This window comes from Triturus cristatus, chromosome 9, assembly GCF_964204655.1.
Source record: "Triturus cristatus chromosome 9, aTriCri1.1, whole genome shotgun sequence".
Classification (NCBI taxonomy): Eukaryota; Metazoa; Chordata; class Amphibia; order Caudata; family Salamandridae; genus Triturus; species Triturus cristatus.
The window spans coordinates 984,646,817-984,718,905 of NC_140592.1; positions in this window are offsets into that span (position 1 = coordinate 984,646,817).

The following is a 72,089-nucleotide window of genomic DNA, read 5'->3' on the forward strand; positions in this document are numbered from 1 at the left end:
TAAATGGTGGCCTTTGTTAAAAAATCCTCTACCAAGTTCCCAAACAATTTTCTCAGTCACTCCAAAAGTGGACGGACAACCAGGGAGGTTAATCCTAGAATCCTTACCGGTGTACACCCTGAAATTAGAGACATATCCAGTCCTACTGTCACACAGCATATACAGCTTTATTGCATAGCGTGCCCTCTTACTAGGAAATTTTTGCCTAAAAACCAAGCGGCCCTTGAACAACACCAAAGACTTATCCACTGCAATCTCTTTCCCAGGGGCATAAATCTCAGAAAATCGATCAACAAAGTGATCAAGGACAGACCTAATCTTTAAAAAGACGGTCACACTCAGGGTGATCTTGTGGCAATGCTAAACCATTATCAACAAAATGCATCATCCGAAGCAGAAGCAAATACCTGTCACGACTCATGACTGCCGGAAAAATAGACATTGCCATCAAGGGACTGCTAGACCAATATGAAGACATTGATGGCTTCCTTAGCAAGCCCATCAAAAAAGTTAAACCCAAGAACTTCTTCATCTCTTCAACATTTGTGGGAGTCCACCGGGTAGCTCTAGAGTGTGGCTTAAGACTGGCACTGTTGTCCCTCAAAAACTGTTCGGCATACAAATTAGTCTGCTCAACAATCTCTGCCAAAAACACATCGTCCATGAACAACTGAAAAAAATTTACCGGCAAAAAGTTTTCAGTATTCACTCTAGACCCTGGAACACCAGTAAACTCTGGCAATGCCGGCTGCACCATGCCAGGGGCAACTCAGAGGTCATCACTTTCAAAGGGAAGCCTTGCAGCCCCAGCCTGCAGCCCAGATGCCTCTTGCCACACTACACCAACGGGAAGCCTTGCAGCCGCAGGCTGCAGCCCAGAAGCCTCTTGCCGCACTACACCAACGGGAAGCCTTGCAGCCCCAGGCTGCAGCCCAGATGCCTCTTGCCGCACTATCGGCACATCAGTCTCCTCCTCTAACACAGGCACTTCATCCGCACTAAGAGTATCTTCATCATCCGATGACTCCATACGGAGAGAAAACTCACTGTCAGAATCGTCCCCTGCCTCCTCTCCCTCAGATGCAGAGTCAGTCTCTGAACCATGGTCAGAGGAAGACTCAAACAGCAAAACAACAACCTGCTGAGCAGTAATCCTGCGTCTAGCCATTATACTTACTAAGATAGAAGACTGCACAAACAAGTCAACAACAACCAACAATATGCAAACCAAGTAAGTAAGATCAATGTACTCAAAAACTATACAATTCAATTACAAGAGACAGCTGCACTCACCAGAACGTACTCTTCAGTGACACAGCAAAAACAAACGATATCCAACTAGAAAGAAGAAAAAAAAAAATTATTCACAAGACAACAAAATACACATCGAGCACAAATGCACACAGTTTTTGACACTCAAAAACCAAATATACTGCTATTATTACACCATTTGCTAAAAAAATTCATGCAGAGAAATCAAACACATTTACATTGCACAAAAAAGTCTCTTACCAAACTACACAAACAGTAACGAAACCGCAAACTGAAAAGAGCAAAAGCCTTCACCTAGAACAAAAAAGTTTAAAAAAAACACAATTGGAATTGCAATACACAAAAAATATAACAATAAACATTATAACATGCTATGTTACTACCCAAATGGTAAATCAGGTTGTGTGCCAGGTGGGGCAGAAAACAGCAGGAAAAAATACCAGGCTAATCTGTCCCGGGGCGGGGGGGCAAAATACATAATATAAAAAATTGCCCCCTGGAAGGGACCCTTGCCCAAGGGGTCACTTCCATCTTTATTAAAGCAGAAACGGACAGAAAGACGACCGATCTGTCACCAGGGGAGGCAGAAAAGACTTAACATTATTTTGGCCCCCAAGGAAGCGACCCTTGCCAAAGGGGTCGCTTCCTAATGCAGAAACAGACATCCCTGGTGTCTAGTGGGCTTTTCTGACCCCCCTGGGAGCAGAAACGGATACAAACACGACCGATCTGCCCCCAGGGGGGGCAGAAAAGTCTTAATATTTATTTTGCCCCCAAGGAAGCGACCCTTGCCCAAGGGGTCGCTTCCTAATGACAGAAACAGACATCCCTGGTGTCTAGTGGGCTTTTCTGCCCCCCTGGGAGCAGAAACGGACAGAAAGACGACCAATCTGCCCCCGGGGGGGGGCAGAAAAGTCTTCACATTATTTTGGCCCCCAAGGAAGCGACCCTTGCCCAAGGGGTCGCTTCCTAATAAAGTAACAGACATCCCTGGTGTCTAGTGGGCTTTTCTGCCCCCCTGGGAGCAGAAACGGCTAGAAACACGACCGATCTGCCCCCAGGGGGGGGTAGAAAAGTCTTGGCATTAAGATTTGGCCCCTGGAAGCGACCCTTGCCCAAGGGGTCGCTTCCTTTCTGCACACAAAGACATCCCTGGGGTCTAGTGGGGCATCCCTGCTCCACGATCGCGACGCTGTGCGCGATCGTGAAGCAGGAATGCCCAGCATTGAGACATCAGGGGAGAGGAAATACTCTTTCCTCTCCCCGATGCCTCAAGGCATCCCAATTCCCCCCCCCCCCCCGCCACACCGAAGCGAAACACTCACCTTCTCCGTTAGACGCGCTGGAAGAAATGAATTCCAGCGCGTCCAACGCTTCCTGATGACATCGGCGCGCGCTGTGCGCGCTGACGTCATTGGGAAGCGTGGGGGGCTCGGGGGTGGCAGCGGAAACTCTTCCGCTGCCATCCCCCTCTGTGGGGGCATGATCGATGCCCCAGGGGGGGAGCGCCAGCGCTTCCCCCAGGGGCTGTGCTCATGACGGAGCGGTTCCGTCATGAGCACAGCCCAACCGATGCTCATGACGGAACCGCTCCGTCATGAGCATCGAAGGGGTTAAGTAGTATTTGTGTCATAAAGTACTTTTGCTTTTTATAAGGAAAAGTTCTGACTGTACTATGGTAGAATTTGTGGATATTTGTTGCTTGCTAGCCTACACCTCCTTCCCCTAAGTAGGCCTTGGACTTCCTGGGAATGAGAACCAGATCTTGGGACAGGAAGAAATAGGTGAAGTGGCACTAATTAATTTGACAGACCAACACTTATCAGAATATATGACCTATCTACTGATGAAGGGTTTGGGATTTTGTCCTAAGGATAGAGGTGATGCATGTAAACTAAATTGAATTATATAAATTCATAGGGCGATTAAAAATCAAGAAGCATTTTTGTCTGTCTCAATCCCCTGACAAAGCATCACAAGTAAGAGAAATAGCATTCACTTCCAGGGAATTATAAATCCAAAATGTTGTAGATACTAACATGTTGTTATCTATTACGGAATGTGAAGATGATGTTCTCACATCAATTATGCTCATGAGAGATCTGGGCACAGGAACTGACCCCTCGGCATGCAGTGGTTTAAAAGAGAAGTCCAAATGGACGCCACAATTACAAGTTGGTAAAAATATTGATATTTTTCACATGCTGGTGGTATGGGATCTAGACAAATGTGTGGACAACCACAGACATGATTGTAACAGAAATTACAATCTTACCAATGGAAAGCGAGAGGCATTTACGGGGGGAGGAGAATGTAGTGATTAAAGAGGCAGACAAAGGGGGGAATATCGTTGGAATGAAAAAAAGTAATTATGAACATGAGATCCTCACACAGTTGAGTGATCAAGAAATTTATGAGACCCTTGCAGCCAATCCTACATGGACTTTGTCTCATACCATTAATCAACATTTGAAACAATAGCGTGAACAAGGGTTGTTCGATGATGATGAATATATGTACTTAAGAGTGGATACACCGAGGTTTCTGTGTATCTACACACTACCAAAAATACACAGAAACCTACCATTCCCTCCAGGCAGACCCATCATATCTGTAAATGAGGGTCCCATGACACGAATATCAGAATATGTAGATTTCTTTTTGAAACGTCTGGTCGGCGATTTACCCTCGTATATTCGCGACACCAAACACATTTTGGGAATCCTTGAGGATCTGATTTGGGAACCTAACATGATATTGGTAGTTTTGGACGTATAAGCTCTAAATACGAGCATCAAACACGATACAGGGTTACATGCAATAAGACATATCTTGAATACAAGGTGTGCAAGTCAGTGGGATCACATGGAAATGCTGATCAACATGATACAATTAATTTTAGACAATAATGTCTTTTTATTAAAAGACACATGTTACCGACAAAAACAAGGAGTGGCCATGGGCTCCAGATTCTCTTCCTCATATGCCAACCTGTTTATGGGTTTGTTGTAGGAAATGTGGATCTGGGGCAACATGTGCAAGGAGTGGAATGACTCAATTTTATTTTGGAGACGCTATATATATGATTGCTTAAAGGTGTCGACAGGTACAGTGGAAAAAGTCCAGGGATTTGTTGCATATTTGAACAGTAATCAGTTAAATATCAGGTTCACAAGTGAAGATAGTCGAAATAGAGTCACCTTTTTGGATGTAGAACTATATATAAAAGGAAATACGATTCAAAGTAAATTGTACCGAAAACCTAATGCATCTAATGCTATTTTACATGCCCTAAGTGCACGTACTCAACACCAAATAATGGCAATCACTTATGTAGAATTTACAAGAGCTAGACGCAACTGCAGCAAGGATTTGGAATTTGTAGAATGCATACAAGATATGACCACATGGTTTAAAAGGAGAGGATATGATCAAAGGTTACTGAACAAAGCCAGACACAGGATAGAGAGAATTGACAGACAGGACACATTGAGAGAATTCACTAAACAAGATGCACAACAGGATAAAGTATACTTAGTGACAGACTATACTAAATTATCAGGAACAGCAATACGTAGCCTAAAAAAACCTTGGCATGTACTTAGAGCTGATAAAACATTGGAGAGGTTTATTACTGGCAAGCCTGAAATCACCTACCGTAGAGGAACTTGTTTAAGCAATCTGCTGTGTCCCAGCTACCTACATACTAGAACGAGCACTAACTGGATGACACCCTTAACACTTGGTTTCCACAAGTGTGGACACTATGTCAACTGCAAATGGGCAGATGACAAAAAAAGAGAGTTCGAGGTTCTGAACAATAGAAGATAAACTATCAAATTCTGCATTAACTGTAACACTAAGTTTGTTGTGTACATTATAGAATGTAGGTGTGGCAAGAAGTACGTTGGCAGCACAATTCAATCATTGAAAGACAGAATAGGAGAACATATGAGAGTAGTGAAGCAAGCCGATATTAGGTATCCTATCTCTCAAACCATATCAGACTGCCCAGCACAATGCAGGAACAAAAGTTTCAAGTTTTATGGTATTGACCATGTGCAGAGACATAGGGAACTCATGCTGAGAAGGAGGGAATCAACTTGGATTTTGAAGCTATGGAGTGTCGAGTTTGGTCTGAACATAGACCGTGAGATACATTACTGTTTAGGTACATGAATGTGTGCAACATGATATGTAACAGAGATCATGAGGTGTATTATGTTTCAGGGATATGAACTGTCGCAATACTACATTGTGTACTGAGCCAATATTTTCGTATGGTGAGCACGGATATCACATTACAGATTGTGAATAGGGTACCCTGTGTTGAAGTGTACTGTCATCTGATAAAGGGGGTGATTCGATACTTTAGACCATACATTATTTGTAACAAGGAAATGCCATGCACACTAAATTCACGTGTCAGGCTATTATATGTTGATTTTCGGTTTCCCCCGTGGGTTGGACATGACACAAATTTGGAACTATGTTGTAATCTACAGTGGCATGAAAAAAGCTTTTGATCTTTATGCTTCACTCCAGCCAATATAGTAAGGAGATGATGAAGTGTATATGCATGTTCAGAATGATGAACTGCATAGGATCTGGTGTGCCATACTTACAGAAGAGGTTATAAGGATCTATATCTAAGTGTATGTGCAACTTTAAATATGGTGCATATACAAAGTAGCGAGGGCATTTAAAATATATTCCTCTTCGCAATGCAGAAGGTCTTTTCAGCTAACATGAAATATGCACGTTACAATATGGCACTCGTTTTAATTCTGTTCGCATAGTCCTATTTAAATGACTATGTACACGTTACGCTGACACACCTATACGGAGGTTTTCAGATGACTTTTAATTTCTCATGGCAAACACACTACATGCTCGGCGTACTCGCAGAGACGGCACAAGATATATAGGTAAGACCGCACCAACCCGGGGGTGAGGGTTTCAGAAGAAAATTAAGTACTGCGCCAGTTTGATGTGGAAACTGACTCTCGTCTGTCATTTCTTTAGCTACAGGAGTGAGGGACACTTGTTGACGCACGGATATAAAAATAGTTGGCATGAGAGACCTTCTGAAGTCAAGCAAGGTTTTCTTACGGTCTTAGATTTATGGTAAGAGCTATTATGCCTTTTCGATACTATTTCACACTACTTAGAGAGCAGTTTGTGACATATTGTGATGCCGTGATGATTGACAGTCATATATATATTTGTTTTGTATGTCAACTATTAGAGATGATCTTGATGAATAGGGTAAAAAACACAGGAATGTAACCCATAGACCACGTTGAGATCTGAGTGAGTTCAATGCAAGTATCAACAATATCTCAACTGGATTCAGTAGAAGTTAAATATATATGTAGAAGACATTACAATGAGAGAACAAAAGGGAGCGACTCTGAATTATTTGTTGAATGTGCTCATGGCATCATATATTTGGAAAAAAATAAAACATGACAGTTATATCAGCACTGTATCGGAAAAATGCAGAGGCAACCCTAAAGGACTTAGTGCACTTTGTGCTTGTGACAACAGGTGACGGCGCAAGTGACAAGTGAAGAACACAGTGCTAGGCGCAAAGTGAAAAAGTTATGTAAAATATGTGCAGGATGATCGGTTCTAAACATTAATTTTCTTGAAATAATTTAAACACGATTCAGAACAATTCCATGAACCAGAGAAGGATGTGCGCCATATGTTGCACTGGAAAAGAATGGTCAACGGCGTTTCAATCCTTAGTAAGTCAGGATCATCATCAGGACCGGAAAGCCAAATTCATGGGTGCTGTATGGGCAAGTAAAGGAGAGGGTCAGCGCGGCTGGGGGAGGGGGATATGATGGACAAACGGAGCAGAGGGGTGAGCAATCCTGCCTACCTGTAGTGAAGGTGATCAGGATTCAGGAGTTGAATAGGTCCTTTGGAGAGGTAGCAGCATTGTAGAATGTCTGCTATCAGTGGCGGCACACGGGTGTGTGATCTGTGGAAAGAGGAGGGTAGACTGGTCTGAGACAAAGGCCCAGGGTGAGGGTATGCCTGAGTGGGGATCGGGCAGTGACTTTGGGAAAAACAGACTCACCCGTTGGTAGCTGGAAAGAATCCTGTGCCAGATGCAGGGTCGAGCCCCGATCCACTGCTGGAGGGAGCCGGATATGGATTCCTGGGGAGGGAGGGTGGGAGAGGGTTAGAGGTAAGGAGCGTAATCGCGGGTAGCAGGCAGCAGAACCCGGGACCCGGTGTATGGAGAAAAAGCAGCGGCTTACCTGGGTAAATCTAGTAGTGAGGACGGAAAAATCCAGTTGTGGTTTCACATACGAGTACAGCCGGGCCAACAACGAGTATGTGCGGTGTCCACTGGTATCTGGTGGGTGTGTGATTGCCGGGCTCAATTAAACCGTCAGTCAATTTCCAGCGAGCGTGTCACGGAAATACATGACTGACTTCGGATAGGCTGCGTGGGGGGGTGGGCGGGGCGTTGTTGGGCACGCTAGGCACTCGTCAAGGTGACGGGTTGGAGGAAAGGGAAGAGCTACTCTAGATGTAGGGGACGTCGATATGGGCAAGGACTAGAGGGAGTGAAGCGTCAGTGTAATCGAATTCAGGGTACAGTAGCAAGCGAGGTGAAGCAGAATCAATAAATTAAATGTTCCTCAGTAACAAGGAATTAATTACATGGTCAATCCGGTGCAGGCCAGGTGATGGCAAGGACGGTTGCAATTACCATTCAGAGTGAATCAATTAGTATGTAGATGCAATTGTACACAATTCGGATGAGGGAGCAGTCTAAAATTATAAGTACACCAATCGGATATGGACGCAGTCTAAAACAACGGATGGCAATTAATTGATAACAACATGGATACAACATAAATGTGTTAACAACAATCAGTGAATTAGAGATCAAAACGGGGTATCACAGTTGGCAAGCAGGTGGGAGGCAATTGCCCAATAGCGGTGACATTTCAATGACATAAGAGGGCGCGTGTGATGAAGGCTAACAACAGTGTCATCACCTGAATTATATCTAGTGTTTGCGGGTAGCCCGGCAGGCTATGTGTAAATGTAAACATTACCAATGACTAGGGGTCATGTTTGGGCAAGGGACAACCATGTCGGATGGGAGTGGTGACAAGGTACAGGGAGGAGAAAACAGGAGGGGGGACAAGGATCACCACTGGATGGTGTTGTTCCACTTATCTATCATGTTCAGGCCCCGGGTCACTGAGTTACAGCGTATGATCCATTTACATTCATTTTTGTTCAGTAAGGTTTTCATGCTGCCCCCTCTGAGGGGAAGCAGAGGTTGGTCAATGACTTGCCAGAGGATGTCGAGTTCACTGTGATTTTCTTCAAGGTAGTGTGCCACCAGGGGGGCTGTCAGAACTTTACAGTGTATACTGTTACGGACTTATTATGCATTGCCCTTGAGAACAATTACTTTCTCTACCAAGACTCATTCTAGCTGCAAATCAAGGGTGTCTCTATGGGGGCATGTTTTGCCCCGTGTTTCGCCATTCTGTTTGTACACCACCTGGAAAAATCTTACATACTTACCCCGACCAACCCATTCAGGACACAAAGTTCCCTGTGGCAACGCTACATAGATGATGTCCTCCTCCTTTGGAAAGGCACCCTGACACATTAAATACCTTTGTCCTCTGGCTGAATCAATCAGAACCTCATCTGAAGTTCACCCATGAGTCCAGACCAAATGACTTACCAATCCTGGACATCACCATTCATGCGGAGGAAGGAAAAATTGGAACCATGCTGTACCGAAAACCGACAGAACAAAACACCCTACTGCATTACTCTAGTTACCACCCACGTGGTTTGAGAGATGGCCTACCATATGGTCAATTTTTGCGCATTCGCTGAAATTGTAAATGGCGCAAGGACTACTTCAGGGAGTCTGATGTTCTCCGTGACAAATTCATTTCTAGGAGCTACCCACCAAGACTGATCTCACGAGCCCGCAAAAGAGCGTGGTATTGTCATCGAAACCTCCTCCTCACACCCCAAACGAAAAAGAGGAACTCCAGAATCCCTCTTGTGACTAAATACAGCCCTTGTACTAACCACGTGAAAAAATCATCAAACGCAACTGGACTATACTGAGAACGAACAAATCTTTTCAGGAATCACCTCTCTTTTCTTTTCAATGAGGTGAGAACTTGTCAAACCACCTAGTTCATGCCATTACTTGGCCAACCAAACCCACCCAGCCTCACTCGATCACTGCCGCCTGGGGTCTTCCTCCGGTGATCGGCCACTACAGATGCCAAACATGCAGTGTCTGCGAACTTACCTGCAACACAAAAGAATTCAGCAACAACAACAAATTCTATGCCTTGAAAACCTTCACTAACTGCCGTTCCCAGAACGTAATCTATGCCATCCATTGCCCATGCAGCCTCACATACATTGGCCAAACTACCCAGATGATTAAACAGAGAATCATACAACACAAGAGCAGGATACACTGTAAAGTTCTGACAGCCCCCCTGGTGGCACACTACCTTGAGGAAAATCACAGTGAACTCAACATCCTCTGGCAAGTCATTGACCAACCTCTGCTTCCCCTCAGAGGGGGCAACATGCAAACCTTACTGAACAAAAACTAATGTAAATGGATCACACGCTGTAACTCAGTGACCCAGGGCCTGAACACGATAGATGAGTGGAACAGCACCGTCCAGTGGTGATCCCTGTCCCCCCTCCTTTTTTCTCCTCTCTGTACCTTGTCACCACTCCCATCCGACATGGTTGTCCCTTGCCCAAACATGACCCCCAGTCATTGGTAATGTTTACATCTACACATAGCCTGCCGGGCTACCCGTAAACACTAGATATAATTCGGGTGATGACACTGTTGTTAGCCTTCATCACACCGCTATTGGGCAATTGCCACCCACCTGCTTGCCAACTGTGATACCTCGTTTTGATCTCTAGTTCACCGATTGTTGTTATCACATTTATGTTGTATCCATGTAGTTATCAATTAATTACCATCCGTTGTTTTAGACTGCGTCCTCGTCCGATTGGTGTACTTATAATTTTAGACTGCTCCCTCATCCGGATTGTGCACAATTGCCTCTACATACTAAGTGATTCACTCTGAATGGTAATTCAACCTTCCTTGCCGTCACCCGGCCTGCACCGGATTGACCTCGTAATTAATTCCTTGTTACTGGGGAACATTTAATTTATTGATTCTGCTTCACCTCCCTTGCTACTTTACCCTGAATTCGATTACACAGCCACTTCACTCCCTCTAATCCTTTCCCGTATCAACATCCCCTACATCTAGAGTAGCTCTTCCCTTTCCTCCAACCCGTCGCCTTGACGACTGCCTAGCGTGCCCAACTACGCCCCGCCCACCCCCCCATGCAGCTTATCTGAAGTCAGACATGTATTTCCGTGACACGCTCGCTGGGAATAGACTGATGGTTTAATTGAGCCCGGCAATCACACACCCACGAGATACCGGTGGACACCGCACACGCTCGTGGCGGCCCGGCTCTACTCGTATGCGAAACCATGACTGGATTTTCCATCCTCACTACTAGATTTACCCAGGCAAGTCGCTGCTTTTTCTCCATACACCGGGTCTCGGGTTCTGATGCCTGCTACCCGTGATTACGCTCCTTACCTCTAACCCTCTCCCACCCTCCCTCCCCAGGAATCCATATCCGGCTCCCTCCAGCAGTGGATCGGGGCTCCGACCCTGCATCTGGCACAGGATTTTTTCCGGCCACCAACGGGTGAGTCTGTTTTTCCCAACGTCACTTCCCGATCCCCACTCAGGCATACCCTCACCCTGGGCCTTTGTCTCAGACCATTCTACCCTCCTCTTTCCTTGGATCACACACCCATATGCCGCCACTGATAGCAGACGTTCTACAACACTGCTTCCTCTCCAAAGGACCTATTCAACTCCTGAATCCTGATCACCTTCACTACAGGTAGGCAGGATTGCTCACCCCTCCGCTCCGTTTTCCATCATATCTCCCTCCCCCAGCTGCGCGGACCCTCTCCTTTACTTACCCATACAGCACCCATGAATTTGGCTTTTCAGTCCTGATGATGATCCTGACTTACTGAGTATCAAAACGCCATCGACCATTCTTTTTCAGTGCAACATATGGCGCACATCCTTCTCTGGTTCATGGAATTGTTCTGAATCGTATTTAAATATTTCAAGAAAATTATTGTTTAGAACCGATCATTCTGTACATTTTTTACATCACTTTTTCAATTCGCGCCTAGCGCTGTGTTCTTCAATTGTCACTTGCGCCGTCCCCTCTTGTCACAAGCATAAAGTGCACTAAGTCCTTTAGGGTTGCCTCTGCATTTTTGCGATACAGTGCTGATATAACTGTCATGTTTTACTTTTTTCCAAATATATGATGCCATGAGCACATTCAACAAATAATTCAGAGTCTCTCCCTTTTGTTCTCTCATTGTAATGTCTTGTACATACATATATACTAACTTCTACTGAATCCAGTTGAGATATTGTTGATACTTGCCTTGATGAATAGGAACACAAATTTGCAGATACTCGAGAGGATTGGCTGCGTTTAAATAAATTGAGGTTGATTTGTAGTTTATACTTACCAGTGTATATATCTCTTCAGGTGGTCCTGTCACATATATAAGAGATCTGCGTCTCTTCTCAAATCAATTGCACGCTTGCCAGTTTCTCACCTTTTACACATATAGAAATGTTTTTCTTTCACTAGTGGTACATGGATTTGCATGTCATGACAAGGGGACAAGGTGTGCATGGCAACCAGTGTTCGAAATATTGTACGAATACAGTATGTATTATTATTGCCAACTGGCTTTAGGTATGGCACATAGCTGTGCAATATAAAAAATTGTTCACAATTATCTATGCATGGTAACGTGCAAATATGATTGGTAGAAATGATTACACATTGGTTTTCCACGCCATGACCACACGTTGGAGGCTGTGAGGCCTCTATTTTTTTGCATGAAAAGAACCCCACGATTGTCACAAGAGATGTTGATAACTAAGTGCAAATGTTACAGCTACGTTACTGATCTCTATTTACATATGGTTCCTTAGCCCTGAAGATATCGTGAAAACTGCGACGAATCACGTGTTGGCTATGCACAGAAGATGTGATGAAGAAGAGCAATAAAGAAGTGGAAGGATTAAATGCTTGAATTGTTTTTTGATTGATTGTTACATGCGGGTGCTGGGGATGGTGTGTCAGTCATTATTTCTCTTAGGCTCTTCTTTACATCTTCGCAGCTTCTTCAGCTGAGACAAGGCCTATCACCTTGCCCCCTGGCTCATAAAGTTGCAAATTTGGAAGGTCCTTTTGCTTGCCCACACTGTCTTTTCTCTTGTACTACTAGTCTGTCGGATATAGAATGCAACATTGCCAGGAAGAAAAATTTGATGGAGAGGGGTTTGACTGTCAATAGTTTTGTAATGCCCTATCCCTTAAAACAGGCCTGCTCCTGGATAGGGTTTTTGGCAAATGTGCGGTCGTTACCTAAACACGCAACCGAACTCTGGGATTTGTTGAGTTCGGTTTCTTTTGATCTTGGCTTTGTCACCTAAACATGGCTCAAATCCAGCTCCATGCCCGATATTGCCCTTGCGCTCCCACAACACTACCGCATCCTTAGGTTGGATAGAGTAGGAAAAATGGGGGGAGGGGTTTGCAATTATATATAAAGAGGCGACAAAAGTCACAATGATTGACTCCTTCCAAGATAACACAATGGAAATGTGTATATTTAAAATTGAGGTCACGCCCCAAGAAACTATAAAAGGCGCTCTTGTCTACCGCCCAACGAGGGCCATTAGAAGATTTTAATTTAAAAATAATGGAAAAAATTAGTCCTTATATAATTACATCAATGAAATTCCTGCTACTTGGAGATTTTAACGACCACAGTGATGAAAAGGAAAACTTAGAGGCGTCGAGTTTTCTAGCTGATATGGCCACCTTAGGCCTATATAAAATTAATTCTGGGCCTACACACTCAGCGGTTCATACACTAGATATCATACTCTCTACATCCCCTCATATTGTTGCTGATCCTGCTTATCTATTAATATGGTCAGATCATTTATGATTCCATTTAAAATTCAGAGTACTTGCAGACCCCTATTGATGGAATGTTCTGTGAAAGGTCCTCAAAGACGATGGCATAAGGTTACATCTGAATCTTTCGATAACATTTATACTCCCCCTGTTTTTAATGAGTTCATGGATAGCTCCACAAAACGTAAGAGTTTTAATACATCCTTAAGTGAGGTGATAGATACACTGGCGCCCATGTCAAACCAGCTTGGCAATACTAGGAAAAAAAAGTGAAGAATGGTACACTGATGTATTACGCAGTGAAAAATCCAGGTGCAAAAACTTAGAAAAGACTTGGCGTAAATCCCAGTTGGAGACTGATAAATTAAGATTCAAACTGGCCCTTAGTAATTATCATAAGAACCTAAAAAAGGCACGTAAAGACCATTTTATAACCAAACTTGACCAGGCAGGCAATACATCAATAAAATTCTTAAAACCCTTACCCATCCCACTGCATGTGTACAGTTGAGCACCCCTTCGCAGGGACTTTGTGACAATCTAGCCACATATTTTGATGACAAAATCAATTTGATCTATAAACAATTTTCTCAAGAAATGGACCAGGAGCTACCTGTCAATTCTGAATTAGTACGGAGATGGTCTGAAACAGTTTAAACATATTGATGTTTCACAAGTGGAAACCATACTAAAAAAGGCTAAATCTGGATCTCCCTTAGATATTATGCCTGAACATAAGTTTGCCCTTTTAGCCCCTTCTCTGGCTGCCCCCACTGCTGAGATCTTAAACTCATCACTATATGAAGGCAGTGTGCCTTTAGACTGGAAGGCCACTCAAGTAATACCCATTAAGAAGAAAGATCAGGTGTCCGTTGAAGTGCTCTCCAACTACCGCCCCATTCCGCTTCTTCCTTTAATGGGTAAGATGACGGAGAGCCATGTTAACATGCATTTAATTGATTACTTTGAGATTAACGGCATCCTTGACCCTTCACAGTCCGGTTTTAGATCTAACTACTCAACGGAGACAACCCCCATTGGGGTCACGGACTATATTAAAATGGCCTTAGATGACAATAAAGGAGTGATGCTGGTCCTATTGGACCTAACCGCAGCCTTTGACACGGTCTCTCATCCGAAATTGATACTCCGACTGAGAGAGACCGGTCTGCAAGAGCTGGCGTTTAAATGGCTTGTTAGTTTTCTGGACCAGCGCACGCAAATGGTCAATTTGGGCCCACTCCGCTCATGAACTGTGAAGCTTAGTAAGGGGGTGCCCCAGGGCTCTTGCTTGAGCCCGACCTTATCAATATCTATGTGGCCCCCCTTGCTAAAGTAATCTGCAAGTATGGCTTCATGCCATTCTCTTACGCAGACGGTACTCAATTACTCTTATCCTTTGATAAGGATATGGAGTCAGTTGACCAGCGTTTTGCTGAAGGCATGTCTGCCATAGCTGACTGGATGACTGATAATTTCCTGCAGTTAAATGCATTCAAAACCGAAATCTTGCTGTTTGGCCCTGCACTTACCTCCTGGTCGCATGCATGGTGACCGACGGTGTTTGGCCCCGCCCCCTCTCCTACCTTGGTGGCAAAAAATTTAGGAGTCCAGTTGGATGCACGGCTATCAATGAAAGATCAAATAATGACCACCGCTGAGACCTGTTATCGCACCCTGAGCCTTTTGCGCAGTGTTCATTCAGTTGCCTCTCGCAGTAGGTAGAACCCTAGTTCAGGCTCTGATTATAGGTCGCCTCGACTATTGTAATGCCCTACTGGCATCTGCGATGAGGCCCTTCTTAGCAGATTACAGATCGTTCAAAATGTGGCTGCACGCTTAGTCCTTAACAAACCACCTCGTACCTCCTCCGGGCCACTATTGAAGTCGCTTCATTGGCTTCCTATTCGCCAGAGAATAAAATTTAAGCTCTGCTGCTTTGCCCATAGAGCTGTTTTTGGCAAATGCCCGAGTTATATGGCAGATAAGTTTAAATTCTATCGCCCGAACCGGTGTCTTAGATCAGAATGCAAAGGGCTGCTGGTAGTCCCGCGTTTTAAGAAAATTCGAACTGGAGGTAAAACAGTTGCCTTCCTGGCCCCAAAATTTTGGAATTGCCTACCAGAGGAGCTTCGAAAATGATATAGCTTCATGCGCTTCAGAAAACTCCTGAGGACCGAATTGTTCATGGTCTCTCTTATGGAAATCTATGCCAGTCTGCTCTGTTTTCTATGTTAGCGCTGAGATACCCCTGCGGGGGTGATTCCTGCGCTTTACAAATTCCTTACATACATACATACATACATTGTAATAATATTGCTTTGTGGTCTAGGCCACATTTTGGAGAGTTAGGTGGTGCGCTCCACCTCTAGGCACTGCATAGAACTCGTGATTACTTTACAAATATATTGTGGACTTCCCTTTTGGCGCCACTACGCTAGTAAAGACCACCCAATAGAGAGAAAGTTTGCTCTGCCTTTCTACACTGAGAGAATCAGCAGGGTAATTGGTATCCAGAGGAGGGGAGGTTGAAGACTCATTTCTTGTGAAGGAACTGCATCCTTTGCAACAAATAACCTTCTTTCTTGTAGTGGGAGTGGAGGACCGTCTTCTCTGATATGTAGATTAAAGAAATATTGATCAAAATCGCCACTCCATGAGTGCTTGGGTGTCCAAGATTACTCAAATCCCTTAACATATGCTTTGGTTACTTGCAATAATAGCTTTAAAAACAGAACAATTTAATCTTATGGCACTTCACTTAGGGGACTGCGCTGTCACTTTAAAAATGTAAATCAGCAGCCCGAAAAAGAAGGAGACTCAAGAAAAAAGCCCTCGTCTTGTGCCTTGATAGAAACATACTTTACATGCAGGAAGAGAAATGGGGGCCCCTAATCTCTATCCGCTCAGTTCAATAGGTTTGATATTGTAAAGTGCTGAGTGCAGAAGGTGTGCGGCGCTGGCAGGCATTTCCTCATTTTAATGTGCGCAGATATTACAAGTCTCTCGCTCAGCGTTGGCTCAGCAGCAGGTGCAGTAGATTGATACTGTGGGAGTTGAGACTAAAGGCGGAGAGCGAGGGAAAGAACTTTTAATTGAATTGAACGAAAACCTTATGGTCCTTGAAGAGCACGGGCCAATTAACAATAGCGCGCGCTTCCTGGGTCAGATGAAATGAAGTATTCTATTACGGCGCGGCCAATCCGCTAAGTAAATAAAAGGAACACCATGCTCTCAAGCGCCTTCGGAACTCGAATTTGCCACTATTTGGGTTAGATTAGTTCTCTTTCAGAGGATTTATTGAATACACACATGGTGACTTGCTTTCAGCTTTCAGCTTAAGAAAATATCTTTAACCGTCTCGGCAAGTGGCTGGGCGCCGCAGTGCTGCTGCGAAGAGCATTTCCTGTGATTCCGGAGCACTCTCGGTGCAATCGTGAAAGCTTCACGTTGAGAAATTAATGTCTCAAAGTCCTCCAGTATGTTTTCCTGTACAGTTTAGTCCTGGCCCATTGGCAACCACTGTAATAAACAGAAACCAACAAGGTCAGGTTAAATGCACTTTAGTCTGAGCCTCACAGTGGCAGAGATCTAGGAGCAACAGGAGAGCAGTTGTTAAAACACGTTTACTGACCGCAGAAACACAGTGAGGTTACCTGTTATTACAGAAATGGCTCAAGGGGTCACTCTAGACATTGCATGTAGATGCTTGTGTGGGCCCGGGCTGCACCTGTGCTGACATAAAGTGAGGTAATTCTTCGCATCATATTTAGCATTTTTTCACACAATGCAACGCAGCAAGACAACTTACTGTGCTGTGTGAAAAGGGCATATCTGTCATCTGGCTGTGCTGGTGCACAATCTGCAGCCTCGCGCCAACTCAGGCACCCTTGTGCCATGGAGCTAGGGTGCCTGTGTGACAAGCAGTATTGTTTCTGTGCAGGAAGGCACACACCTGATGCATTTCCAGGTCTACCAGTGTTGGAAAATCTGGGAATGGTTCAGAATACATGGGTAGATGCATGGCAATACCCTCCCTACACCCAAGTAACATCCCCCACATGCACAGTAACGCAAGGCAGCGACATGTGGTGCCTTATGTTACTCCAGATTTACCAATCCACGCAGGAGCATGCAAAGGTGGCCTTGCGTGGCTTGGAAAGTCTCATTCTAGGCTGTGTGTTGGCCTGCATCCCCTTGCATGGTGCAAGGGCGGCCCAAAACCTTAATACATCTGGGCCTCCATCTTTACGGTTCAGCCTAGTGGCTATGAATAATTACTGCAATAGACCCAAAAGGCCCTCTATGGGGAGAACACAAGGCAAAATTAGCCATGAATGTGCCTGTATGTTTATGGCTGTGCTTAAGCACCCGCTAGCAGATGTGAATCCCAGTGCGTGCTGTAAACACATCTTGCAGGAGGTGTATTGACCAGATGCGTAAGGTCTGCCTGCCACAATGGATTTTCGCTGTGCCTGGTCATGCACAGATGCGTGTGGAAAGAGTGCAAAGTTATAGGGCATACACATATGAAATTTCCTCCCAAAACACACGCTGCCGCCCTCTTGACCCCTCCATTTAAGAAGGGGAGTTAGTGAAATGACAAAAAAGACAGAAAATCTATCAAGAAGGGTAAGAATAATATGGGAGAGTAGAAGCGTACATACGCAGCCAGAGGCTGCCCCAAAAAGTTCACTAAGATTTGGGCCCCATGGCTGAGCTACTATGGATTAGAAATAGAAGGGGCATAAAGTCAATAACACACACCCACACACTCAAGAACAGAGTACAATCGGTGACCTCTAGCACTCTGTATTCCTCAGCCTACAGGAGGAGACTGCTGCCGGATATGGGAAGGGGAAGAAGTGATTTATGGAATATATTCTTGTATCTCTGTTTCCTTGCAACGATTACCGAATGTATTAATGCTGATTCGGGTGTGTACAGTGATTCTCTTACTAATGGATGGCGCTTTATTCTTTTTGTTTTTTTGCTTGTTGAAAATGAAAATAATAAAATTTAGTTTTTAAAAAAAAAAAAATAAGGACTGAATTCTTACTAACCCAGCTGCCTGCCTGTTACTAGTTATATATCTCAGATCTCCTTTCTTGCGTCTTTAAAATTGCATGTGAATCAGCCATCAGGCAGCGTCACTTCTCTTTGCAAACAATAAATACATAAAAAAAATAGATACTTGAGAAACTTCAGTTAAGGTTTGAATCTTTGTTTTCCAGCTCAGTATGTCCAGATTGCGGCTAGTTACCACGTGTGTACCTGCTGAGTGTGGAGCATGCCACCAGACAGCAAACAGCTTCCACATGTGCCACAGGTGCCACTGCCCTAACACTCGACTCATTCCTTTTTCCAGGTGCCGCTCTTTGTTGGTAAGTAGTTACATGCGGCCTAATGCAGTGCTGTGAGAAGTAGTGAACGGACGGACAAGCATAACCAAAACTGAAAGGGATATGTGCAGAGGAGTAAAAAATAAATCCATATGGATTGTAGGTCACAGTTTTGACTGCAAAAATGCATACTGCTACTGTATCAACTTGTAAGCACTGATTTGCCCCCTGATGATGTAAGTATATTCATGGTAGATAGGGATGGAGTTAAAATGGTAAATGAATACTTACCTACATACAATTATCCTCATAATATTTAAATAGTCGACATTTAGACAGCGATATTTGGCACCACATATTTTGGTACTCAATATCTTGACTCACAACCACTAAAATAGATTGCAAATCCTGAGCAACATAGCACTATTAAACTGCACTTGAAATAACTACAGTTGTAGCATCAATCACAAGTTACACATTGTCAGGATGTGGCTTTTAGATGCATCGCACAAATTATCTATTCGCCATCACATATTTTCATTTCCATCCAGCAGCAAAAATAGTTGTGCTTCCATTGTAATGCATGGAATGGAATAGTACATCCATTCCCTTAATGCACATGTCCATCTCCATCATGGAGAAGTAGCCAAACCATTAAAAACCACAGGGAAAAAAAGACTTGCTGTACTAGCTGTGATGCTGTAAGAGGTGTTTCAAAGAGGTATTCGTGCCCAGGCAAGAGGACTAGAGATTGTTGTGACTCTGTCTCATTTCCTTCTCTGTTTGAGTGCCTCATTCTGCCCTACTCTTCCACTTCCCTCAATATTGCATGCACAATCCAGTCTCCACAAGGAAGTAGCATGTAGGAACTGAGCCTCACCTTGGACGGGCACTGGGTATTGCTTTTTTGCTGATTTTCTCCTGGGCATCGACAAGGGCTATCTACAGGGGAAAGATAGTGGGTCAAAGTCAGGAATTGCTCCACAGCACTGCTGCTTGGGCCAGGGATGCATCAGTAAGTAATTGGTCTAGGCATACCATTGGAAATGGATTACTGCTACTACTTATCTTAAGACCATGAACATTTTACAATACCTAGACTGCTCAGGAAGTGGTCAACATGTATGGTATTTGGACAGCCATGTTACTTGTAAGTAACTCATACAAAGCCTGAGGTTGATGGGTCACTCGCCCTTAACTTTAGCACCCTTGAATTTAGGCTGCCTACATATGGACAAACAATGTGCAATACCTGTAGGATTTATGGTTTTCATTTATCAAGAGTTTAGTATGCTCTATAAATACAATAAACAAATGTATTGGAGTGTTCGGAGAATGAGGCGCAGCATTAATCTGGTAAGTCAATTCCCTTTTTAGGTCAGGAGCCATCTTGATTCTCCCTACATGCAATGCATACTGCTCCCAACCTAGAGCTTTCTTGCCTCTCCCACTATATCTATTGACCCATGTGAACGAGATAGGTGCTGGAAGGAGGGATGTTTTATTGAACAACCTCTGAAAAGTAATTGACACTTATACTGCTTTTGCTGTCCGATCAGTGCCTGTTCTGTGAGGGAGATAAGCTTGTTTTGATGCGGGACGACTGTCCCTTTGAAGAAGTAGGTAGTGCTGCTACCTGTTACGTAAAGTCCTCACCGAGGTTTGCTTCTCCAATTCAACAGCTAGGTTGTCTTCCCCCAGGACTGCACACCTCTTTTCACAAACCGTATGCTGCACTCTCTGGACTCTGTGCTCTTTCTCCCAAACTCCCCTTTCCTTAGACACTGTTCTTTGGACCCAGAACTGCTCTATCTTGTATGTTTACTATTTGAAACTGCAAAGCTTTTTTGAATGTACAAAAATGAAACATTGCTAATGCTTGTTATATTTGCCACACTGCGAAATGTTTTGGTATTGACAATATCAGTTGCACTTAATGGGGTTGATTATGATCTGCCCACCATCATAACCACATTTACCCCCGCCACATTACCATGGCGGGGGGGTACCGCGGCGGATTGAAAGTCCGTCTGCCGCATTTCTGCTGGTTGGCAATCGTCACGATTGCTGGCCAGGCGGAACTCGGGCATAATATGGTGGCGGTGCCTGGAAGGCACTGCCATCCATATTATGATGCCTGGCGGTTCAGGCCTTTCCATGACAGCAGAAGTCCTGGAGGGAATTTCTTTGGGGGCCTGTTGAGGGCCCCCAGGGGGGTGGGGGTGGTGGGCTGCACATGAGGGGTACCATATGCCATGCTGAAGGTGGCAGGCACCGCGTGGTGTCAAAGATGCAGGATGCGACCGCCAGGGTGGCTGTCGCATCCTAATTGGAGGTGCGGGACCGCCGCACTCCTGGCGGCCGGTCCCAGCACCACTAGGGTGGCGAGCGGACTGATGTCCACCCCCCATCCTAATGGGGCTCTAAGTCTCTAAGTTTTGTGACTTGCCTTGCTTTTAAAATGATCTTTATCCCTGGATTTGCCACCAAACTAGAGAATGAATTAATCCTGTGATGAATGAAAACCCGGGTAGTAAAAGGAAAAAAGTCTCCAAAAGCTGGCATGATTTCACCGCCTTCTTGACGAATGACTTATGAGCCAAATACAATTATTATTCTTTAACAGAAGCCCTGGCTTTTTTTCTGGAAGAAAATTGCAGTGAGTCTGAGGAAAGCTGCATCATCGTACTGCTGATTCTATTCTTTGAATAAAAGGGTTCTACCACGCTCTTTGCCCACCAAGAGCCTAATAATATTACTGTGAATCTAACCAGGAAGTGTGCAATCAACATAGATAAATAACCAGATTGAAATTCCAGTTGTTGCATGAAATGGCTCAAGAGATAAATATCCAGAGAGTTCATCTCATTTTCATAGGAAAATCTTATAATCGTGATCTGCACACAAAGTCCGTGTGAAGGAGGAATTGAGGATGAAGGAATACAATGTAAAGTGGCCACCCAGTAAATGATGTTAAAGTAGGTCTCAGGCCACCAGGTAACCACAACCAACAAACAGAGCAACTTTCTAGAGATACGTTTGTTGGCGGTGATTGTAAGAAATGCAGGTAGTACTAGCGACTTTTGAAAACCACACAAGGGCGGTGAATGTCTTGTCGTCTACTTCATGGCCTTCAGTAACCACAATATTTCACCGATGTTTGATTTTCAGATGGCACAGAAGAGAAACAGTGAGCACGATTCGCTTCTGTCGGATTCCAGCCTTGCTGTCTAAAATCAGGCACTAACTCGCAGAAAAATCTGGTTCGATAAATGCACTTTAGGCAGCGCAGGCGCATAAAAACAGGTGCTGGGGTCTGCGCTGAGCCAGTGCAATAGTTCATGATGGGGCTATGATGTTCACAGTTTCTAATTCTATATATCATTGTATTTGTGTGATCAACCTGAAATGAGAAACACATTTTCAGGTTTGAAGTGCACCCCAGCACATTTCAACTCCCCTTTTTCTCAATTAGCAATGATGACAATTTGGAAAATATGTTTTCTATGCAGAAGCAGTAAATCAGAGTTGGTGGAGTCAGGACACATATAGCTTTAGAACACTTGTGGCAGGAAGGAGCAGTGAGTGGGGAAGAGATGGAATGTTGACGACCAGGAATCCTGAACAAAGGAAATTAGCTATACATTTTTACATGTATCTGTATGGCAAACATTCTGATACAGACCACCTGAACTGAATAAATGGTTTACTACCATTACAGTGTTTTCTTTCTTGAAATACACCAATAGCAGCTTTACTAATTTAATGGTACCACTGTCAAAAATCAAAGAACACTGCATAGATGTTGCACATATAGAGTTCTAGGGGGCATATTTACAAGGAATTGGTGTAGGGCAGCGCCGTAAGTCATTGTGCTGCGCTAACGTACGCCAATTCGAAAGGGCAGGAATGCACCGTATTTACACAATATAGTGCATTCCTGTCCGTTCAGCCGGTGCCTGAGCACAATTAGCAGCCGTGCACCCAAGCAGGTGTCTGTGGCAAATGTGTTGCTTGCAGAATAGTTTGTGTGCCTTCCTGTACGAAAACAATCCTTGGTGGTCTTTACCTCTGTTCATTCGTGCTGCAGAATGGGAAAGAGGAAAAAATGAGGAGAAATGTAAACCTTTCTCCTCATTATGCCTGCTCTAGGGAGGTGCAAAGTTTTGGTACAGCCCCAGGTTTACGAGATATTATAAACCTGGGGCCGAGTTAAAGTCCATGGGTGTTGCGTGGGAACGCCCACAGCAACACCCATGGAACAAATCTTTGTTGCAGAGTAAGGCAAGGTGCGACTTGCGCTGCTTTGCCTTACTCCACATCTACAAAGCCATGAAGAGACATGCAGGGTAGCTTTATGTGGCCTTGTAGATATGGCTAAGCCCTATGTCCCACCAGAACGACACAAAAAGTGATGCTCCAGCTACACACAGGGCTTGTAAATATGCCCATAGGTATTTAACGTTTTTGACTGAGGGGTTCCAAGTGACATTGTTGACTACAAGAGTGGCATTTGACTTGTGAATGATGTCATTCAGAAACCATAGATTAAAAAATCATGTCGTTTGTTAGCGGCCTGCAATTCTATATTAATTATGTATCCCATTCTTGGTTATTGTATTGTAGATAACATCTGTGTATCTATTTTTTCTTCCGGACAAAAAAAGGAATGTAATGTTTGTAAATGAATTGTTAAGGTCAGATTCATTGGTATGAATTCCAACCTCATAGTTTTCAATTGCTCCCTATTTAATGAAAACATTATTTTGTGTAACTTTAAAAAAAAAAACATTTAAGGTCATTTTTGTTGTCCACTGATATGTGAAAAATATTCCTGACTTTTAAGGCGTTGTACCTTTTAATTTTAATCCTAGTGAAGCCTCTTTCCGTTTCAGTACCAAAAACAGCCAAAGAAACAGCCCATGCTATGAAATGTAGACCATCTTTCAACCTTTTCATCGCTGACAGATTGCCACTCCTGCCCTGAATATGTCTGAGATTCTCATCACTTCCCTCACCTCCCTCTTGCCTACCTCCACCCTTGCCCAAATATTCCTTAAAATATCTGGTAACCTGCTGGCCTCCCTCCACTTTCTGACTACCCACCTTCCCATGCAGTGTAGATCTTTTTGGTATCAGGTCAACATCTCTACCTCTCTCTGCCAGTTGCATGTGTCCCTTCCCTAAGGATTAACCTCTTTCGCTCTGAGAAACTGGAGAAGGGGCACCATCCTGGCTCCTATTTTATCAGAGCTGCCCTGAATACAAAGAAGACATCCGTATGACGGTGTGTGTGATATGTGTGTGTGTGTGTGTGTGTGTGCATGTGGACACAAAAGAGAAAGAGAAGCATAAGAGGGGTGATTATAAATCATCATGCTCTTCTCAAGTCTCCCTTGAAACTTCAAAGACCTGAGGAGACATGGGTAGGCTGAGTAGATGTTGGTGCACAGTTCGCAATTACACCACCTCTTGTTGTTCCTTGGAGACCTGGAGGAGGGAGCAGTCGGTCAGGGGCCAACCTATCCTAGTTTCTTTTGTGACTAAGGAGAACTAAACAAGGTGGGAAAAGCAGCAAGTTGACTGCTTACATGTGCTGATGTCACAGCACAAGGATAGTATGAAAGTCATACAGAACACCTTCATTTTGAATTAATTGAATTAACTTGAAAATTATACTAAGATAATATATGAGATTTGTTTATAAACATTTTTCATTGTCTACTGACCCTCCTCGAGGTCCCCATACCCAAGACCACCACTGTTGGTGATAAATAAGCCTGGGCAAAGCACTATGCTACACTTGCGTAGTTTGCGAAGTTCGCGCTACTTCGCTCTACGCGAACTGCACGTAGCACAGTGCGAACACGCGTAGCGTAGTGCTGCGGTCATTTTTTGCTTGCTCGCGGTCCTCAACGTCAAGTTGGCGACCGCGAGCAAGCAAAATGACATCCCGGCGAGACTTTTTCCTTGTTCGCGATCCGCAACATCAAGTTGGCGATCGCGAGCATGGAAAATAAACCTCCCGGCGAGATTCCCAACGCGAGGAGGTCAGGTTTCTCATTGTGAGTGGTCGCGTATGCTCGCGACCGCTCGCGATGAGAAACTACCAGTTCGCGTTGAGAAAGATGCCGCTCGAGTAAAAATCTGCTCGAGCAGCAGAAAATTACAACTCGCACTGTGCAAGATGCCATTTTCAATGATTGCACAGTGCCGGTTGCTTGTCCGCACTGTGCAATCATTGAAAACGGCATCTGGCACAGTGCGAACAAGGTACTACGCAGTTCGCGAAGTGCTACGCGTAGCTCGCGTAGTGCGAACTGCACTTTGCGTAGCTTCGCGAAGTGCTACTTCGCGAACTACGCCCAGGGTTAGTGATAAATCCGTTTCTGTATCAGCATATAGAACATGTTACCTTCTCCCACTGACTCTCTGGGTGTAATCCAACCTGATGAAATACAAGAGGGAATTAAAACCAGGATCTTTAAACCATAGGCACTATTTTCTTACTTAGTACCTCTGTTTTCAGCATTCTATTATACCTTTTTTTAAAGTTAAAAGAAAATCCACTCTCCAAGTTATTGTCAAACAATCTACCCTATCCCAATAACAAGAAAAATTGCAGGAGATGTGAAAACAAAAAAATATTATTAACTTGCAAATAAATTAGGGGGAAATCACATAACGGTCTCCAGGGGTCACAGCTGTGATCCCTGGCTTGCCCCTTGTAACCCCTGGCACTGATTTTGTGTCCCCTGGTATAAGAGGTGGCAAATTAATATCAATGAGCCTCTCGCAATTTCCGAGCCCTTTGAGAATGACAGGCCCTCCCAGGGCTCAGCAGACCACCATGTTTGGGATCGCTTTTAAATAAAGCAGCTTTTTTTTAAAATGCAGCACATTTTCCTGGGACCACTGCCTGCCCTTAAAAAATATTTTTGGAGCCAATCACAAAGTGGAAGGGGTCCCCTGGGACCCCTTCCCATTTGCAACTTCATTACCACCCTCTTGAAGAGGGCGGTAATTTGCGAGTGTTTTGCGACCGCAATTGCAGTTGCAAAACATTCATACATGGCTCTGCCATTGCTATTAGGAAGGGAACGCCCCTTCCTAATAGCGAGTCAAAATACACTATTTTGCGAGTCGCAAATTATTCGCGACTCGCAAAATAGTGTATGTACATGGTCCAGACTAAAATTGCATGAGCAAACGGGTCACAAACCCGTTTGCCAATTTTATGTCATACATCTGGCCCTATGTGCTTCAGCTGGGTGGAGCTATTCGAAGTCATGAAAATTGAAGTAAGAGATCACTATCCCATGAATTTAGTGGTCAACGAGATAATTATCTTAGAAGGGAAAAGGACCTTGCCTTGCAAATAGACTTGCCTTGCAAATAGACTTCCCTAAGCGCCTAACTACAAAAATATCAGGAAAGCATTTAGCTCTGCTAAATAATCTCCAACAACAGCAAAGTATGATACAGGACTTTTTTGAATAGGCATAATTAAATGATTAATCAGGTAGTTTTCTGCCTTCAGGTCGAAAGCTTGCAGCCACGGAAGATGGCGCTAGCTGAGAGAGCTGCGCTAGCAGTTGGCGTGTAAGCCCATAATCCGGCAACATCCGATCCTTGATAAGGCACCCGCTGATACCAGGCTGCACCGGAGGGTGGCGGCGTACATATGCGGCATGCGGCGGCTGTTTAGCAGGTCCCAAGCCGTGTAATCTGTGAGTGGACTAAGCCAAGATGGCGCCCACCGGAGGCCAGTGAGCGGAGACCGACGATCCCCCTCTGATCGAGGCCTGAGAGTGGAGGTGCCGGAGCAGACTGCCCCCAGGAGCGGCACTGTGTGTGGGACTGCGGCGGAGTCATCTGTGGTGCCACGCTGGCGGGCACGCGACCCAAGAGACGAGTGGCCCGTGACGGGGCTGTGGACTCATCCGGTGGTAAACAGTGACCACCTGTGGGACCTGAGTCTCCGGCTGTACCGGAGGTGAGACCGGCATCCACGGACGGGGTCGCCTTGTTATTGGAAGCGGTTTCCTTCTGGGGCATTGCGTCTCTCTGCAAGCTATGAGGGGGCGTGAGATCATTCCCCCATCAGATGTTAGTGCGACTTTGAGGCGGCAGAGGTCGGACTGTGTGCCTGGGGCCGCTGGGGGCCGTGCTAGCTCTCGGCTTGCTGATTGACTCCTCGGAGGGGGGAAAAGACGAGCGCCCCCTGATATGTGAGCGCTCTGGAGAGTGGTCAGGGTGATACGCGACGGCAATGTGGTGTGCCTACAGCAAAGCTGCTAAACAGTTTGATGCATGCAGAGCCGAAGACTGGCCCATTCGATTGAAGCCAACCCAGGGCAGTGACCTGGGGCAGGGATAGTGTTCCCTCCAAGAGGAAGCCTTGTCTGAACTCTGTTTCCCTCTTTGACGGCTGAGAGCTCCCCCTGACTGAGGGTGAAGTGAGCGATGTAGCAGCATATAATGTGACAAAATCCCCTGCTGCTTCTGAAGGTTTCCGGACTGCTATTGGGTGCATGACCACAGTGTAGTGTCCATAAACTTTGCGACTCCAGGCCGGCCTCAGCAGTAGGTCTACGTTTGAGGGCACTCCTGTACCCTTAGGCATGGGCTGCACTAAACCACCAGGCCCTGGTCAGACCAACCAGATTGAAAAATATACGGTCGCCATGGGGAGAGAGGAGGGGGCAATGGGAGGAGGCCCTCAGGAAGAACCCGAGGACAGTGGTCCGGACCCCTCCTTGAAGGACATAATGAGGGCCATCAGGGATCTCCGGGGGATTCTGGAACCTAAATTAGACTTGGTGACAGAGGAAGTCAACCTACTGCGAGTGGATTTTAGGAAAATGTCGGAGAAGGTGTCAGCGGCTGAGACTGGCATCGGGAGCCTCCAGTCCAAAACTAAACGGCTGGAAGAACAAGTTGCTACCCTCACGAAAAGCCAAGCAGATATCTATGCTCGGCTGGAAGACCAGGAAGGACGTACCCAGCGTAATAACATCCGTGTGGTAGGGGTACCGAAGGGATTCAAGGGACCTTCCATGGCCTGGTTCATTGAGGACCTGGTGCTGAACCACCTGAAGCCCAAACGCCTATCTAACCTTTTTTCTGTTGAGCGGGCATTCGGGGGTAAGCCCAAACCGTGGGCCCCTCCTCGCACCATCATCACCCGCATCTTGAATTTTAGGGATAGGGATGCTATCCTGCAGGTGGCACGGGTACACTGCTGATTGTTTCCTCCAGACACACGGGGGGTGAAGAATCCAGTGGGAGTGGTATCGGGGATGCATTGTGGGCATGCAACATTCGTTATCAATATATATTTCTTCCGGCTGACTGCGGGTTCATGGTTCCTCACCAATGTTTGTTTTTGAATTGCTGGGGCGACAGGCACTCTGCATGTTTGATTGGTGGGAGGTTGGGGTCTCACTACGCAGGGCGGCAGGGAGGGGGGAGTTGGGTCATTGGTTTATTTTGGGGTTGGGGAGGTCAGTTCGAGACCAAGATAGTCATCAATGTTTGGGGATTCAGCCTGGGGACGCAGCAGGGACTGGGGAATATCAGAGGGGATTGTGGTGCTTTTGCAATGATGGATAATCCAACTGGAATACAGGTATGGACCTGGAATGTGGACGGGCTTGGTAACAAAATTAAACGCACACTAGTACTGCAGCATCTTAAGTGGCATTCCCCGGATGTGGTCCTGCTTCAGGAGTCACACCTGCGGGGGAATAGGTGTAGGGGCCTGGATCGTTTTGGTTATAAAATGGTGGCCCATTCGGGGTTTACCTCTGGATCACGGGGGGTGGGAGTTCTGGTTCGTAGCGCCCTGCCTATCGTTATTTCAGGCACCTGGGCAGACGAAGCGGGCTACCTTGTGGTGGCAGCAGGTAACTGGGAAGGGCGCGTCTTAGTGTTCTGTTCTTGTTATATACCACCTGGCCTCCACTCAATGAGCCCCTCAAAGTTGAGTTCCTTTCTGACAGTTCTTCCCCTTTCTGTGGCCCAGCCCTAGGAGAGAAGCTTCAAGAGGGTTCTAGGCTATTCTTTGAAGAAAATTAGGGATCGGTAGAGTCCCAAATTACGCTGTAGGAGGCATACAAGAAGGTGTTAAGGGGTTTGGCCCAGGCATTGATTGGGGCGCAGAAGAAGGAGGAATATCTCCAAATCAAGCAGCTAGAAAGCGAGATTGAGCAACTGGAGAGAGACAATGAGACTGCCTCCCCTGTGGACCTTCGCCACAGAATGACGCAGAAACAAAGAGACCTTAGGGCCCTCGCCGAGGGAGAAGCAGGAGCCTATGCACTGGCTACGCAGCACCGGATCTATGATGTGGGAGACAAGGCCTTGAAGCTACTGGCGTGATTAGAACGCCGGGATAGAGACCGCTCATGGGTGTCTGAATTAAGGGATGCGTCTGGTTCTCTCTGCTCGACTAGCACAGACAGCAGAGGCTTTCGCCACGCACTTTGAACGGGTATATTCTCCAGTATGCACTAAGACCGAAACCGACTGCGGAATTTTTATGAGACTTCGCACTGCCCACGCTGTCCACTAAAATGAGTGAAAGACTCAAGGTGGCCTTTACGGAGGAGGAGCTCAGAAATGCACTAAACTCCCTACAATGTGGGAAAGCGCCCTGGACTTCCGGTGGAGATCTACAAGAGACAGGCGGCGATCGTAGCTGCCCCCCTCCTTCGGATGTTTTCTGAGGCACGTGCGCCGGGAGGCTCCCTCCTGACCAGAGCGAAGCGTTGATTGTGGAGATCCACAAGGCAGGGAAGCCGACGGACCAGTGCTCGTCGTATCACCCCATATCTTTAATAAATACGGAGGCTAAAGTCCTGGCTAAAGCTTTAGCAGATAGGCTGGTATCCGTTATCTCGGAACTCGTTCACGTTGACCAATCCGGATTTATGCCCCATCTAAGTACCCGCCACAACCTATGGCGATTGTATGGGGTACAGTACATGACCTAGGATGTTGGGGATACCCAAACGACATTGATGGCGCTAGACGCCTCGATGGTATTTGATAGTATCAAATGGCCCTACCTGTTTATGGTTCTCCAGAAATTGGGCTTTGGTCTGATCTTCTGCAGCTGGGTGAGACTCCTGTACGAGCAGCCCATGGCTCGGGTGAGGGTAAATGGGGGAATATCCAGGGCTTCCCCCTCCAGAGAGGTACCAGGCAGGGTTGCCCCCTGTCTCCCCTACTCTTTGCTTTAGCACTGGAACCACTGGCTCACTGGATTAGGAGGGACCCTGCGATCTGGGGACTGGCAGCGACGGACGGGTGGGAAGAGCGTATCTCCCTCTACGCTGATGTTATTGTCTTGTATTTGGCGAGACCGTACCGTTCTATAGCCCAGGTGCTGCATCTTTTTGAACTGTTTCGCAGCTATTCTGGCTACACAATTAACTTGTCAAAGTCTGTGATCTTCCCATTGTCAGCCCCCCACCCCCTCGGATCCCAACTCGGTGCTCTGCCCTGGTGGTGACCGTGGGTTTTAAATATTTAGGAATCCATATCAAGAGAGACAAGAAGGAGATTTTCGCGTGAAATCTTGAACCCCAGCTGACTCGCCTGAGTGCCGACGTGAATCATTGGCGTTCTCTTCCACTCTCCCTTATGGGCTGGGCGGCATTAATAAAATGCTTACATTGCCGAGACTCCTTTACATTTTACAGAATACACCATATCCTGACCCCCGGGGGTGTTTAAATGGATATCACTGGTGGTACGAACCTTGTTGTGGGATGGAGGGTCCCCCAGAATAGCGTTGCACAAGCTTCACAGGGGAGTGTATGATGGAGGATTGGCGCTCCTAGATGTCAAATTATACTTCTGGGCCTCACAGTTCCAGGTAATAAATGACTGGGTATATACAGACAGTAGTGAACCTGCATACAGGGGGGGATAGGATGGCTATGCCTGGGGTAACTGTGAACCTCTCCTTTTTGCCCGTAGGCCGCCGGCGGTGTGGCCTCAACACATCAGAGTGGTATTGCAGTGCTGGAAAGAGGCTAATAAACTCTTAGGATGGGCAGACACACTGGCAAGGAGAACCCCACTGTGGCTAGGCGCGCAACTGAGAGAGGTAACTGCGCTAACAGGCTTCAAGGGGTGGAAGTTAATTTGCATCGAGTACTTAGGTGAGGTCTGGAAAGGGGATTCTCCCAGCTCCTTTGAATACCTCCAAAGGGAATACAATCTACACCAGTCGCAAAGATACCATCATATGCGACTCCTTCATGCCCTGCGCTCCCACATGCATAGTGACACATCAATCCCAGAATACTCCCCATGGGAGGATAGATTGTTACTGGACCCCATTTTGGAGAAGCCCACATCTACCATTTACCACAAATTAGTAAACAATATGCCTGACCCCCTGACCACTCTACGATGAAGACTGGCAGGATGCCGTACAGAGTCCTCGAGACATTGCAATCTGCTCAAGGTTCAGATTGGTGCAGCTAAAAATACTTCACCACACCTACTACCCCTGCACACACCTGTATGCATGGGGTAGGAGTCAATCGGCATCATGTGTAAGGGCTGTCAACAGGAGGGCACCTTCTTTCATATTATATGGGAGTGTCCGGAGATCATTCCCTTCTGGACTAGGGTCACGGTCTGGACATCATGTCTGAGGTGGTGGGTGAGACGGTTTTGATGGAGCCTAAGTGGCTTTTATTGATGATTAAAGGGGACTCTGACTGGTCCAGGTATGTGGAGATATGGCTTGCCTTGGCAGTGGGGGTGGGGAAACTAAATATTGCCAGGGGGTGGGGAGCGCAGATGCCCCCGCAGTGGGAGGAATGGAAGCAGGCTCTAAACTGGTGCCAAAGGGCCGAAGAAACTGTATACAAGAGCAGGGGGTATACTAAGAAATGGAAGAAAGTGTGAGGGCCATGGCTGAAATTTGGAGAATCGGGGGATGGTGGGGGGGTGAGCAAGGTGGTATTTTTTGATTGTCCATGCTGCTCCCCAATAAGTATTAATATGTCATTTCATGTGATATTTCCCAAAGTACTATTTATATATTGCTTTGTATTGAATGGTCTCATGAGCATTGTTAATAAAACGAATTTAAAAAAAAATGTAGGAGATTGAAATCTAAGATAAGGAAATGGGAAAGAAGTATAAGTAGTAAGTATGAATACTGTCTCAATCCCAATTGAGTACAGCAAGTAAGTGTTATAAGAATTAATAAATAATAAGAAACAAGCCCCAATGATAAGTGTAGGAACACAACGTTAGAGGTATTTGCCATGAAAGATATTAAACATTTTTTTGAATTTGGACCAACAAGGGATGGGTAGGGGCCTGGGTAACATGTGGAGCTTGATAGAAGAAGAAGTTTATGTGGTCTATTTGAAATTTACTCCAATGGCACTCTGACAGCATGCAATGTAAGCCTTTTTAAATATGATATTTGCTAAGTTTTTGATGGAAAACATAAGAGAAAACATAATTGCACTAAAATTACTGAGAGCAGCAGGTTCTGATAAGATCCCAGCCAGTATAATCAAAACAAAGGTGGATTGGTGGACTAGGTTTTTCTGTTTGAGTTTTAAAGAATTGTAACTACTGGTAAATTTCCACAAAATTGGAAGGGAGTCATAATAAAACCAATTTTTAAAAAGGGAGAGGTGACATACCCCGAGAAACATATGGATCAATTTATTAGATGTGGGAGCAAAGATTTTTTGAAAATCATTTGGAGCTTACTAAAAGACTGGACAGCGGATTCAAGCATCATTCCAATTGAACAAGGTGGTTTCAAGGAAGGACATTCAAGAATGGGGTGGCAGAGGTGAGGGGGTGAAAGTTGACATATGACGGGATAGTGAGCATAAAATAAAGAAAGAAAACCACTTACCTTGCACTCGCCGCATTGCTCAGCAGTGAGTGCAAGGTAAGTGGCTTTATTTATTTATTTATTTTATGCTCACTATCCCGTCATATGTCGACTTCCACCCCGTCACCTCTGAGGCCCCCACTGCGCCCCACCCCGCTTACCTGCATGGACCACAACTGGTCTTGGCTTCCACAAATTGCTTCAGTCTTAAAATGAATAGGTTCCATATTTCGTGCCTCCTATATGCGGATGATTTGGTAATTATGGATATGACCACATTCGGACTGCAGAGGAAACTGTTTTATTCTTGAACTACTGTAAAAGGGAAAACTTACCTGTTCATAAAGATAAAACCAAGGTACTTCATTCCAACAATTTAACGGCAGGGCCGAGAACATTACCTAAAATACTTAAACTGCAAAACCTCTCCCTAGTTGATGGAACAATCTTGGCAAAACAGGGTGTTTCTATATGTACATTTCTTACCAAATGCAGCTATAAGATTTGCATTGCCGAGATCTAGAGTAGGTAATAATCCGGTTTTAGTGACTTCTGCTCCTAAGAGGGTATTTCTAGATAGCAATGGAAATTCTAATTGTGGACTGAAGGTAAAATGTAATGCCTTTCATATTTTATTAGATTGTTTGGGGGTATCTGCCGTGCATAAAGCTGTGGTGAAGCTAAAATGGATAAAATATGGTATTTCTAATCATAGGCAAACAGACGTATTTCTAGTTAATATGAGGTATTTAGATGTGACGTGTCCATTAGGGAGATATTTACATGCCATGAAGGAGTATATAAAGTATTTTAATGGAGGGTTTTAATTGAAATATGTTTAAGGGACTTTGTGCAATATTGTCGTGCTAGGGAAATTCTATTTTGAAATGGTGATCATATGTGTGTGGAAAGTATGTATTCATTCTTGTTATTGTTATAGTTATTGTTATTGTTATTGTTATTCAATCTTGTATAGCGCGTATATACCGACAGGTCTCAAGTGTTCTGCAAGTGTTTAAAGACCACGGTCAAAATAAACATATCTTTCTACTACTACATGTGTGTGTGAATGTTTGTGCATGCGAAAAAGTTGTATGTGCATGTGTATTTTCATGTATGTGTAGTTACTTATTTATAAAACAGTAAGTTGACACTGGGTATCTTCTTTAATAAAAACTTCCACCTTTATTGAATGAGTATGATAGTATTTGCTTCTGGACTAACGAAATAATACATTAAGTACTACATACTCTTACATTTTCTTATACATAGCTGGACTTTTAGAAAGTTTCTTTCAACCACTGCTTTTTTGGAGAGTCATTCACATGTTGGTTCAACCCAGAGAACAACATACACATAATGAGACAATTACCGTGCCCTTTTCAGCCATTAGTTTTGTTTCCTGTGCCATTTACGTCTGGAGCAGTCCACAGGGCCTCATTTTGGGCTGTGGGTGTTGACGTGTAAGCAGGCATCATTGTGAGCCTCTGCACACCACTTCCATGGAGTCTCCATGAAGATGTGAGACATCATGCGGGGCTGTGAGCAGGGGTCCTTCATTACCAGACTATAGACTCTGTGCTGATGAATGACATGCACTTGTCTAACGTGCGGTCTTAATACAGAATGTGACATTTTTGCTGTGCATTGCCCCTGCATGTGAAGAAATCTCCATGCGGCATCAGAAGACTGGTCAACCAGACATGAGTCGGTTTCCATGCTGTGTTCACTGAATGATGCTTCTCGGATTCCTGATCTCTACCTCTGATGGGTCATAATAAGAGCAGGGTCTACCTTCATTCCAAAGAGAAAGCTGGATATACATTATAGAATCAAACAATAGGTACCTTGCTGTAATTTAAAATATATTTCTCAGTTGGAATATATGGCACATGGTATTCACTATATAGAGAAAAAAGACCAGTAAATTAGGCTACCTTTAAGACCATCCTCATAACAAATAAAAAGGGTTCAAAAAATAAAAAGAATATGCTTTGAGTCTACTTCTCACTTCCACATACGTTTTAGTGTAGTGCAAGGAATGGTTAAGAAACCCATAAAATATCTGTGAGCTAACGAAATTGATCTTTCATGATTATATACATCCCATGATTATATACATCCTGTGAAAGCACAATCTTGATGAACAAACAGATACTGATAGTGCAAAAAGGTGCATATAATGAGTAATGGAAGTGAATTCAGGTTGTTTCCAAAACGTGCCTAGCTAAATCTAAGCTAAACAGATAGATCAGTAATTTATTGTGGGATGGTGATCGTACATGTTTTGAAGGTTTGTATTTATTCTGCAAGTGGTTACAGACCACAGGTCTAAATAAACATATCTGTCTACTGCTACTACATGTGTGTGTGAATGTTTTTGTGTACGATTTTCATATTGGAGATGTCCGGATAGATTTAGTCAAGTGGAGTGATTATTGTTGTCGTTTCAACCCCAGTGTCTAGACGTCAGCAGGTCTCATCAGGGTAAAAATTACATGTAAAGAGCTCATCAGACTAGTTCTATCTGGTCAATTGACCTTTGGGACGCCCAGGATGTGAAAAGTCTCTGTTATAATCTGGCAGTTGGTACATTCCATTCCCCCCTCTCTCTTGTCCACTTGGTTCATGCTTACCCTTGTTGTGAAGATTCCACGGCTGACTACAGCTGACTGGACTTGTGGTGGTGAAGCTGAATAAAGTCTTCTTCAATGCATACCTGTGTATTATCTTCAATTGCACCATTGGCGATGATTTAACATGTGGGGACGGTTCACCGCCACCCCGGCGGTCCTCTCTGTGATGACACTGTGTTAGTGTCACATCTTTCGCACTCTACGTTGCTAAATTTAGGACGCAGGGCTCATCTCACAGACCGCAATCCTTTTCCATTCTGGAAGTTTTGTCGACGCTGTGGAGAGACGCAGTTTCTGCCTTTCTGTGGCTGCATTCTTCCACTTTGCTGCCTTTCGCTCCTCCTTTGTGGCAGGACGTCTTTTTGGTTGCCGCCCCTTTCTTCCCAAGCAGTGTGCACCTGGGCATGGTGTGTGGGGGTGTGCCTTTGTAGTGGTACAGCTTATCTTAAACTGGCAGATTTAAGGTCCGCATGGCAGTTGCCTGCTGCCTTCCTTTGGGGCAGTGTGGCTGCAAAGTAGTTACCTGCCATTTTCCATGATGACAGGCACAGTTCTTCTGCTCGCTGATAGGCACAGCTTGTGTATTTATTACAGACACCGTGCCTAGCTTGCTATTTTCGCTGACGGGCACAGCCATACATTTTTAGTAAATTCCAGGAGCTTGTCAATTTTCCCTAGCTTATGGGTAGAACTTTGTTTTTATCTAATATTTGAAATATACGTTGTGACTTTACCCCTTCTATTCTTTTTTCTCTGTAGCCATGGCTTCTGTGAATATGTCACAACCACCTACTTTTCCGAACGAGGTAGGTGAACTCCTATTACCTTGGAAACAGTTGTTTGGATTGTTGGAATCTTATCTTATTGCTAGGGGTGGAGAAAGATTTACCCGTCACTTCATAATATGGGGGTTGAAGGTCGCCAAACCTATGGTAACTTACCAGTGTCCGGTCAGGACGAAGAGGACAGCGATGAAGAGGAAAACATCTACCTAGCTGCAGTGAACAGGTTAGAAAAGCACTTCGGGAAGAAAATTAAGGTTGTGCTAGAAAACCACAATTTGTTTTCAAGAGTACAGGGAAAAAATGAGAAAGTAAAACCAGTCATTGCTGCTTTAAAGGGTTTGGCGAATACATCTGAGTTTCATTCAGAGATCAATTGGTCAGATGTACCAAAAATCCAAAGGTCCAGGAAAGACTTCTGGTTGCCAATCCTGACCTTAAAGAAGCAATTGATATTGGGGTAGGAATTGAACACACAGATGATTGTATTGTGGCTATGAAAGAGGGTAGAGACAAGCATACTGATGTGAATGTTATTAATAATCAGGATATATGAAAGGACAACAAAAATAAAATCAGCAGCACCTCCTCTTCAGCGGTCAAACTCAAATGCTACAGGTGCGGCAGTCCAACCCATTTGGTGAATATTGTAGCTTGCCCAGTGAGAGCAGTTATGTGTCACAAATGTGGTAGAAGGGGACACATGGCAAGTGTCTGTAGAGAACAATGCAATAAACCGCTTTTACCTATTGATCATGACATACCCGCTGACACCAAATTTGTGTTCCAACTTCAGGATGGCAGTAGGACTACATGTTTTCCTTCATGCAGTATCACACTTGACAAGAAACATGTATCTGTATTTGCCGACTCTTGTTCCCCTTACACTTTAGTTGATGCCAAATTATTTTCTGAACTATTTTCTGCTTTGCAAGACAGGTTGCAATACCCTGATATACAGCCTGGCGGCTATAATGGGCAGCCCATACCTTTACTAGGGATGACTACTATGGAGATTGGGTTCAAAGGCAGGAGTACTATTGGCAAGATTTATGTTACACAGAAAGGTTCCAGTTTGCTCGGGTGGAGGCACCAGAAGGAATTGGGTATCAAATTGGACCCTAATACCCCTGACCAAGTCTTTCTGGTGGACCCATCAGTGGGAGGGAAGGAGGTCTGTAAGGATCCCCAAGGTTTTCACTGAGGATTTGGGTCTGTTAAAGAATTATCAAGGTTCTATCAAACTCAAATCCAAGGTCAAGCCGGTTGCACATAAAGTTAGGCCTATTCCCCACCTTATGCAAACCCCTCTCCGACTTGAACTTGATTGCTTACTGACCTTAGGGGTGATTGAACCCATTGAAAATTCCCATGGTTGGCCCCTTTTGTTCTTGACACTAAAGCCTCGGGTAAGGACATTAGGCTATGTGTAGATCTCAGGGACCTAAATGAAAATATCTGGGTGGATAGACACCCACTGCCACGTATCCATGAGGACCTCACATTGATCAAGGGAGCTAGTTGCTTCAGTGTCCTGGATCTGTCAGCGGCTTATCACCAGGTAGAGCTCCATCCTTATTCCCGCCACCTTACTTCCTTTATTAACCCACATGCCATTTGGATTGGCCTCCGCTGCGGCAGCCTTCCAACGCATTATGCAGCACGTGCTGAGGGACTTCCTGGAACAGTGTGCTTCCAAGATGACATCCTCATCTATGGAAAGGATGTGGGGGAGTATAACGTCAGGCTGAGAAGCGTGTTGTCCAATATGGAAAAGGTTGGACTCACTTTGAAAAAGGAAAAGTGTTGCATAGGGGTAGGATCAGTGGAGTACCTAGGCCACACTATCTCAAATAATGGCATCAGACCTAAACTAGATCTGGTAGAAGCTATTCAAAATACTGACGCACTGTCGTGTGTTGAGGACCTTAAGTCCTTTCTAGGCCTTTCAGAGTATTACTCCAAATTTGTTTGTAACTAGGCCAGCATTGTGGAACCATTACTGAATTTGCTTAAGTCCAGGGTCCCTGTTTGGAGCAGTGATTGTAATGACGCTTTCATGGCAGTGAAAGAAGGCATTGTGACTGCACCATCACTTGGTAGATTTGACCACACCAAACCCACAGTTCTGTGTACTGATGCCAGCAACAAAGGGTTGGAAGCCAGTCTTACTCAATGTGTGGAGAGCAAGGAACAAGTAGTGGCATTTGCTTTTCGTGCTCTCAAAGGGGGAGAAATAAATTACTCGGTGGTGGAAAAAGAGGCACTTGCCTTTTTTTGGGCCATCAGACATTTCAAGTTCTTCCTATGGTGAATACCATTTACCGTAAAAACAGACCACAAACCCCTGATGTTTGTTTTCACCACGAAGGGGTCGGACAGGACCACACCCAGGATTGCTAGATGGGTTTTGGGTTTGGACAGCAACAACTTCAAGGTCAAATATGTACCTGGTGCGCAAAATATTGTAGCAGACTATTTATCCTGCTCACCGATTGAAGTAGAGGAGGAATCTGACAATGGGGAATATGGGGAGATTGTCTTTCAGTTAATGAGTCTGAGTAGGGAGGAATGGTAAGCCTGTATTAAACTGGATGAAAAAATGAAGTCCCTTAAAAAATACATATGGGAGGGCTGGTCTTTAACCAAAAGCGAGGTTCCTGCTTTGCTAAGTAAATACTGGGAGGTGAGACTAGAGCTAAACATACAAGAAGGGATGGTTTGTAGAGGAGAGAAGATCTTCCCTCCTGGAAAGTTAAGAGAAAAAATTGTTGAATTAGCTTTTGTAGGTCATCTAGGTTGCAGCCTCACCAAGAACAAGATACACATGGATTATTGGTGGCCAGGCATGGACTCCAAGACTGAGAACATTGTGAAGGATTGTTTTGAGTGTGGGAAGAGTGACAAAATTCACCTGACTCGTAAACCTCGCTATCCCCAGTAGAGGTCCTTAATAAACCATGGTCCTAATTGGCAAAGGACATTATTGGTCCTCTTAACCTCAAAATGCTCAGAGAGCGCTTCATCGTAGTGTTGGTGGATTACCACACTCAATGGGTAGTTTTCAAGTGTGTTCATCAAATCAACACATAAGCTACTATCGCCTTTCTGAAAGGGACATTTTTTGAAGAAGTTATCCCTGATGTGTTGGTCACGGACAATGGAGTGCAATTCACGTCCGATAACTTGAAAGGATTTTTGGGTGATCTAGGCATTGTTCACCGTAAAACGGCCTTGTATTGTCATCACACCAATGGGCTGGTAGAGCGGATGAACCGGATATTTAAGGAGTGTTTACAAAGGGCCGACTCTCTTGGCACATATGCTTTATCCACTTTACAAGACACAATTTGGACATATAGTTCTTCCCCAATACCATCACTGGAATATCCCCAGTCATGTCCTTAAACGGTAGAGCACCAAAAACTAGATTATCCCCTCCTAACTTGAAGAATGAAATGAAGTGTGTAGTGGATCGTAATGAGATATCCAGGAAAGTGAATGAACATCAGGTCAAATATAAGGGCAGATATGACCACACAAAGCATGTCAAATCTTGTTTGTTTCAGGAAGGGGCTTTGGTTCGGGTGGACCTTCCTAAACCACGTAGGAGAGAGCCCTCCAGATTTTCAAAACCCATCAAAATTACCAAAGTGGGCAGGAATGTAGTACAACATTTATTTATTTGAAGGTTTTATATATCTCGAACATGACCCTTGCGGGTATCAGAGCGCTTTACAAGAGAGGTAGTTAAATAAAGGAGACAATGTACAAGAGAAACATAGTATTTCGAAATAAAGTCTTGTGTTCCAGCTAGTTGTTCTAAGAGTCTGCATCAATATTTAAGTAAATTTCGACATGAGAAGAGATTTGACTTCTTTTTTGAAGTAGACAGTTGAGGGGTTAAGTCTGATTTCTGGGGGTAGTGCATTCCAAATCCTTGGAGCAATACCAGAGAAAGTGCGGTTATATGTTTTCTTCTTGGCAAATCTTTGAGGCTTTAGAAGAAGGTTGCTGGTGCTCCTGGATGATCTGTTTCCACACAAAATCTCCCGTTTCTGGGCCAGAAAACTCTGTGTGTTGTGATGGATGGCTTTATGTGTCATGCAGACAATTTTTTTTTGAATTTTTGCTTCGATGGGTAGCCAATTGAGCGCTTTGAAGTCAGGGGAGATGTGGCTATTTCTTTTGGAGCCTCTGATGAACCTGGCCACTGAGTTGAGTGATGCTCTTAGGGGGGCAGTTGTAGATCTAGGGAGTCCACAGAGAGTTGCACTACTATATTCTAGTCTGGGAACTACTAGGGCTTGGGTTGCCATCTTGAAGTCGTTTACTGGGAGGAAGGGTTTTAATTTTCTCAGAGTGCTCATCTGAGAGTTACTCCCAGAGACTTTGCTGAATCTATTATAGGAGGTTGGCAGTTGAACGCTGTAAGTTGTTTAAGCCATTCGTGTATGTTTGGTGGTTGATTAGGTGGGCTGATTAGTAAGAATTCAGTTTTCAGGGCGTTTAGTTTGAGGTGGTTTTCAGTCAACCATAACTGAGTATTTTGTAAAGTTAGATTGAGAGATTTGACGTCATCTGGAGAATGTATCTTTAAGTATAGTTGCGTGTCGTCTGCGTACATGTGAAAGTGGATATTTGATGAGTCGAGAATCTCAGTGAGTGGCTCCATGAATGGATTAAACAATGTAGGTGAGAGGGAGGATCCTGCGGAACCCCTAATGTGACTGGAACATGAGAATGTTCAAACCTGGAGTATGGATAGAATTAGTCCCCTCAAAGGGGGGTGAGGGGGCAGGATCCGGCGCTAGCCCAGATCAAGAAGGAGCTAAGAGCAATGACAATTCTGATCAAGGAGGAACTAAAGGGAATATGGTAACACAAGTTCCAGGAATTTCCCAAAGAAACAAGACATTTCCGGTGTGGGTCAAAGACTATAGCCTAACCTGAAACCTGATTCCTGAATGTTGCACATTTGTTACTCTTGCTCATGTAAAGCTATTGTGTCAGTCTGTATTCATGCTATTGTATTTCAATTGTTCTGTTCCTGGTACCTCTTCCTTCTCCCCTCCTCTTCCTGTTCCCCTTCCTTTTTCTCTTTCCTTTCTTTTTTTTACCTTGCATAAGAGGTGTGTTATAATCTGGCAGTTGGTACATTCCGTTGACAGGACTTGTGGTGGTGAAGCTGACTAAAGTCTTCTTCAATGCTTACCTGTGTATTATCTTCAATTTCATCAGTCCCTATTCAAAGGTATTGCTGGAATTGCAGTAGAAAACACATTGGGAGCTATGTGTGGTCCTCACAATGAGAAATGAAGTCCATCCCCTGATTGAGGTAGTACAACCCGGAGGATAAGCAATGGCAGCAGTGCACATAAGTGGAGACTCGAAGAGTCCTCAGGGACAGCAATGAAGGACACCTCTAGTTTGTAACATCATCATGACTGCACACTTGTCCAGTGAAGTTTCCAAAACCCACTCATTAATAAGATCATCAATTTACTGGGTGACACAACTTGCCGCGATAAATCAGTGTATATACAGGATACAGGGAGACCCTGGAATCCACATGGCTAGATGGCTCCTCCCATAGAGAGGCTTTGCAGGGGCATTATATTCAAACCAAGCTAAGCTGAAACTGACGGGCCCATGGGACATGGAGTCCAAGCGTGGGGGCCAGCTACGAAGAGCTTGGGCTGGGAGGGTAAGATCATGCAGGCCACACTACTTTGGGACACTGACCTACTTGGCAAATTAAGACAAACCCGTGGATTTTACCGTTGGGACTTGATAGGTATTTCGAGGGTGGGAGACTTATGGAAGGTGGGTGGAATGATTCCCTTCGCCCAACTGCAACTGGAGTATGAGCTGGCTAACACTGAATATTTCAGGTACTTGCAAATCCGGCATGCTTTGCTAGCGGTGATAAAAAAGGGGGAGACACCACCAGAATTATCCTCGCTGGAAGAGAGGGTCTCAGACGGGAATCTCCCAGAAAAAGCCATATCGCTAATATATAAAAAACAAATTAACAATATGACGAACCTCTACTCCTACTTAGAAAAAAAAATGGGACAATTATGTCGCTGGGCTTGAAGATGAAAAATGGCTTGAGGCTCTGGCCTCTCCTAGAGAAATTGCCATCTCCTCAAGGCTCAGACTAGTGCAATTGAAGATACTCCATAGAATATACCTTGCTGGACCAATGATGGTAAGAATGAGATATGACACTGAGGTCGGGTGCTTTAGGAAATGTGGACAAGAGGGCACTTTTATACATATACTCTGGGAGTCTATAATTATCCAGAGATACTGGTCAGCAGTGGTGGGGTGCATGGAAAGAGTAATAGGGCACAAAATCGACTGTAACATCAAATTAAGGGCTCTATTACGATGGCGGGCAGACACCGCAACGGCAAAAGGGACCGCCCGCTATAGGTGCAGTGGTCCAGCCATTCAAATAAGGATGCGCCCGCCACACTGGCGGGCGCATCACACATTTTTTACATTGTGGCAGGCGAGCAGCACCCGCCGCAATGTAAAAAATGCATGTAGTGCATTTGCATGCACAACGTGACAGGCACCGAGCGGTGCCTGCCACCATGTGCATGCAAATGCAGAGGGGTACCATAGGTACCCCCATGTGCACCCCCACCCCCCAACATCCTGGGGGCCTGCTACAGGGCCCCAACAGCGATAACCGCATGCCTTTCCATGGCGGCAATGCCGCCATGGAAAGGCTGCTCTCCACCGTCATCCAGATATGGTTGGCGGTGTCTTACAGACACCGCCACCATGTTGTGGTAGTTTTCGAGTCGATCGTGCGGAAAAGCGGCAGACGGTCTTCCCGTCCGCTGCGCAACCCCAGCCATCCTAATGTGGCAGAGGGTCAATCATGGAAGAATGGCGGGCAGATCACCCCCGCCGGGTTGGCGCGCCCGGAGGGGGCGATCCGCCCAACATCCTAATAGGCCCCTAGGTCTCCGGAATATCTGGGGCCCAACAGATTTGACTACTAAAGAGAGAATATGGGTGACTCAGGGGCTGACGATTGCTAAAAGAAATATAGCAAGAAAATGGAGGGCGCGGGAACCACCAACATTGGTTGAGTGGGGGAAAGACATGGACTGGTGTATGGTGACAGAGAGGGCAATATATGAATCCAGGGGGTGTCCTACTAAGTGGGCGCATGTCTAGGAAAAATGGAATGAATATAGGGGAAGACTGTGTGATCCCCCACAACCCAGAAGAGGCGATGATCCAATTGATCTGCCATAAATGGGTCGAGAACAAACTGTATGTAATTAGCATGTGTTCGCAGGTTTGTTGTTCACCCCGTGCCAGTATAATACTGCAATTGTACATGATTGTATTACGTCTGGATTGTCTAATTCTGTCCTTAATAAAAAGTTATATTTAAAAAAAAAAAAAAGGATCATCAATTCAATTTCTTGTTTAGGGACATTAAGCAATAGTCCCCCTAAAGACAGCTAATACGAGAAGGTGTATGTCAGAGCTCAGCTTAAGAAGAGGTGAGGCAGAACTCCCAGTGGCTTGGAAATTGCTCTCCCGGTGTCTTGATTCTCCTCTGTCTTTTAGGCAGCTGAAGCCCACAAGATACCTACTCCATCTCTTTCCTCTTCCCATTTTCTGCCCTTTGTGTCTTCTCTTTCCTTTGCAACCTTCTCGCTTTTTCTGACTATGCACTTACATTTCAGTACCGAATTGCCCCTCTCCCTAGTACCTAGTTTCAATTTCAATTCTAAAGCATGATTAGAAACACCTTTGAATTCACACTTGTCCCAATCATTCTACGAAAATTAAAAAAAGATAAATGACCAAACCTCACTTTTTCCTTCTTTCAGCTTTTTGAAGTTTTTAGATCACGAGATTGGGTATTCTCTTGTTTGCCTCAATATTGTTTGCCACAATCCAGTGAAATAACACACATCTAATGAAGTTTAAAAAGCAATTAGATGTGGTTAATTTGTGACAGTGGGAGTCACTAGCACTTGTTTCATGACACAGTAACTCTTTTATTTCCCTTAAGCGGGTTCTGTTCTTGAGTTTGCCAGGCTGCTCTTCAGTACTCATTTTAGACTTCAAAATTATTCCCAAAGCAGTGTCATCTTAAGGATGGCAGGGGCAAAGCATATTTTGGGGGGGCCCTGTTAGGTACAAAAGTACATTTTATTACTCATTCCCTGCTAATTCAAAACCACATGATGCCACACAAACGTTCAGAAATGTAACCAATCAAAGGCAGTTGAAGCGTGCTGTGCCAGGGGCCCCAAAAATCCATTAGATGACATTGGACATAGAGAGAGAGAGACAGGCAGATGTAGATAGTAAGGAGAGAGCTCGACATACAGAAATAAACAGACTAGAGAGAGAGAGAGAGAGAGAGAGAGAGAGAGAGAGAGAGAGAGAGAGAGAGAGAGAGAGAGAGAGAGAGAGAGAGAGAGAAAAGAAATCACTTTCACAGGGGCCCCTTTGGAAGGTGGGGATCGTGCGCAAATGGGCGACGTCTCTGTTCCAGTGTGATATTTCCACATATTAGAACTGCTGCATCACTAACAATCATTTGTCCCATACATTTCTTTCACATATCGAAGTTTGCAATTTATAATTTCAAATAGTGCACTAGTGCTTCCTCAGCACTAGGCAATGTTGCTGCACAATTCCTGTTTCCTGGATCCCATCATAGTCCCAACCTGAGACTCTCCTTCCTGAGAGCACATAAAGCCCCTGTGGATGGCATGTACACACAGCAGGCAGGACTGATAAGCTTTTGTGTGTTCCAGCAGACCTGGCCCATAAACAGACATAAGTGTTCTATTCTGTAGTCGTGCTCTGCATGCTCCAGTATTGCACTGGGGATAGGCCTGCATCAATCGATCTGCAGCACAACAGCATGAGCCTCCCATGACAGAGTGCCTATGCTGTACATGTTCCAGCGGACCGGCTGTTAACCCTCCTGCAGTGCCATAAGGCTGAGCTATATTCTGCTCTATTTTTCTAATCTGGTGTGGACTCATTTTGTTGTGTTTTCACTGTGTTACTGTGTGTGTATGTACAATTGCTTTACACATTGCCTCTCAGATAAGCCTGCCTGCTTGTGCCAAACTACCAAGGGGGCGAGCAGGGGTTATTTTAGCTGTGGAATCACCTTACCCTAACTAAAGTTCCAGTACCTACTTGGACAAGGTGCAAACCACTGCCAACTAGAGACTCGATTTCTAAAACTGCCAATAAATGTTACCCTCTTGTCGAGCAACGACAGTAATGATCTATGGAAACAAATGGCACAACTACTGTCATCAAGTACTCTGGGTATCCTATAAAATAGCAGAGACCACAATACAAGGGAGGTAAAATTAAATCAAGTCTCCACCATGCTGGTGAGGTTCAACCTGCACTTCTTTTGCAGTTTTTAAACTTGGGGGCAAATTTATGGGCGATGTGGTGCAGGCCCTTGCTGCATCACAGAAAAAGAGCAGGAATGTGTTACATCCTGCTTTTCCTTCTTTTCTGTCCTTCTTCTGTGTTTGTTCTAAGCCCCTCAGCCTCTATCTGTGATGTCACCCAAGAGTTCCTTTTGTGTATGTTTGATTCTACTGCCAGTTAGATCTGAGGCTGAGCAGCAGGGCAGCTCCGGTGGGGCTTAACTGGGTTTTAAACTGAGCCTTAACTGGGTTTTAACTGGATCTTAACTGGGGCCTTTACTGATTTACATTCCTGCTTGTATCCTGTACATTGATTCCTGATTAATGAGAATAAACCTACATCTGGATGCAGCAACTCAAGGACTCATCTTTATTTTATGAAATGTTACAGAATGCATCATATTTATCCAGTACAGTGTATTCCTGTTCTTTCCATTTGTGCTGGCACCATTTTAGCAATCTGGCACAATCGCAGGTACCATTACACCCCTTGCTGCTTGGTGCAAGGGTGACTCCATTGCATGCAGGATTGTTTTTGTGCAGGAAGGGGCATCTTCCTGCACAAAAGCAATGCAGAGAGGCGTTTTCCTCTTCCTCGGTGTAAATGCAACACATAGAGAAAGAGGAAAAATGAGGTGAAATAAAGGTATTTTTCCTTGTTATGCCTCATAAAGGGAGGCATAAGATGTTGACACATTCTCAGGTTTACAAGTCTTTGTAAATCTGGGAATGCATCAAAAACCATGGGAGTTGCATGGTAATGCCCACAGCAAAAGCCATGGAATGCCTCCCTTACGCAGAGTAAGGCAAAGCAGCAATTCCATCCTGTTGCTTTACTCAATATTGATGAAGCCATTCAAATCCCCACAATGTGGCTTTGGGTAGCTTCACAATATGACTGAGAGGTTTGCTTTATGCATGTACCACGTTGCGTGGTGCAAGCATGATGCAAAGCCCTCACAAATATGTCTGTCGGTGCTTATATCAATCAGGTTGTTTAACTCAGGGTCAGCAACTCCACCGTGTTCTCAGAGCAGCTCATTTCCCCACTGTATGGCTTGCTTCATGGTCCACTGGAAATCAAGCTGGATCTCCTGGGTTGAGGTGGTGGGGTGCTGAACATCCTCCTGGCCCAGCAAGTGCTGACAGAAGCCCAGGCTCCTATCACAGCTGGAGAGAGTTACGGTCCCTACTTGGCTGTCTAGGCTGTAGTATTCCTTTGTTCAGTTTCTCTAGTGATGCTCTCATACACCATCCTGCCAAGCCTTCAGCGCCAGCTGAGATGTAAGAGAGCAGTCTGTCTGGGTACCCCATGCACTCTTTTGGAGCAATATGGTGAGAAAGAGCAGTACTGTCTTAAGGATTACGGGGGTCTTGGCCAAGACATATTTTTTGGGGGGGCCCTTTTCAGAATAACTTTTAATTTATTACCGGTTTCCAGCTCTCTCAAGTCCACATCATGCCAGACAATGCTGAATATAGGTGAAAATTCCCAAAACAGGATCACAGAAAAACAGTTGAAATCAGTCTTATCCAGAAGCCCAATAATCCTTAAGGCGACACTGGATAAGGACAGAGAGAAAGAGTCAAGGGTGAAGGCAGGCAGAGAAAGGGAGACGTTGTGAAAGAGTGTTAGAAGAGACCGAGGTCAAATAAAAAGTTCACCTTCTCATGGGACCCCTTGGAAGGTGACGGGCCTGACTTTGCCAAAGCCTTGAAAAGTCTCTGGGAGGAGCAAAGGTGAGGCCAAGCAAATATCTAGGAATGGGAACGTAGAGAAGGGTACAGGACAGAGGGGAGAGAGAGGTAGGGAAACAGAAGCTATGAACACACACCCAGGAAAAAATTAGGAATGAGGTGAGGGATGGCATCGTAAACAAGACATAGGAATTGAGGAGGCATAGAGGAGGGAAGGTGGATCAAGAAAAAACATCAGACATATGGTAGAGAGAAGCACAGGTGTTGATGCATGCAAGAAGAGTGCGGCAGGAATTAAGTGAGTTCTCAATCTTGCAGAAATCGCATTGAAGTGAAGTTTACAGGAGAGAAAGAGGGCCATTGGTAAGCCAGGTGAATACGAAACGCACCCTCAAGGAAAGAGAGAGAGGGAGAGTGCAAGTAAATTTGGCACTAAGGAAAGAAAACATGCAGAGAGAGACGCGAGAGAATGAGTTTGAGAGCAGGGCCAAGCTCTAGGAAAGGGAATGCTAGAGATGAGATAGGGAAACCAATAGTGAACCAGTCACAAATGAAAGGGAAGGGTGGAAACAAGGGAAGAGAAGAAAGGGGCGAGAACTAATGATCATTTCAGCCAGGAAAATTTAAGGTGTAGGAGAGACAGGGGCACCAGTTGTATACTGTAAGGCACTATTGAAAGAAAATGGTGCAGGAGAGACAAGAGAGGGTGGGAGTAAACTCTAGAAATCCAGACATCCAGCTAAGGGAGGTGATGAGAAAATGAGGCAGAAACCTAGAAAATGAAATGACAGTGATGGAGACATGAGGAAGTACATAAGCAATGGAAGGCCCAAGGAAGAGTTGGGGCTAGGTGCGATAGAGAGAAGGGAGTAAGGTGGTAAGTGATGAGAGGAAGGATTATAATGAATCAAGAGGAAAAAATGTGGGTATAAAGCTTTCTGGAATAAAAGGTACTTTTTTGGGAGAGAAATGGAGGTCAAAGGTAAGATACTCCCTGGGCCACAGAGTATACAGTAGACAGGAGAGTCCTTATAAAACAAACAACCTGCAAATGATCACACTCTGCAGGTAAGATCGCTTCATATCCTCAAGGATGAGGGTGTGAATGAAGATGAGACAGGTAGTGGAAAGATATTCAGGGGTGTAACTTCGGTGCAGGGAGTGTTTGGCATCTGAAACTTCCCAAATAAATGCATTATTGGCTTATCATTGTGCCTGTTTTTCTTGTGTCTTTAGCCAAGAATAAAACACAAAACAGTGACCTTCGATGCAAATGAGAGAAAGAGAGAGAGAGAGAGAGAGAGAGAGAGAGAGAGTTATGCCAATCTGGTGGCTGAATTTCAAAATGTGAAACCAGATGACCTGGAATCAATATTAGCTTCCCTGCTTCTCCGAATTGTGTGATCCTTGGCAAATATTTTATTTCACAGAGCCTTCTTCTTCTTTATTGTCTCACATGAGCACACTTTTAAATATTTGAATTCAGAATGTGGGCTATACAGGCAACTCTTATGTGTGATTTAATAGACTATAATTTTACTCCATCTACAATAAGAATCTAGTTAACATTTAGGATTTACATGACTACTGACGTCCCTCTTAGGTCACCAAAGGCATTGTCGTTGAGGGAGGGCGAACCATGAATGTTTCTAAGCACACACAGTAAACATATGTCTGTCTATGCAGCAATATAAGCTGATGTACTAAGGTGAAGCACTTCACCATGATAAAAGCTTGCAAATAATTTGTGTTTGAAGAGACTGTTTAACATTTTTTCATTATGTTTGTTGTTTGATATGCATGCCAAAGTTTTCTTTGCTCAGCTTGCACACTGACTCTTAGACCCCAACCATACCCATCGTTTGGCCAGACTCGGCTCACCTTATTATTTCCCCAGTGCGCCCTCCACTATTAGTGACTCAGAGTCATTGCATGGGGCTCTTAGTCATGTGATAAAATGATTTGTAAAATGTGAGGACTCGAAACACTGAGCCTTTACCACATGCACCAATTTGACAACTCTATCATCAAGGCTTCTTAGAGCAGAGATGAAGAAGTGTGCGTGCAGAGAAAATACTCAGGAACAATGTGCATCACTTCAAACAGTAACACAATGAAAACACACTACAAAAGAATCCCACACCAATTTAGAAAAATAGAATGATTTTTAATAAATAAAACAAGACCAAGATGACAAATTCCAATAAGTAGAACTGGAGATATTCAAATTTAAAGATGTTAGTAAAAATATCACTAGAAAGCACAAAGCACCAATTGCGGATATCTGGTCGCCACAGGACTGGGTTAAAGTTACAAGTTCAGGCCGACCGCGATGGATCATGGGGCAGCTACATGGACCCAGATAGGCCTGCTGAACAAAGTACCTTAAATCCTGGTTTGTGGAGCATTGCGTGTGTTCGCATTGAAAATGCATGGCACAGAGAAAGCAATGCACTGGTTTCGAGATGCAGCGAGGCTGCGGTGCGAGGTCCTACATCGTCATCAAGGATCCCGTTGATGAGGGCTTGTGATGCGAAGTCACAGGGCTGTCTTTAGATCTGCTGCCACCTGGTGCAACAACCATTTTTAGCACCTACCCCATGACCACCTCCTCAGATTCCCTCATGACCACCAGGCAAAAGTGTCCCTCATCTCTACATAGATCTTCTCTCACATGCATTTAATTTGTTTTAAATCACTTGTAAAGGCTGATTTTACTAATAAGAATGGAGATCTACCCAAACAAACACTTTTCAGCAACATTATGAATAGATGATGAAAGACTGGGGTTAAAAACAGAACATCCTAACCTATTTTATGCAGTTTGCATGCAGTTCTTTAATGACAGTTCGTAGCAGTCACTGTTCTATATTAGGGTTGTATCTTATGAACTACATTAACAAAAGGATCTTTGTGACAATAGCAGTAATCCACTCAGATATCTACATAAGAAAAAGATCTTTGATCTGCACGGTATGCATTCTTTGCAGCAGGCAAATTAACCCTCTGCACTAATTTATGGTGAATCAAAACTGCCCCTAAACAAAACTCTGATCCCTCTCTCTAGCAGGAACATTAATCCCAAGAATTATCTTGACATTTTAATGCTGCCAGAAAACTGGATGCACAAGGAACTCAGCTGAAGGTGTTTTTAAATCGTAAGTTATTGGTAAACAGCGCTCCTCCTGAGGTCAGCTCGCCCTCCACAGATCAGCACCCAGTGTGGCCACACCAGTCGCACTTCCTTGAAGCTAGCCTTGCCAATGTCGAGGATGCATTACACAGTCATGGTGATGCGTTGTTCCCGAGGAGCTGCAAGGCTATAGTGTAGAGTCTGGCATCATTGCTGAATATGCCATTGATAAGGGATGCGCGGTTCTGCACCGAGGAGGCGCTGTTCAGCTGTGGTTCCAATGAATCGACAGGATGCAATGTGATGGAATGCAAGTCCTTGCAACAGTTCTGATCCATGCAGCAGCAGCAATGCATCGGTTCTGCCCAGAGTTGCACAGTGCAGCAGAGGAGATATGTCAGTTCTACTGGATCCACAGAGGCTGGTAGAGCAACTTATACCCACTTCCAAGGGTCCAGGACTGGGGTGGCACCACTTTGGGGGGTAGATTCACATATGACAGACTCCAGGTGCTGGGTTCAAGGTTGTTGAAGCCTTCTGTCCTTGAGGCTCAAGTCAGGAGACTGTTCAACTAGCCGTTGTAGTCACTTTGGAGACCTGGGTTCAACAGATGCAGGTTCACTTCTTCTCACCCAGGCAAGAGGCAGAAGGTCAGTATAGCAGGGCAGAAGTACTTTAGAGCTGTAATCTAACAGAGTAGCAGTCCCTTCAGCAGTTCAGCAGTCCTTCTGTCTGGCAGAGTATCCTCAGGTCCAGAAGTGTACTGAAGAGTTGTGCCTGAGGTCCAATATTTATACCTGGTGCCCTTTCCCTGGAAGGTGGGAGACACTTCTAGAAATTCCCTTTGAAGTCCCAAGTCATCCTGCAATCACTGCCCTCGCTCCAGACTAACCTTCAGGGGTATGAAGTCCTTTGTGGAGACAGAACACAGCCTATTCAAGTGTAAATAGGACTGGGCACAGCTCCGCCCTCCCATACTGCCAGTGGTGGCCCATCCAGATACTCTAAGCTCCTGACTCTGTGTGGTTGTCTAGGAGACATACAACTGTCCAACAGTCACATACACCCAGTCATGTGACTCAGGGACAGGCTACAGGAAATTGCCCTTTTTTCATGGTCACCCCCACTTTTTACCCCAATGCTGAAGGTTATGATTCTGAATGTACACTGGAGCCTGCTGCCCATGCCCCAGTGCCAGTGCTCTCTCTCTCTAAAACTGATGTGGGTGAATTGGTAACCCCATTTGGCAAAGGACTTCAACCCCATTATAAGTGCCTGGCATATGGTACAAGTGGTCCCCAGGGTAGGGGTGGGCGGCAAATTCCGTTCCACTCACGGAACGTGCAAAATTTCGGCCTTTCCACGTTCCACACGGAACACAAAAATGTCGAAACTTCCACGATCCACGGCGGAACGGAATTCGGGGGCCATGAGGTATTTTTAAACCTCACCAGGAAGCACTTGCAGGAGCCCGAGTGTCCACTTCTCTGCCTCCCTCCCTCTCTCTCTTTCTTTCCGTCCGTCTCTACCTCGATCTCGATCCTACTGATTTGCTGGCAAACTTCCTCCATTTGTTCCCCAGTGAAATGGATCCAAAATCGAATGAAACTCTGTTGCTGAAAAAGCAGTCTGTTTCTTTCATTTTTCTCTTTCAAAGTGCAGCGTCTGGATGGCATCTAAACAAAAACGTAGTTACCAAAAAGTCTGCGTAACTTCAATGCATCGAGATGTAGGACAGGAGGCACTGATTTACAGCAGGCGCTGCTGACTCGAGTCGCCTGACTGCCTGACAATGTGCGGCTGTTCACGACACAATAAGTGAAATACTCGGACGTGGTCTGGATTGCACAGGTAACCAACCTTCACCTGGCAGACTCTACACAGCACCTCTAAACCTGGCAGCAGTGGGGCACGTGCTGGCTTGACAGCAGACGCTGTTGGTTGGCAGATGGCCAGTCTTTATAGAAATCAGGAAACGGTGCCCACCAGGATGGGACTGCATGGTTTAACCTGCTGACTCAAGTCTAAATTGTGAGCGCTATCTTAAAATTACAAAACGTGCCAGTTCATAGATTGTTTCAAGGAGGTGTTGTTTTGATGGGGTTAATGCAGCAGTGCAGTGGTGTTTACAAAGGCGGAGTGCTCACAACAGGGGAGATTCATTGAACGTGCGTGCAAGTAGCAGATATGTGGTTCACAAGTTAGGTTTCCGCCTTGCATGGATGATATCTCGAATATGGGCTAAGGCTAACACAGGCTTTTGCACATTCTCAGAATATGTTTTAATTCACAAAGCATCGCTTTTAAGAATAATCTCAATGCTTCAAACAATATCCACAATAATATTTCGGTTGCAGCGCATGCGTCATTGCCACGTCATTTCTGCATAAAATTATGCAGGAAAAAACTGAAGGGCCCCAGCTGGAGAATACATTTACATGTGTACCTGAATTATATGGTAACATATAACCATTAGCGTGTGCATCACGATGCACAATAAATAGGGCGAAAAAAAAAGTTTAAGAAAACGTGAAAAATAAATAAATAAATAAAGCATGGCACGTTGGCCGCAAAGCGGCACATAAATAAAATAAATAAATTTTAAAAAGACAGGGTGACCAGGTTGGTCTTATTCTCATGCAAACAGAGTAGCGCGACTTTACAGGCGATACTTTCGACGGGCGCAGCAATATCTCCGCAAGCACACGAAATAACGCATGCTTGCGCAGATTTTTAGCCGTTTCGTGGAATTTTGCGGAAGGCAACTTGGCAAATGCCGCCCACCCCTAACCCAGGGTATGGGGTTTAAAGGGGTTACCAGGGCCTGAAGCACTGTTTCTACCACCTTGTGTCACCCAAGTAAACTACTGACAGCAGGTCTGTCATTGCAGACTGTAGGAGTAGTGTAAACTGCTCAAACTCCACTTGTCCCTCACCATGTGTGGCAAAGTCAATGCACTATTTTTATGTATGCCAGTCACCACTAACAAAGGTCTCCTAAAGCCCAGTAGGCAGGGTGCATTATATTAAAGGTGTGGACATGTAACTGCAAGTGATAAACTGTCCATAGGATAACTTGAGCTGGCACCTAGGCACACCGAGGTTGGCAGCTAGCTACATTATGGTACCACTGAAATATGTTATGTTTGGTATCAAACAATGTGCTTCATCACCCCTGACCTGAATCTTGTGTCGAAGATGATGTGGCATGCTCACAGGTGCCTACCTTATAGGATACGTGCCTGGTTGCTCCAGCCTTTTCCTGTGCTCTGGCTGACAGCCTGCACTTGCTGCCACAAAGACAAGAATCTGCCAGGAGGTGTGAACTCTCCCAGGAGTCAGAAACAATGGTCAGGATAGGTAGGAGGTCCTACCTGCCTCCCTGATAGGCTAGATAGTGAAGTAGCACATCAAGATGGTGAGGTTCAAAGGCTTAACCACCTGTGATATGCAACCAGGCTGCCTCGCAAAGGAGGAAACATCCCTCCCCCTGCACCCCAGGCACATTTGAGCCCAGACAGGCAGAAAAAATAGGTATTCAGGAAGTGTACACTCCCAGAAGGCTAGCCACACTTCTAGGGTGGGCTACCTGGTCTGTACACCTAAGGGAGACTTCTGGCATTTTTATAAGTGGTAGAATAGTGGGTTCTAGATAGAAAAGGTGACCTACCCACAGATGCGGTCTTCTCAGGGACCAGGTAGCCTCTGGGGCTAGTAGCCCATTGGCCACTTGCAAACACACCCCTAAAGCCCCTACATCTAAGATTTAAGGGCTAACCCTGACACTAGAACCTCACTTCTGAACCAACTTGCATCGAAGAGTACAAAGAGGAGACCTGAGTCTGATACAAAAGGACTTGCACAAGCCAAGAACAGCCATACTATGCACCTGTGTAAACACTCCTAGAACTGCATGACTGAAACTCATACTAGGCTAAAGCTCGGTTCCCCTAGACAGAGGGACCCCTGTGAGAATCAGAAGCAACCTCAGACTCTCCTGGCCAAGTAGCCCTAGTTTGCTGCACACTACAGGTAAAAGAGCGTACCGGTTCTGAAGAATCCCTGGCCATTAGGGCCCTCCAAGGGATCACCCTAATCTAGAAGATCTAGTACATTGCGGGAACTGTATTCCTGCCCTCCACGAAGTTTCAGGCAGCTAACTTGTTCCCCAGGATGTCTGGACATTGAAGTAACCATGTGCTGTAGTTACTGCTGCCAAGGTTTGTTGGTTAGCACTTCGGCAACAGACCATTTCATTTGACGCTGCATCTAGAGGGAACTCTATACAACTTTCATCCAATGTCAGCAGCAGCCCCATTGCTGAGATTTGTCACCTTGTTACCACCCAGCAAAAGCGTGTAAGTGATACAAGCAGCTCTCCCACAGGCTCTCGTTCAGCACCAGCGACCCCCGGCACAACTCTGCATCTGAGCTCTAAGAGCCATGTAAAATTGAACTGACTGTCATGGGTTGGTCTTGGGACCCGTATCACCTTTACCCTACTTGGGTTCCATGCAATTTGAGCAAAAAGTGACTGATTGTCACTACCACTTTGCCCATTGACCGCAATGCAAAATTTCTGCTGTAAGGATTTGCTGTAACTTACGTTTTCTTCTAAAATCCATAACTCCTGTTATATATATCTGATCATGTTTGTTTTCATTTCAAAATTAAAATAAAAGTCTGTTTTATTTTTATAAATTGGTGGTATTTCTTTCAAGTCTTGTCAATTACTTATCATCTATGTTGGTGCTATGAAATTCTTAACACATATTCCTCTAGTAAAGCCTGACTGCTCTTTGCCACTGTACCAGGACTGAGCTAAACATTTATGATTGTGACTTCAAGGTCCATCTTTATGGTATTTTTAGAGTTTTGCATGGTGAAGCCTACCCAGCATCACCACATAATACTCCACCTTCCTACAGGCACTAAATGGATAAGCAGGAAAATGCAACTTTCTATAAGTGCCATTTTCAAAATTTCAATTTAAAATATGACTTTACCATAAGTTCAGATTTTTCCTTACAATTCCAAAAACACAAAACATGACCTGGTTACCTGCTCCCATTTGGAAATTGCAGCCTTTTATTGTAATAAGGTAACTCCACGGTTATCCTATGGGAGAGGTAGGCCTTGCAATAGTGAACAACAAATGTAAGAGTTTTTCATTACCAGTACATGTAAAACTTAAAAATATGTGTCCAACTTTTTAAATATACGGCACCCTACCCTCAGGGCTGTCTAGGGCATTCACTAGGTGTTTCTTTCATGTATTCAAAGCAAAGGTTTTGGCCAGGTGCAAGGTTTATTTTGCACATACATGCTGGATTAGTAGCATGAGACATGTTTAAAGTGCTATTTATGTGGGTGGCATTTGATTTACAGTCCCTGGGCACAGGTAGTGTCACTTTTCTATGGATGTACAAGTAAATTAAATATGCCAATTGGATATTCGTCAATTCTACTATGTTTTAAGGAGGGAGCACAAGCACTTTAGCACTGGTTATCAGTGGTAAAGTGTGCTGAGTCCAATTGAACAAAAACAGAGTAGGAAAATAGGAGGTTGACATCAAATTGTTTGGGGATAACCCTGTAGAAATGGTAAGTTCAACAATTTAAAATAAATGATTCCAGGACAGGACTCCATGCCATTGAGTTGTACTTGACCATAGTCATGAATTTCTAGGGAGAACTAGCAGGCCTAGGTGGGACAGGAAGGGGTGAAGCTTCAGCTGTGGTGTTTGGGGATGACATCCATCAAATTAATTCTTGTTTTGCTAGTTGGGTTTGGGGGCCTGAGTCGAATCTGTTATGTGTGCTTAGCCTTTTCTATAATTCATTTCACTAACAGGCTTTAACTTGTTCCTTTTTTGGATGTATATATATATATATATATATATATATATATATATATATAGTGACCGGTTTACCCAAAAAATAGTATATCTGCAGCCAAAGAATAACTCCTTGAATGGGTGCAAGTTCAATACTCTTTGGAATTCACAATCATTGACAGTAGTAGGCTTGGAATGCTGCATCAGACTCAGGTTTCAAGGCATAGTACTGTCTATGAAGCACTCAAAAGATCATAGCATAGTCTAATAAGTGGCAATCAGCAGGGGTAGCATTTCAACTCATCTTTTTTTGCCCACTGTGCTATTCTAGACAGAGGTCCACCTAATTCAAATGAGACTGACCCTGTTTCCCATGGAAACAGTCTACCCTCAACCTTGTTCCTCTCACCCTTCCACCCAGCAGCCCAAGGCTTTTTCAGTTGGGATTTTACTAGTGATTCACCCCCCGAATCTCACTAAGCTACTCCCTTGTAGATACCCAGGTAAGGAGAGTACAGTAAAGAGGGGTGGACTGATGCAGGCACACAGTGAATTAGGCAGGGCACATACTATTCCAAAGACCAAGGTACTGCATTTCAGGCTCACTACTTTCCACAGTGCTTGCTCTCAGGGCAATTATGCATTAATTTTGAGATGAACATAGAAGAAAATGCTAGAATTGGTCGTTATGGACAATTCAAATTCATTAAGCACCACTTGCCGGTATAGTTTGAGGTTCATGACATGAAATTCACCAAATGAAAACCGGATGATCCTGGCATTTTGCTACTATACACTCCTCAAATGGTGTTATCTTTGAAATGCATGCCCCTCCTTTCATTATGAGGATTGTGAGAAGTTGGCCTGGTATATGCTGTCCAGTAATTACAGTGGGCACCCTGTACCAGTCCAAACAACCCCTTATTGGTAATCGGTTAAAGACAACCTTTATTGAAAGCTATCTTAGTGGTAGCTATGGAGAGCAGTCCTCAGGCTAACTCTTGAAGGAATGTAAAGCAGCTTGTTTCACCAGTCTATAATCACTTGAATGGCTAAGACAACCACACCTGGTACATATATAAAATTCATGTATTTTTTTCTAAACACACCCTGCTAGTGTCTTTATGAGGCTAGAGGTCAAAACACATAAGTTACACTTCAAATATGACAGTAAAATAGCACAAATACACGTCAGGCCCTAGGGGCGAGCCAAACCATATACTAAAATAGTGGTATAAGAACCACGACTTAACTAGACACGAATGTCTGACAGAATATCGACGGACAGAAAATCGACCTACAAAAATATCGACACAAAAATATCGATGACAAGAATATCGAGATCCTATCTACAACATGGTAAGTACAAAAATATCGAAAATAAAATATAGAATGTCAAACATATCGTTATTAAAAATATAAAGTATTTTTTAGTTAAAAAAAAATATGTAAAATAAACCAAATAATACTTATAAATAAAATAAACATAATTAAATATATGTTATAATGTTTAAAATTAATAATTATTATATATAATGTAATACAACATTAATTAAACATATACATATAATATATAATATATATAATTACTTAATAATACATTTTAATAATTGTTTTAATAACTTATAACTTGTTAAAAATTATTATAAATTACAAATACATCATACACATAAAACAATAACATGAATAAAAATTAAATAATTATATATAACACATTTAAAAAATTACATTTAATTTGAATATTGTTAAAATTAATTATATATTACATTAGCTAAAATAATACAAAATATATTAAATAGCACCGACAATAAAACTACTACTCCAGCTCCAAAAAAAAACAGTAAAGAAAATGTTGGATAGCGTAGAGCTAAAAATTACTATTTCCACTCCAGGGAGTGTAACAATAGGGAAAGTGTTGGATAGCGTAGGGGTAAAAATTACTATTCCCACTCCAGAGAGTGCAACAGTAGGGAAAGTGTTGGATAGCGGAGGGGTAAAAATTACTATTCCAACTCCAGAGAGTGCAACAGTAGGGAAAGTGTTGGATAGCGTAGGGGTAAAAATTACTATTCCAACTCCACAGAGTGCAACAGTAGGGAAAGTGTTGGATAGCGTAGGGGTAAAAATTACTATTCCCACTCCAGAGAGTGCAACAGTAGGGAAAGTGTTGGATAGCGTAGGGGTAAAAATTACTATTCCCACTCCAGAGAGTGCAACAGTAGGGAAAGTGTTGGATAGCGTAGGGGTAAAAATTACTATTCCAACTCCACAGAGTGCAACAGTAGGGAAAGTGTTGGATAGCGTAGGGGTAAAAATTACTATTCCCACTCCAGAGAGTGCAACAGTAGGGAAAGTGTTGGATAGTGTAGGGGTAAAAATTACTATTCCAACTCCAGAGAGTGCAACAGTAGGGAAAATGTTGGATAGCGAAGGGGAAAAAATTACTATTCCCACTCCAGAGAGTGCAACAGTAGGGAAAGTGTTGGATAGCGTAGGGGTACAAATTACTATTCCAACTCCAGAGAGTGCAACAGTAGGGAAAGTGTTGGATAGCGTAGGGGTACAAATTACTATTCCAACTCCAGAGAGTGCAACAGTAGGGAAAGTGTTGGATAGCGTAAGGGTAAAAATTACTATTCCAACTCCAGAGAGTGCAACAGTAGGGAAAGTGTTGGATAGCGTAGGGGTAAAAATTACTATTCCCACTCCAGAGAGTGCAACAGTAGGGAAAGTGTTGGATAGTGTAGGGGTAAAAATTACTATTCCAACTCCACAGAGTGCAACAGTAGGGAAAGTGTTGGATAGCGACGGGGTAAAAATTACTATTCCAACTCCAAAGAGTGCAACAGAAGGGAAAGTGTTGGATAGCGTAAAGGTAAAAATTACTATTCCCACTCCAGAGAGTGCAACAGTAGGGAAAGTGTTGGATAGCGTAGGGGTAAAAATTACTATTCCAACTCCAGAGAATGCAACAGTACGGAACGTGTTGGATAGCGTAGGGATAAAATTTACTATTCCAACTCCAGAGGGTGCAACAGTAGGGAAAGTGTTGGATAGCGTAGAAGTTAAAAATAACATAGTTATAAATAAAATAATTCTTTAAAATAATTAGTGATTTAATTATTAAATAACTCAAAATTATTTACAAATACCAATAAATAATTATTACAAACATAACTACCAAAGAATAATTAATTAACAATACATTAATAATAAATACCAATAAATAATAATTAATAAATAATAATTACCAAATAATAAATATTAAACGATAAAATATTTCTCATAACCAAAAACATATGAATTATTAAAAAGTAAATACCAATTAAAATATATTTAATGATTTAAAAAAATATATACCGCAAAATAATAATTATGAAACATTAATTACCAATTAAAAAATATTGAACTATTAAATATTTTTCATACGCCAAAATAATAAATATTACACATTGATTACCAATTAATAATTAGTTATTAATATATTAATTAGAAATATCAATGCATAATATTTAATTATATTTAATTCACAATTAATCATTAATCAACGATTAATTATTTTTCATAACCAAAATATTATCATTTAAAATATTTACCAATTAATAATTATTGTCCAATTAATTAATTATCAATACCCAACAACTAATTTAATTATTACTTAATTAGATTTCAATTACTTCCAACACTATTCCCCTATAAACGCACAACACACTCCACTAATAAAATAATACACTTAACATAATTATCAATTAATCAACTAATTAAAACTAATTGCCAATTATTAAAAATCAATTACCAATCAATACTTAATTAACAATAATATAATTATCAATACCAATAAATGAAAATAAATTATTAATTAATTACAATTAAATTACTTCCCACCCTATTCCCCTATAAACCCACAACCCGCTACAGAACTTAAACGCAAAAATTTATCAATATCAATTTATAATTCCTAAAAATGTATAATTAATTCTATATAATTAAATTACTTCCCACCCTATTCCCCTATAAACCCACAACCCGCTACAGAACTTAAACGCAAAAAATAATTAAAATTAATTTATAATTCCTAAAAATGTATAATTAATACCATATAATTAAATTACTTCCCACCCTATTCCCCTATAAACCCACAACCCGCTACGGTACTAAAACACAAAATTGACTTAAAAAACCATTGTTAACATATAAAAATTGTATACATATATGTTAAAACCAGTAGAACACTTAACTAAAAACATATAACACATACATATTAAATACATAATAAAATACATAACAATAATATAAATATCGATATTAGTAACATCAGTATTAGTAAAATCGATATATTTGATGTCGATATTACTAACTTCGATATTACTAACATCGATATTAAAATACTTACCTTAGGATCGATATTCTGTCCATAGATATTATTGACATCGATATTCTGTCCCATCGATATTAAAAACTCGATATTTGTGTAGGTAGATATTTTAGTTTCGATATTTTGGCTGCTCACCACTAGACACAAGGCCTAGAGCCTGTAGAATCGCTAGGACCCCAAGGAACCACCCAAGGTAGTGATACAGGTGACCCACGGGGGTCGTGTGCAGTGTGTGAACACAGCCGCAAGCTGCCGTTAGCTTCTATGGGGAAAGTCGCGGTTAGAGTTTTAAAGATTAGGGACACTTAGAAACTAGTCAGGACCAAACCCTTTGGGACATAGGAAGTTCTAGGGCCAACACCCACGGGAGCACCGGAGTACTCATGTTGCCTCACCCAGGGAAGCCGGGTGCATAGGTGTCAAATGGTGTCGGGTCACGTCGTCGATTTCAATGGGAGCTGGCAAAGAAGTGCTGCTGCCAGGAAGATGCGAAGTGTCCGAAGAGATCCAAGCCTGGATCAAAGTTGAGAAGAACCTGAAAGCAGAGGGGACAGAGTCTGGGTCACTTGCCAGTGACCAGGAGGACAATAGGCGGATGCACACTTATGTCAGGTGATTTCAGGTGAAGGAGGAGAGGCTTGACTCTTCAGCCACGAGGACCAGGAGGCGTCAAGGACAACCAGGAGCTGGATTCCAGCTGTCCCACAAAGGATGTCGAGTGCTGCAGCATCGGTGCCCGGATTGGACACAACAAGCCTTGGCAACAGCAACCCATGCAGAAAGGAGAAAGATGCTTCGGTGCAGACCAGCAAGGACTGAGGGACTCACCACTTGGTAGGGAGTCAGGGCACGTCTGGACCAATCAGGGAAGCCCAAGGAAAATCAAAGTTACCTTCACAGGGACCCACCACTCGACGGACCAGGGATTGTGAAGGGACCTGAGAGGAAACACAAAATGGCGGCCCACGGATCACTCGGGTTGACTAGGCCGACAATCTTTAGTGGATCCTCTGCTCAAGGTAGGGGGCTACAAGTAACCCCAAACACAACTTCAAAAGACGTTGAGAAGTCATTGCACTTGCAAAAGTGCAACGTGACCAGGAGTTCTGGTTCCATGCTACTCACGAGGGTTGCGGGTCTCAGCTTTGCTGGGGACTCGGGTCGGACTCTGAGATGTCTGGAAATCCTCTTCCTGGGCTGCAAATACTTCAGAGTCCAGCGGGAGCTTCGTAAATGAAGACCGGCAAAATGCTTTGTTGGTGCCTGCCAAGCAGGGGAGTCACTCCTTGACCCCAAGGGAGATTTCTTCAGTCCTCTAGTCTTTAGTAGAGCATTGAAGTTCCAGGATTCAGCTTCAGAGTTTCATCCAGGGATATCTAAAGTTCTGGTTACAGAGGTTCCTTACTTATACCTAAGGAAGGGGTTAGACTAGCTCTGGGGACCCACCTATGGGAGGGTTTGGAAAGAAGGGTGGCTACACCCATTTCCTTTGTCCAGTTTCGTGCCAGAGCAGGGGCTGGAAGCCCCTGAACAGGTTTGAGCTGGACTATGCACACAGACACCAAATGTGCCCCTAGTGCAGGACTTCAAAGCACTCAGAGAGTGCTCCCACCCAGCCCCAATACCCATAAGCCTGCCTGGGAGGTGGTTACACCTCCCTGTGACAGGAAACCTATTGTCCAGGCCTCCCCTGCCGGAGTTTCGGTCACCAGCAGGAGGCCAGACCCGTGTCTGTGGCTGCAGCATCCATTTTGTGATGCCAGGGCTCTATTAGATTTCTACCGGGTATACCAGTACTGCCATGTCTCTCCCTCTAGAAGGGTGGGATCATATCCTCACATCAAAAACTAATGTGGGGGTATGATTCTAAGGTGTTTGACACCAAACAGTACATGTTTCCGTGCAGCCAGTCCAAAGTTAGCATTAACCGTTTTAGATATAATGCACTTAAGAGTATATGGTCAAGCTGCACCACTGACAACCCCGGAGAAGAGATTCCGAAGACGGCAGAGGGGCTCAGCTCATGCCTGGGCACCCTTTCACATATAACCAAGCACCCTGCCTTCAGGATTGATAAGGCCTGCCATAGGGGTGACTGATAGGTTACTATGTGTAGTGATAGGCGAGGTATAGTGAAGTAAGGGGTGAATGCACCACCTTACCCAGGCTGCAGTAGCAGACCTGTGGTGTCAGTTCAGTTCAGTTCAAAATGCTTTATTCGGTTTGTTTACACAACCATATAGCAGACATAAAATATAAAACATACAGCAATCATACAATAAAATTATAAAAAGGGCAAAATATATAGACCAATTACACTGAGTAGGTACAAGACATACTAACTGGGATACAATCTCCACAAATAATGCCAAAACATAATAGAATATTCGGTATAAATACAGAAGAAGAAGGCTCAAATGGACTCAATAAATTTACATGTGCTGGTTGCTAAAGTGCTGAGTAATGTGCAAAATACGCAATATAAAGTGCAGTTCCCATGTCGGGACATGTACAAATATTGCGGGGGAAAACTCTGCAATACTCAACAAAGTGACGAGTGCAACTTGCTAAAATCCTAAATGATTAGATAACAATAGATTTTCTGGCGGTCATACATTTTAGGATATAGGTAGCTACATGAAAACATATAACTGCGCTTTCCAGAGTAAACATTAGCTGCATCGCATTCCTGGTAGACCGAACATTATATTTTAAAAAGATAGGTTTTAAAAAGTGTCTTCTTAAAAAAGTATAACATTTACAAAACAGCATAAAATGACATCAACTCTGTTTGGATAAGTCGTCACAGGGGCATAGAGTATTACTGTGCTGCCTAATGATGGGGAAGGACACAAGATGGTGTACTATACCAAGCCTTAGACGAGTAAGAACGAAACGGTGAGATCTTCTTGAGACTTCCGTTAAGTATAGCTGGAAACCTTCACTCGTGTTATTTTCACAATAAAAAACAGAGGTACATTGTTTGGCACAGACAAGTTCTCTAGATTGTCTTGAGTTGCATAAAAAGACACCTTAAGGTCTAATTTGGATATACTGGCAGCTTCCTCCGGTATTAAAAAAGGATCCAAATTAAAAAGAAGCTTGTACCAGTGATGAATGTGTCTGAGCCAGGGTATTTGCAAACAGTGGTCCAACCTTAGACAGTCTCTGATTACTTTTTGTGTGAATATGGTTTCAGTTTTAGACCAGATGGATCGCCATAAGGCCAATGGCCGTAGAGCTACAAGATCTTTGATGTAATCTAGACCCACTTCTCTGTGGATTAGCTCTGTAGAGGCTGATGCGGGGGCACTCAGAAGACGCCTCAAAAATGAGTTTTCGTCAAGTTGGATACGGTTACCACAAAGGGTGTAGTGACCCCACACACCAGCCCCATACAAAGCAGATGATAGACATCTGGCTTTGTAAATCGAAATCATATCCTTAATTCTACTGTTCCCAAGCTTGGAGGCAAATCTGAATACACCGTTATTATTCTTTACCATTTTGAGGCGCACATTCTCACATTCATTATCCCATCTCCCATCATTAGAGAATGTAACACCGAGATAACAAAAGTTGGTAACGGTTTGAATTTTAGCCTCATCCAGGTAAAAAGTCCTTTTAACCCCTTTCTTCCTCCCGCAAGACATTACATATGTTTTTTCTTTATTAATTAGCAGTTTCCTGCTGTCAATAAACCTCAGGAAGCTGCCAATTAGGCGTTGGAGGCCGATTTGGGTACGTGACAGGAGGACGGCATCATCCGCATACAGCAGTATTGGAATTGGGTCGCCATCTACTCGAGGGGCATCAGCTGAAACCTGTCTAAGGGTTGTATCAATTTGATTAATAAATAAGGAGAATAGCAAGGGGGCCAAAACACATCCTTGCCTGATGCCTCTGGTCACTCTAAAAAAAGGTGTAGATTCCCCATTAGACCCGAAACGTACTTTACAGGAAAGCATTTCATATAATCTAGCCAGGAAGTGTACAATATCTTTGGGTGCACCCATCTCCAAAAGTATGGGCTATAAAATTGAATGTTCGACCAAATCAAAAGCGCTGCTAAGATCAGCAAAACATAGAAATAGGTTCCCTTTTTTGAACGTAATATATTTGTTTATGATGAGGTGGAGGTTCAGGCACTGCTCCATTGTACCTAATCCCCTCCTGAACCCATACTGAACTGGTGATAAAATAGTATTTTCCTCTGCCCATGTTTCTAGTCTATTAAGGAGGATTCTGCTCAGAATTTTAATTGATGAGTCCAGGAGGGAGATCGGACGATAGTTCCGTGCCTCGGACCTGGACCCCTTTCTTAAATAAGGGGACAATGATAGATTGTCCCCAGGTCAAAGGAAGGTTGCCTTCTATGGCAGCATTAAAGATACGAGTTAAGATTGGTGCCCATAAATTCATCTCCTGTTTGTACAAGTCCACGGGAACACCATCGGGACCCGGGGCTTTACCCCCGGTACTTTTTGACAGCCCCAAATAAACCTCAGCCAGTCTAATGGATAAAGGTGACGATAGCCATACAGAATTGTGATTTGTTAAAAAATCTAAAACCAACCTATCTGGGTTAAAAATGTTAGTAAAATGGTCAATCCAGGTGTTGCAGTTTACATGTGATGTTAATTCGAGAATGGTGTCATTCTTTAGAAAAGGGCAGTTAACCTGTGGTGTCATTTTGAAGGGCTATCCAGGGGTGGCACAATACATGCTTCAGGCCCTGGTAGGCCTCTGGGATACCTATGCCCTAGGTACATAGTATACCATATACTAGGGACTCAGAAGGGTACCCCAGAATCCAATCTGGAGTGTACCTAAAGCCCTGAATAGCAGGGTCCCAGCCAGACTAAAGTCGAAAAACAGTGAAACACCAGGAAAAGGTGGGGGTAAACATGTGAAGCAGATCCTAGCAGCTAGGCTGGGGCCCTGAATAGCAGGGTCCCAGCCAGACTAAAGTAAAAAAACAGTGAATGCCAGCAAAAAGTGGGGGTAAACATGTGAAGCAGATCCTACTCTCCTACAAGAATGAGACATTTTGAATATATTTTTATTTAGAAGAGGGATGGGAGCACACTACCTCACATCACGGCACAGTTCACCCCTCAGCATTATGGTAATTGCACTACAATGTTTGTGCTTCCTTACATATTAGCTGAGTTTTTCACTAGAGTTGGTGCAGGTAGTGCTGTTCATCTCTAGACACGAGTTTCTTGATTTTATCCTTCATCAGTAGAGATCAGAAAAATGAATTTCATCAGGGGTTGCTGAGAATGATGCCACAGTCCTCTCAGGTCTCCGCACCTGTCAGTGGCACACAGGTGTATTTCAAGAAAGCCTTTTTAAACCAAAGAGGGATGGGAGCACACTGCCTCACATCACCACACTTCAAACTGTGAAAGGTGAACTGTGCTGAGATCAGAGGCAGTGTGCTCACTCCCCCTTGTGTTTAAACAGCTCCCTTGAGCCAACGAGCTGATGAGCTCACCTGGGATGCACCTGTGTGCCTGTGAAGGGCAGCATTTCAGCAACCCCAGATAACGTTTTTGTGCTCTCTGCTACCTCAGCTCTCTACCGATAAAGGACTAAACCCAGAACAATGTGTCTAGAAAGAACAGCACTACCTACACCAACTTTGGTGAAAAACTACAGCAACTTTGAAGTAAGCATACTGCACTTTCCAGAATGTAATGGGGTGAACTGTACTGGTATGAGAGGCAGTCTGCTTCCTCCACCCTTATATTTTTAATTAGTGTGGCTACTATTTTACCACGTGGTACTGTATTGTATTGTGCTATAATTTTTATACAGCACTTACCACACATATGTGTTGTGTAATAAATCACACCCTTCCCTGCAGAGGAACAATCTTTTTTAATTACAAAGATTTTGGATTTGTATGCCGTATATCCGAAGAGTTGCATGCATAATGTCTAATTGAAGTGTCAGCTCTACCCATTATTGAGTGCACCTCACTGTAGCACATGCATGCATTGCTTCCAATTTAGTTTTGAGTCGCTCCTTTTAGGTAAATATATCTCTGGTTAAATATGCTAATTGATAACAAGGAAGACATTTACACTAAATCCTTGCCCTTAACGTTTTACCCATAATGAATGGAATATAGGATTGAACTCGTTCATGTTTTTCTTCCCCTGCAGAATTTCTTAAAAACTATGAAATCAGAACTTTTTTCTGTCTGCCATTCCCTTTTCTTAGATCTGCCACATAACTTGTGTGACATGGCAGAGCTGTGAGGGGATAGGGCTGCTATCCATATGCCATACCAGAGAATGCAGTGTCGTTAATTCTGGTCTATTGTCTTTGTAAGGTTGTAATTTATCGGTCCAATTCGCTTTCTGCCATCAAAACATGCCTACGTTGAGAGATCCACTTACCAACACACACATTCACATTTATTCAGTGTCAGCACTGAAAGCAAACCATAACAAACCACCTACTTATGCAAAAGATCCCAGTGCTTAAAATATTAACCTGTCCACTCTCCCCAACAACATTACTGCTCAAGGAAATTGTGCATTGTATTAAGTATGTGATTCGGCACTGATTTATCCAGCTTTCTTCTTTGCTGCAATTATCAGTACAATGTACAGCTGAAGAGTGTTGATCATGCTGCCATGATGATGCTCTTCAGACAAGAATAATGTAACATTATTCACACCCACAAGAAATCCATGCCCTATTCTGTGTCTCAGTGAAGAATTCTAAATGCAATCAAAGTCACACACTGATCCAGTTAGGGCTGGTGAAACCTTCAAGCTGATGGGCATAATTGCTGCCCTGAATTGCACAAAACAAGCAAGCAAACCTCAAGTGAACATCTACCAAGTTGCATCCCCTTGCATAACTACCATATCTCCACATTCAACAACACACGCCCACATGTCTCCCATCAGATGCTGAGGTTGGCCACATAAAGCTAGGGGATTGCACAGTATGCCAACAATGGCATGAGTATTCCAGGTTTGCCATTGTTGGGAAGGAATTATTCCTGCATCTTTGGGATACCCACGGGCAGGCAATGTTTCCCATCACTTGGCAGGGATGGCTACTGTATGGCCTAGATTCCCATCAAATGCTAAGTATGTCCATCAGGTACCAAGGAGTCAAACCAAATGCATAGTTTCTGCCACAGATACCCATCACAAGCCTAAAAATGTAGCCACTACTGAACATTGCATATGAGAGACTACTACTACATAGAAAGGATCTCACTGCATGTCAACGATGCCTATCTAATGCACTGGAGGTCCTCAATATCCTAAGAATAGCACCACATGCCATGTACAGTGATACCATGATGAGGGTACCTGCCCATACCAAGGACGGTTAGTGTATCCCAGGGATGCCCCCATGCGATAGCAGGAATGTATACAAATGCTAGGAATAGTGATCTGAAGCTCTAAACAGTCAACAAATGACAGGTGCACCCTGTGTATGGGATTGATGTTCACTCTACGTGAGGCATATGTCCTGCATGCTGAGGGTGTATTTGTATATGTATGTGCCTTTATATAGAACAAATCCCATCTCAAGCAACTGATGGTCTCAATACACCATCAAAGTCTATCTATTGATTAACCCATGCCTAGGATGGTGCCTATCTACAAGGGATTTTATCTCAAAGCAAGACGTACCCATCTAAAAGAGTGATACCCACTGCTTGTGAAGCTACGCCATCAAATGCAAGACATTCTATCATAAGTTTAAGAGAGCTACAAATAGCATGGAAGTATCAAGTATTACAGACATTGAAAGTATGCAAGGATAGTTATCCCATGCCTAATGATTCTTACAAACACACACATCCACACATAGCCACACAATAATGCTCAGGTCCCTGCACAGATAAACATACAGAAATCCATACGCTGAAGAAAACCCAACTACATTCATTCACATGCACACACACATCTTATTTGCATGGTGACAGTCTATTTCAAAGCATCAGGATTATGTCTCTCCCTCTTGTAATCTATTTCTAGTGTACGGGGGTTGGGTAGGGCAGCATCGTCAGGTAGTGCAGGATGTCTTCTTTTCTTCTATGAGGAGTTCAACGGATGCCACACAAAGGGTCCAGATCCTGGGAGGCTGCGCTTGTGGATAAGGAACTCACTCCAGCGGAGGCCAGCAGGGCTCAGGCAGGTCCAGTTTCAGGACCAGGCAGGTCCAGGGCAGCAGGTCATCTGGGCAGTTGTGGAGAGGCTTCTGGAGCTTGTTGTGTCCCTGTAGCTGAGAACAGGAGTCAAGCTAAATAGCCCTTGGAGTCACTCAGGTAGCCTGGGATGAAGGGTGTAGGTCAAGTCTTCCTTCTCAGACAGGAGGTCAAGCCTCAGCAGCAGGGTAGTTCTTCTTCTGTAACAGCCACATGTCCAGGAGTGTGCTGAAGAGTGGGTCCGAGGGTCTTCTTTTTATACCTGGTGCCCACTTTGAAATGGAAGAAACCTCTGGAGCCTTCCCCCTACAGATGTGTCTGGACGTTTCAGCCTCCCAGCCCATTTCCCCAGTCTTTTTGCAGCCACAAAAGACTAGTGTGAGGTGAGGTTTGTATCTGTTTGCAGACAGTGCCTTTGAAGTGCAAATGTGACAGGTGACAGCTCCACCCTGTAATCAAGTCAATATAGTTCATCCTGCCAAAACCCAGACCCTTTATTGTGTGGCTGTCTGGGAGGAGTACACAAAGGCCAACTGTCAAATACACCTAGTCATCTGACCCAGGAAACAGGCTGCAGGTTCCAAATGGTTAGAATAGGAAAACAACATTTCCTGAGATACCACGTGTTGCATTCCTACCCGGTCCCAAACAAAAGATATCACTCATTAAATTTAATAAGGTAACCCAATGCTATCCTATGGGAGATATAGGCCTTACAATAGTGAAAACCAAATATGACAGTTTTTCACTACAAGAACATGTAAAACTTCGAAGTACAAGCCCAACCTCTTAAATACCCTGCACTCTGCTATGTGGGCTGTTTAGGGCGTGCCCTAGGTGATACATATATATGTATTTAAAAAGAAGGAATTGACCTGGCAAAAGGTTTATTTTGCTATTTCGAAATGGCAGTATAAAACTGCACACACTGGCTGCAATGGTGACCTTAAACATGTTTAAAAGTGCTACTCAAAAGGATGGCACATTAAGGGCAGCAGGCTCACTAGTGCATTTAATTTACAGGCCCGGGGTACATGCAGTGCTGCTTTACTAGGGAAGCTTTACTAGGGACTAGGGGCTTTAAATGTGCCAGTTGGGTGTAAGCTAATTTTACCATGTTAAAGGGAGAGAGCAAAATCACTTTAGCACTGGTTAGCAGTGGTAAAGTGCACTGAGTCCTGAAAAAGGGTTCAGAAGCAGAGAGGGGTGAAGGGAAAGAATTTGGGGTCTGACTCTGCAAAGAGGGGCAGGTCCAACAAAAGTCTATACTTATCAATGTATGGTTTCCTTCAAAATATTCTGATTGCTGAGATTTTGATCACAATATTTTTGCATTTTGATATCTGATACTCAATATTCTGAAATATAAGCATTGAAGTTACATTGATTGGCCTAAACCTGGGGTAAGAGAGAGATTTACAGTTGCAGTTACATTGTAAAGGGTTACTGGGGACACTCAGCAGTTACATACATTGCCCAATGGGCTGGCAAGAGATCAACAACGACCAATATATGAAATAGTATGATGCAGGATTTGCTGGGATGGCAGCTACTGGGTTAGTTTACCTCCACAGTCAATATAACCATCATGGTCAATATGAATATGCGTCTTCTATTTCCAGCAAGTACTAGATTATGCAAATGGATCAGAAGGAAAAGGTGGCTTAGTCATGGTCCATGTATAAATACAGACACATTTTTCAGCATGTCTTTTTTATCTGTAAATACGGGCAACAGTGTTACAAGGATAGTAGATGAATAGTCTCGATGTTCATACTTTTTCTGTTTATTGTTTTGGTTTGGTTTTCTATCCATCTTCTCTTTGTCCTAAAGAAAAATAATAATTCACCACTGTGCACGGTGCATATTACACACATCCTATAGCTAGTCAAGTCGGGATCATCAGATTAAGTAGAAATAAAACATATTAAAGATAAGTTGTGAGGATAAACTTTGTGGTTCAATTACAGTTCAGTAACATGGATCACTGTTATTCTATGCCTCAGCATCAGTGAGAGTTTTCATTTGACCATTTCCAACAGCCTGGGGTTTGAAATGTGTCAGGTACGATAAACAGTAATTGTTCTGAGTTTTACCCAATAATGGAAAAAGTGGAATATGGGAATTACTGCACCAAAAGCCACATGGTCTGATATTTGCCAGGCCGGTTTTCGAATTAAATGTTGGGAGGTGTGGACCTTATCAAATCCGGTTATTGTGTCTGTTATGAAGCCCATACAAGTTGCAGTTCTGACACCAGTGACCACAAGGATTTGTGCTGGGTTAGGAATTTTCTAGCGTACACATAATCAGGGCCAACATTTCAACTGCTGGGAAAGATCCAAGTTCTGGTATTAATCTTAGAATGTCTTCCTTGTTACGTCTTGTGGGTTATACAGATTTTCGTCCATTGTCTATATTTGTCGGGCTTTCAATAAGACTGAGGTTTATTGGAGCTCTATGCCACCATGGGAAGGTCGGAGGAATTTTTCATTGTTGAAACAGTTTCAGCGAGGTGCAGGGGAAAGTGAAGTTGATTGAGTCCCTTCTGCGATGCTGCCACATTTAGCATTCTCACACTGGTTCTGTTGGCTTAAGGTGTCACACACGATTTCTGATCAGCAAGGTAGATAGCATGGATGTTCAGGCAACAGCGGCCAATCCATACAGCCTGAGGGACCATGCCCCACACCAGCTAAACATGCGCTAAATGCGCAGGCTCCGGACTGCCTGAGCTGAACTTTGCCAGGCTGAGGATTTCACATCCCTATGGGCATGACCTCCTCAGCCTTCCAAAAGTGGCTCCAGGCGCTCCTCTTTGTGAAGAGAGGGAGAGCCACTGAATTCCTCTGACCTGGTTGCTTCAGTTTTAAGCCCTAAAGTGCCCATGGCTGAGTGTCAATCAGTGATAGATCATTAGTCTCAGTGGGGTGAGGTTAGCAGTCTCACTCACCCCTTCCCACTTTGTGATGAGGTTGGGACTGTTGACTCCCCTCACTGGCTGACCTCAGCCAATAAGAAAAGCCAGCAGTCCCAACCCGCCTTTGGACTGCTGCCTTCCCTCATTGGCTGACCCAGGGCCAGCCAATGAGTGAAGCCAGCAGTCCAAACCCTCCTGGGACCTCTTGGGCTTTCCTCTTGGAGATCTGTAATTAAGGTACGTTTTATGTGTTTTTTATGCTTGGTGCATATGTGTGTATGTATAAATGTATGTGTATTTGTTAGTGAGTATTGTGAATGGCTGTGTGCCGGTGTGTGAATGCATGGGTGTGAATCAGGTGTATGCGTGTGTATGTGTGCCCCAGCCGCACCCCCCTGGCAAAATTCCAGGCTGCCACTATGTTTAGGAGTTAATCTGCTGTGCATATAAGGTGTGTACTGAGCACAATAG